This window comes from Carcharhinus amblyrhynchos, chromosome 2, assembly GCF_965287045.1.
Source record: "Carcharhinus amblyrhynchos chromosome 2, sCarAmb.v2.hapA, whole genome shotgun sequence".
NCBI classification, from domain to species: Eukaryota; Metazoa; Chordata; class Chondrichthyes; order Carcharhiniformes; family Carcharhinidae; genus Carcharhinus; species Carcharhinus amblyrhynchos.
Window position 1 is genome coordinate 64,819,896 of NC_137325.1, and position 65,357 is coordinate 64,885,252.

Below are 65,357 nucleotides of genomic sequence, written 5' to 3' on the forward strand. Positions count from 1 at the left end.
CAGAGTGAAAATTAGGGAAAGGGGCAGGAGACAGAATTGTTGAATAGACTGGGGACTCAAACAGCAGACAAACAGCACAAATCCCAGTAAGACGCTTAATATTTTGCAGGCGCCGTCGCTGTCCGTAATCATGCCTCGAATCTTATTGGAGTCAGCCAACCACAACTAAAAAAACCCTAACGTTTAAGAGGCATTGTAGCCAACCCCAGGACTGAAAAATCTGATTCTCCACTGTACAACTGTCATACTGCCTTGGAGCTGCTGACCTCAATTGGTCATCCCATGACCCCACTGAGGTTCAGGACCCATGTTTTGGGAGCTCCTGCACTAACCCCGAGATATGGTGCATGAGTTTCCATATACCATCATTGGGATATTGAATTGTTTAATCCAGGAATTGGGTTTACAAACAGGGCATATGTAGTTTGTGAACCCAATTCTCCACTCATCTGATGAAGGAGCAGTACTCCAAAAGCTTGTGATACCAAATAAACCTGTTGAACTTTAACCTTGTGTTGTGAGCCTTCTTACTGTGCCCACCCCAGTCCAATGCCAGCATCTCCACATTGTAGACATCAAGAGTAGAAAAAATTACAGATTTGGGAGCAGGGTAGCTGCCTGGCCTGGCCAAATGCATTGGCGTACGGAAATTAAATTAGCATGAAATGATAAAATGAGGGCTAATGCTGGAAGTGCAATATTTCTACCATTACTAATGTTTATCCAATTAGACAGGTGAGTAAAGTACAATTTGTTTTCAACAGAACTAACAGAAGCAGATTGTAATTTAAAAATAAAAGTAGTGTTTATTAGAACAACTGAATTACATACAACAAAACAATTCAATTTTAGATCATTTAAGGTGCACTGTACCAAAAGAACATTTTAATATTAGAAACTGCTTGCTTACAATACTAATTTATCAACCTAGTAGTGATTGGGAACAAACTAATTTACTCAAATAAATGCAAATAAATCAGGTATTTCTAATATTGGGAAGTGTTACATAAATGACCTTAACGGAGTTGTTTAACAAAACCTTAATGTATTATAAATCATTGAATACAAGTCAGCCCACTATATTCGACAACCCCATTTTGTCATGTTTCAGCCTACACTTGATCTCTAAGTTGACCACCTTTTTCTGTGAAGAAATGCTACACTTGCAGCTTAAGAATCAGCCTCAATTTTTCTCTTCATGAATCAGTGCAATGGATCAAACAGGTAATACAGGCCATGTTGCCAAAAATTTGTGTAAGAGTTTAAATATAAGGGATAACATATTAGCACTGAGCGATGATTAGTCAATAGCGGGAAATTTTCAGGTCGGCATAATCTAATGAATAGTGTGCCACTGGGATCAGTGCTGGGGCCTCAACTGTTTACAATATATATCAACGACTTAGATGATAGGAATGATTGGTTGCTAAATTTGCTGATGAGACAGATGGGTAGAAAAATAAGTTATGAAAAGAATACGAGTCTGCCAAGGAATTTAGATAGGTTGAGTGGGCAAAAATTTGGTAGTTGGGAAAATGTGAATGTCCACTTTGATAGGAAGAATAGAAAAGCAGCAGAAAAAAATTGCAGAATTCTGATATACAGAAGGATCTGGGTACTCTGATGCATGAATCACAAGTTAGTATTCAGGTACAGAAAGTTATTAGGAAGGCAAATGGAATGTTGTTTATTGCAAGGGACAGAATATAAAAGTAGGGATGTTTTGTCACAGTGTATAGGGTATTGGTTAGACCTCATCTGGAGTGTTGTGTGCAGCTTTGATCTCCTGACATAAGGAAGGACATGCATTAGAAGCAATTCAGAGAAGATTTATTTGACTAATTCCTGGAATTAGGGAGTTGTTAGGTGAGGAAAGGTTGGATAGGTTTGTAAGACATGTGTAGAAAGTGCAGAACCTGCATGATAAATGACAAACAGAGATTGATTTTACAAAAAGAATGAAGTATGAAGCTGGTTTCCAGCCAAAGTCATAACACTTAAACTCCATGTGAGTTGCCCCAGTTTTTGGGAGGATTTTGCAGAATCAAAAGTTGACTTGTATGCTGTGATATACAATATTTTAATTCATTCTCATAACCATACTAATGCTACTATTGTGACTGCAACAAAACCTCATCCATTTGTTCAAAAGGATGTCTGATTTCTTGGAACAGAAAGTCCTGATTTTATGAAAAGAAACTACATTGTCCAGTTGCAAGAACTTTCTTAGAACACATTTAATCCTTTTCTTTTTACACTTAAGGTACAGGATCATATTTTAGCATATGCAGGACATGTGCCTAATCTTAGCCATGCATCTTGGTGTGGCCAAGGAATAAGCTACAATGCTTATCCGCAGAAAAATCTACAACCATATGGAGTTATCCAAAGCCCACTCAGTGACCTGATCCAAAGCAACAAAGGCAGATGACTTAAAGCTGTCCTGATAATTATCTGGAAAAATATTCCAGGCCGATAATGAATGAATGAAAATGTACTGGAAAAAGTTAAAAGATACAAACTCAATTGAATTGAAGCAACAATAGGCTAACAATAAAACATATTATGGTTGGTTTTAAGTTTCCTTTTTCTGAGGTAATACATTTAACACTTTGGAAGACACATTCTCCAAGCTCCAGAAACACATTCAAAATATTAGTTTTTAATATGGAGTAATTTCTTCGATGCACTGTTACTCAATTATTTTGGATAACATACTGGGAGTTTCCAGTGGATACATGTCTAACAAGTTGGGTAACTATTGGATTAAAGTGTTTAATAAAAAGTCTCTTCATCAGGAACTCACCAATTTTTTTCCATAAACAGGTTAAGTAAGTCAAGTAATATAATTGTTCTAATGTTTAAAAAGGGAAAATAAGGATAATGGCTAGTTTGCTGGTCACAAATGTCATGTGGTCTCAGATACCAAATAATAGATGTAAACAAACAGAAAACACTGGCTATAACATTTGTTAAAAAGTCAATTTGAATTGCTAACACTCCTTCCACAAATGCTGTCAGACCTGTCGAGCATTTCTAGTATTTCGTTTTTATTACATGTTCCAGCATCTGCAGTATTTTACTTTGAATAAATGTAAAACTTTCTAAGTTCACATGTTGAATGTCTTGAAACTATTTACATTGCACCAGTATTGTGCTGTGTTGGTATTTCTCACTGCAGAGGACTTGAAAAGAGAGGAGGGGATCAGAAAGAGAATGAGAATTACTAATTTGGTGGAGTTTGTTAATAAGAAGGCTCAACTGTACTACTATAATTCCTAACCAGGTCAGTTAGGAGGAGCTGGCTTTTGATTTCCCTCCCTTGCTCTCCTTTAACTGCTGAAGCTGCAGCTTAATTAGGATGACACTACCAGTGCTGCATTTGATAAGACAGGCCTGACAGTGAAATACAAAATGTTAACCCCCATGTGCCAGTTTACCAATAGCAACAGAAAATGAGAGAACATTTCTGTTAAAAAATGCCTCATTCAGAATAAGGGTACTTCATTTATGCCATTCAGCCACTCGAGTGCTCCACCATTTTATTAGTTCAGGTTAATGTGTACCTCAACCTCATTTACTTGCCTTTGCTCCATACTCCTTAGAACATCAACATAATAACATTTTTTAATCAATTTCAGTCTTGAAAATTTCAACATCCAGCACTTTCAATCTTTTGGGAGAAGAATATTCCAAATTTCCACTACGTAGTTGGAAGAAGTGCTTTAAGTAGCCCCGCTTTAATTTTTTAGGCCCTTATTTTCTGCATTCTCCTATGTGAGAAAGCAGATTCTCTGTATCTATCCTATCAATTTTCTATCATTTTAAACAACTCATTTAAATCAACAACCAGTCTTATTAAACCCTTCCAGCTCTGATCAATGTGTGCTGTCCCCACTTCAAAGCCAATATACGTTTCCTTAAGGTGTGTATGCGAAACTGAATGTTGTTCATCAGATGGGGTCTGAGTCCAGGTTGCATGGAAAGGCATTGGTCCACATGCTATTTGGGAAACAGGATTAGGTTAGTGCGATACTCATACAGAACTGCAACCATTTTGGGACAGCAGGAATACTATTCCATTTTTGAAAAAAAACTATAAAAATTTTATTCTGTAAATTATTGATGGCAGAATTTCAGTACTAATGAATGAGTCAATTTTAATGAAACATCCTAAGTAATACATCTTAAGTGGTAAATGTCTTGCCACTAAGATTGAACAAAGTCAATGTCAGGAATAGGAAACACATTGAGCATCAAAACATGCCTCAAAACTGTAAGTGAGATTGCAAAACTAAATGTGGTTAAATCATGGATTAATTTATACCATTGATTTACACACACCAAGAATGGGGTTCTGAAATTGCCTAAATCCACTCCAGTTAGATTCTTTATGGCAGAAAACGCGTGACTTTCATGTCCTATTGCTTTGAATTCAAATTCAAGTCCCAATGAAATGAGCAATGAAATGCTGCTGCTTCTTTTGGTTTAAACAATTCAAATTATCCCATAAATACAGTACATTCACTAAGTGCACGGGATGACACATTGTATTCTGTTGCTTTCTGCAATACTAGCGTCACAACCAATGTTCACAGAATTGTATGGCAGGCGGAGAAAATTAATACAGAGATTGTATAGATTACATAAAGATCACAGATTACAAATATCATTCAACTCCAATCCCAGTCTTTTGTACTTTCTTCCAATATTGCCAAATTGTGGGTAATGTGACCCAGATACCGTTAACATTTTCATATGCGAATTTAATAACCAGCTTTCTATTTACTTTTTCGTAAGTGTAAGCTACATTGTCCTTCCCAGTAACTAAAATTAACACTTGTATAGTCTGGTTACAATGCAAACGTCACTATACAACAAAAATCAAAATCAACATGTAAGATGTAGATTTCAAACAGATTATTTTTAAATTGCCAGTAGGCAAACAGAAAATCTTTATTTTACTTCATGCAGAGAAGGCTAATGCCATAGTTATTGATGCCATTTATTAGTACTTGACTGTTACATACATTTATAAGCCATTCCCTTTGTGCTATTTTAGCAGAGGTGTTAACCCATTTAACATTCAGATGAATGTTGTTGAAGCCTATTCTATAAACTCTTTGCAGAAGAAATTAAATAATTGTTTAAAAAAATGAAGAATATTAAAAGGAAAGGGAGAGATAGACATTGACATCTTGGTGGCATCTATTAGAAAATCACTGTCACAGACTTGATGGGCTGAATGGTCTGTTCCTGTGCTGTAATGTTCTTAAGATTTTCTGTCAAAAAGTTTTTTGTTTACCAATACTGCCAACAGTAATTTCTAGACTTCTATGTTTAAATTAAATTCAAAAGCATACAAAATATCTCATTTTCAATAGCAATTCTCAGAATATTCATACCAGAAATGTATATAAAGCAATTAAAACAAAAAGTATTCGATGTTAGGCAAACAGCCTTTTTGTTTATTACTCAAGTAATAATCCTGAATACCAACATTACTTTAAAACATCTCATAAGATTTCTGAAGTTGGAACTATCTTCAAATACCAGTTTAAGCCAGCAAAAACTGACAGGACAGACATCATCCTTGTAGCTCCAAGGGTATTTTTTTTAAGTTTCAATCTTTTCTTCATTTGCACCACATGTGTCCACAACACATATAAGACAACTGGTTACAGGGAAAGCACGGACCTTAGAATTGGTTGTCCATTTGTCTGTCTCAGTGTTATACTCCAAAATGTGGCCTAATCGGCCTACACCTTGGAAACCAGCCAAGACGTAAATTATGGGACCAACTGCTGCACATTTAACTGTTACCCCTTTCCAGGGCATCGTTGACACCATTTTCCAATCATTCATTTTAATATCATAATATTCTATGGAGTCCAGACCACCTGCAGAGACAAAAAAAAAATTCTTGCTCAGTGCCAAACTATCACTCTTAAAAATAGCATGTTCTTCATTTTATGGCCCTTACATTTCAATAAAGTTTTGACATGTTTTTAACAATTTAATTTGGACCAAAGTTTTATGCATTCTTCTGTGATAAGTGTTTTGATATCAGAATACCACATGAGGAGTAAACTGTAAAAAAAAAATTTACTTATCCTGAGGATGAAACAGTGTGCTTTGTTATATACCTGGAACTTGGTTCCTTACAATAGGATTGATTTTTAAAAATATAGTTTGTATTCTCCTTTTCCCTTCATGCTACAGGAAAGTCCGAGGGTGGGCTGTGTATCATTTTTGTTGGAGGTGGGAATTTGGATCTAATATGGAAGTCTGCAGGATTCCAGAGCTTAGGATTAATACAGTAAAAGATTGCGGCTGAGCAGGGTGAAATCTTCAGGTGTTCTTTTCCACAATTATGTAACCTTCTGCCCAGCACCATGCCCCCTTCATCTTTAAAAACTATTTTACAACCTATCATCAGTCACTTCCCTTCCCTCTTACTTCTACTTGGGTCTGACTCCAAACTGTGATGTACCTTGAGATACTCAAGTACATGTCACACGGTGTACGATTGCCCTGCTAAAGTTTGGTATAAGACAAAATGACGATAGCATATTAATGAACTGTCATCCTGTCAACACTGCTGTAAACAATGTAATTCTTCATGAAAAGGTGTTGGAAAGTGATTCAGTAATTAGTACAATATTTCAGTAAAGAAGTCTAACAAAGGCTGAGGAGAGACACCTGGAAGTGCACTATCATAGCCATCGCTGAAACACAGCTTAAAGAAAAACATGAATGGCAACTCATCATTTCTGGTTACAGGGTTTTCAGAGAATGAGGGGGATTATAAAAGGAGGAAACTATCACAGCTGTGACAGAGTCATAGAGGTTTACAGCATGGAAACAGGCCCTTTGGCCCAACTTGCCTATGCCTCCATTTTTATATACCCCAAAGCTAATCCCAATTGCCCACATTTGGCCCATATCTCTCTACACCCATCTTACCCATTTAACCGTCTAAATGCTTTTTAAAAAACAAAGTTGTACCTGACTCCATTACTACCTCTGGCAGCTTGTTCCAGACACTCACCACCCTCTGTGAAAAAATTGTCTCTCTGGACACTTTTGTATCTCTCCCCTCTCACTTTAAACCTATGCCCTCTAGTTTTAGATTCTCCTATCTTCGGGAAAAGATATTGACTATCTAGCTGATCTTTGTGCCTTTTATAGACTTCTGTAAGATCACCCCTCAGCCTTCTATGCCCCAGAGAAAAAAGATCCAGTCTATCCAGCCTCTCCTTATATCTCAAACCATCAAATCCCGGTAGCATCCTAGTAAATCTCTTCTGCACTCTTTCTAGTTTAATAATATCCTTTCTATAATAGGGTGACCAGAACTGTACACAGTATTCCAAGTGTGACCGTACCAACGTCTGTACAATTTCAACAAGATGTCCCAACTCCTGTATTAAATGTTTTGGCCAATAAAATCAAGCATGCTGAATGCCTTCTTCACCACTCTGTCAACCTGTGACTCCACTTTCAAGCAGCTATGAACCTGTACCCCTAGATCTCTTTTCTGTAATTCTCCCCAGTGCCTTACCATTAACTGAGTAAGTCCTGCCCTGGTTAAATCTACCAAAATGGGACAAGGGGTTATATAAGACCATAAGACATAGGAGCAGAATTAGGCCACTGGGCCCATCAAGTCTGCTCCGCCATTCAATCATGGCTGATATTTTTCTCATTCCCATTCTCCTGCCTTTTCCCCATAACCCCAATCCCCTTATTAATCAAGAAATTATAAATGCCAGAAGGATCATCAAATGAGGCCGTATGTTGAACTTAGGGACAAATAAGGGGCAAACACACAGCTCCGTATACAGAACGGATCTCAAAACAATCGGAGGGATATGGAAGAGCACATTTATAGGAAAATTGCTGAGAAGTACAGAAACAACAGGCCAATAAGATTAGGGGATTTCAAGTACATGAATATTAATGGAAATAAAATAATTTCAGATAGTACAGAATTTTTTAAATGCACTCTGGAGAACCAGTCAGCCAGCATGTAGCAAGCCCAACAAAAGACCGGGCAGTTATAGACTTGGTTTTAGGTATCTAAGCTGGGCAGCTAAGAGAGCATTTTTAGTGGCAGTGATTACAATTCAGTTTAATTTGGCACAACTGTGGAAAAAAAACAAAGACCAAGAGTAAACAGTTTCAACTGGGGAGAAATCAATTTAACTAAATTGAGATATAATTTGACTCAGTGATGAAGCAGTAAGATGCATTGAAGGAGGAGACAGAAGGATCAGAACAAATATATTCCCAAAAAGAGAGTATTGAACTCACAAATCAAAGTGCTGACAAAGTAGGTCGAAGCACAAAAAAAGGGATACTGGTGTCAGATACTGAGGCCAGATCTTTTGATCCCAATGATGGCACAGCGCCACTGCAGATTTCTCAACAGCAATGGGTGCATTGAATGGGAAACCCCATTGATAACAAGGGGAGCAGAAGGTAGCACCACCAAACAATAACGAGCCACCTCTGCCGCTGTGAAACACAGCAGGGTGTGCAGAAAATCCCACTTGAGTTCAATACAGCAGGAAACTTCAGAGGAATATAGAAAATACATGGGGTAAAATGAGAAAGGAAATTAGGAAAGCAAAGAGAAGGCATGAAAAAAATAGGCAAGTTAAATCAAGGAAAACCCAAGCATGTTTTATAAATATATAAAGAGGACAAGAAAGAACATTGAGATACAACAGGCAGACTCTCACGGTGGACGATGTAGGCATATTGTTAATGAATATTTTGCATCCCATTTTACAAAAGTTGCCATTTAGAAAGGCACAATCAACCAAGGACAGTCAGCAGGGACTTGTAAAAGGTCATGTCCGATTGAATTTTTTGAGGAGGTAACAGGCAGGGTTGATGAGTGTTTCATGTAATCTACGTGGATTTCTGAAAAGCTTTTGACAAGGTCTCACATGACAGACTGATCAGGAAGCTAAAAATCTCTGGGATCTAAAGAGAAGAGAAAAGTTAGATCAAAAGATGGCTCAGTGGCTGGGAGGAAGGGTGCTTCTCTGCCTGGAAGGTTGCAGCCAGTGGAATTTCACAGGGCTCGGCATTAGGTCCCTCGTTTATATAACATACATAATAACAAACATATTTTATGTGTACTATCATACATTTAACAATTTTGAGTCAAATATGGGGACGTAATTAAGAAGTCTGCAAAGAACAAACAAGAATTCACATTGTGGCTGACATGGGGACAAAAGTCATAGGCTGCAGCAAAATATCAATATATCGGTCAAGCTGGGGGCGGGGGGGGAGCGATGGTGAGTAGTAATTCAATCCAGAGAAATGGAAAGCAATACACTGGGGGGGGGGGGGGGGGGGGGGGGTAGTAAAACAAGGCATGTGTACATAACAGATTGCAAGAAATCAAGGAAGATAGATAACGGAGGAACCTCAAAGTACATATTTACAGATCTCTGGTGGAGCAGGAAAGATACATAAGGCAGTCAAGAAGGTGTACCATATACTTTATTAGCCAATATACAGAATATAAGAGCAGGGAGGTCAAACTGTGAAAACTGTGCTCGCAATAGAATGGGCTGAGGTTGAAGATTTAATTGAAGTGTATAAAATTGCAAGGAGCCTGGAAAGAATAGTTTGGAATGATCCAACAGTAGGCAGATTGTTAACCAGAGTGATAGATTTTAGATACACTAGCAGTGAAAGCAGTACAATGAAGGTTCAATAGACCAGTTCCTGGGATGACTTACTATGAGAGATTGAGTAATCTGAATTTATCCTATCTGGAGTTTAATAGAATGAGGGGTATCTCATTGAAACATAAGATTCTGAATGGGAGTGACATGGTAGAGACTGACAGATTGTTTCTCCCGGCTGAGGAATCCAGTATATGATGGGGATAGTCTCAAGATAAGGGGTCACTCTTTTAGGGCTGAAATGAGAGAATCATGAGTCGATATCTTCAGTATACAAGAATAATTTCTAACATTTATTTTTGTAATAAGTATTATGGATTCTCAGCGCTGGATCTGAGCAGCATCATGATAAGTGGAATAAGAAAACATACCAAGCCCACTTTGTCCACCAACAGCATAGATTCTGTCATTTACAAAAACTAATCCATGGTTCTTTCTTGCCTCCAGCATAGCAGCAAGTTCTGTCCATCTGTGAAAGATATAAAATTGAAACATTAGCTCATGGTGTTACTAACACCCATTGGTACAACAAAACAGTGTGTTTGAGAATGATTATGGGAATGAATTGGAAAGCTTTACAGTGCAGTCAATAACTTCACATCTGTACAATGTGCACTTATTTGCAGATGAGTCTTTCATTGCTAAGAAGTACACAAACAAACATATTTAAATCACTTTTCTTATATCATTGCAATTTTCATGAGTATTGTATTGGAAGAATGTGGTATTGCCAGAGATGCCACCTTTCCAATGAGGCTTTATCTGCAAGTTAAGGTGAATACACCATTCAATGAGAGTTCTCATGGTGCCCTCATCAATAGTCATCTTGATACCAAGGCTTTTGGTTACAGTACAGGGGAGAATGGTAGATTAATGGATAACAAAGAGAATCCAAAAGATAATCACAGTAAAAGGGTAATCACAGGATAGGTGGAGTTGATTAGGTGTCAAAGAGAATTTATTGTACTGAAGGTACTACATATGTATTGCTTTCACCAGAAAAGCAGCTGCTGCCCGTTTTGCAGTCATGAAGATAGTAAAGAAATGAGATAAGATACAAATAAATAGAGACGTACTTAAAGGGTTGACCATGTTCAATATCAAAAAGTCACTGGTCCGGACTGGATATATCGGAGGTTATATGAGGGACTAATGGAAATTATGGAGGCTCTGGCCACCATTTTATAACGCTCTCAAGTTACAGGAGTGATGAAGAGGGATTGGATGATTGTAAACATGCCCCTGTTCTAAAAAGAACTGTGATAAACCATGATAATTACAGGCTGAATGTCAGATGGGGAAATTTCAGAGACAAACAAAAGCTTTTGGAAATGACAATATGTAGTGATAAGCATGTTAAAAATGTAAGGAGGATGCTTGAATTTCTAAAGAGAGTCATTAAATAGAAAATCAAAGGGATTAGGTCAAGACTTTCCAGGTCAGTGGTTAGGTCCTGGCTGGAATAATGTGACCAATTTTGGGCACCATACTTAATAAAGATACCAAAGCCTTAGGGAAGATGAAGATTTACTGGAGTAGTACCAGGAATGAAACACAAGTTATATGGGGAGACTGGAGATACTGAAGTTGTCCTTGTTAGAAAATAAAAGATTATGGGGAGATTTAATAATGGTATTATTACTAGATCTTAGTCCAGAAACTCAGCTAATGTTCTGGTTCAAATCCTGTGATGGCAGATAGTCGAATTTGAATTCAACGGAAAAAAAATCTGGAATTAAGAATCCACTGTCGATTGTAGGAAAAGCTCATTTGGTTCTTTAGGGAAGAAAATCTGCTGTCCTTACCTAATCTGGCCTATATGTGGCTACTCCAGAGCCACAGCAATGTGGCTGACTCTCAACTGCCCTCCATGGACAACCAAGGGCAGGCAATAAATGCTGACCCACCAGCAATGCCCATATCACACAAATGAATAAAAAACAAAATTGATAGAAGTGTTCATAATCTTGAAAGGTTTTGATAAGAGTAAATGAGTGAAATTTTCCAACGGCAAAAGTTGGAACATACGATTTTTGAGAAAGTGAGCAAAGAGGTGGATGGGGGTAAGGCAGTTGATGTGGTATATATGGATTTTAGTAAGGCGCTTGATAAGGTTCACCATGGTAGGCTTCTGCAGAAAATGCAGATGTATGGGATTGAGGGTAGTCTAGGAAATTGGATCAGGAATTGGCTAGCAGATAGGAGACAGAGGGTGGTGGTTGATGGTAAATATTCGTCATGGAGTTCGGTTACGAGTGGTGTGCCTCAGGGATCTGTTTTGGGGCCACTGCTGTTTGTAATTTTTATTAATGATCTGGATGAGGGTATAGTTGGGTGGATTAGTAAATTTGCTGATGACACCAAAGTCGGAGGTGTGGTAGATTGTGAGGAAGGGTGTCATAGTTTGCAGGGAGACTTAGACAGGTTGCAGAGCTGGGCCGAGAGGTGGCGGATGGAGTTTAATGCGGAGAAGTGTGAGGTAATTCACTTTGGTAGGAATAACAGATGTGTTGAGTATAGGGCTAACGGGAGGACTTTGAATAGTGTGGATGAGCAGAGTGTATATATACATAGATCCCTGAAAGTTGGGAATCAAGTAGATAAGGTTGTTAAGAAGGCATACGGTGTCTTGGCATTTATTGGTAGGGGGATTGAATTTAGAAGTCGCACCGTCATGTTGCAACTGTACACAACTCTGGTGCGACCGCACTTGGAGTACTGAGTGCAGTTCTGATCCCCACATTACAGGAAGGATGTGGAGGCTTTGGAGATGGTGCAGAGGAGGTTTACCAGGATGTTGCCTGGTATGGAGGGGAGGTCCTATGAGGAGAGACTGAGGGATTTGGGGTTGTTTTCGCTAGAAAGAAGGCGGCTAAGAGGGGATCTTATTGAAACATATAAGATGATTAGAGGTTTAGATAGGGTGGACAGTGATAGCCTTTTTCCTTGGATGGAGAAAGCTAGCACGAGGGGGCATGGCTTTAAATTAAGGGGGGGTAGTTATAGGACAGATGTCAGGGGTAGGTTCTTTACCCAGAGGGTGGTGAGGGATTGGAATGCCCTGCCTGCTGCAGTTGTAAATGCGCCTAGTTTGGGGGCGTTTAAGAGATCCGTGGATAGGTTTATGGACGAAAAGGGATTGGTTTAGATTAGTGGGTCATTGTTTTTTAACTGGTCGGCGCAACATCGTGGGCCGAAGGGCCTGTTCTGCGCTGTAATGTTCTATGTTCTATTTCTGGTTCCTTTGTTAAGTGCCTTAAATGACAAGAAGAAAACAAATTACACCGAGTTGTGGTGATCTGGAGTCCACTGCCTAAAGGGTGGTGGAAGACATCAATGATGCCTCTCAAAAGGGAATTAGGGACACACTTTGAGGACAAAAACAATTTTGGCTTTGGGGGATAAAGCAGGAGAATGGCAGTCACAATAGGCCAAATAGCTCGTCCTACATTGTAGCAATCTATGATTTGACAGCTGATCCATTTAAGTTTCAGCCAAAGATGAGGCCCAAGATACTGATAGTGGACAAGTCAGCAACAGCGCTACTACTGAGGTTGGGGGGGGGGAGTTAATTAGCTTTTTGTAGCTAAATTTCTCTTACATTTAATATTCTTTGGGCAGTTAAGACACTGATATATAAACAAACACATTTGGGCTGAACAAAAAAAAAACAGGAAGCAGCAGAGCACTCCAACTTTCTAACTAAAAACGATAGTTGGAATTTTGTCACCACTCTTCTTCTAGAAACAATAATACGTGGGTATATGGTTTTATGCAAAGCAGCAGTTTTACAACACCTGTATCTCACCTAAAATGCCATCTTCAAGTATAAGCCTGGTTTCTGAATTGACAGAATACTGGCCTAACAGGGAAGGGGTGCATCATTGCAAATCTGATTATGTTTTGACCCAGCATCCACACACACTCACTTTCAGCAGAGGTCACTGGATTAAAAGTGTCAAGGCCAAGTATGGAACCCCTTGAGGTACGTATAATGAGATCGATCCCATCAGTACAAATGAAGGAAGTTCGTACTTTCATGACTTACTTCCAAACTGGGGCTGGCTGAGAGAAAGAGGGCAATATCCCAGATTTAATTCTTAGTCTATACTGAGTTAGAACCAGTCAGTGAAGATGATGGTGATCTACAATTAACAATTAATTAAATGATTAGCAGAAGGACCTGTGGCTATGTTCCCTTCGTTGTACTGTCTCACCTACCAACTAAAGAAGTTGGACTTAGTTCCTTCAGAGGAGTTGAGAGACGTGTTCAGAACCATGAGGATATGGGACAGCATAGACCAGAACAAACTGTTCTCATTGGCAGAAGGGTCCAGAACCAGAGGACACTAATTTAAGGTGATTGGCAAAAAAGCAGCAACAATTACACGTGCAAAAACTCTTTTTTTAAATATTATAAGTGGTTAGTATCTGGAATGAACTGCCTGAGAGTGTGGGAGACAGTCAATTGAGGCCTTCAAAAGAAAATTGGACAATTATCTGAACAGAAAGAAAATGCAGGGCTATGAGCAAAAGGCAGAGGGAGTGGGGTGAGGGAAGTTGCTCTTGCAAAGACCTGGCATGAACACAAGAAGAACAATTGCTTTCGTCTGTGCTGTAACCACTCTATGATTCTATAAACTCAGTGTACAAAGAGCAGAGGACTTCCTTCTATATTTATATAGCACTTTTAATGTAATAAAATGTTTCAAGGTGCTTCACAAGAACATTAAAACAAAATAGAACATCAAGCATATTATTAGGTTAGATCACCTGGTCAAAGTGGTAAGTTTTACAGAATGTCTTAAAGGAGGAAAGTTAAGTAGAGAGGTGTAGGGAGGGAATTTCAGAGTTTAGGACCAGGGCAACTGAAGGTACAGCCACTGATGATAGAGCGACTAAAATCCTCAAGAGCCAAGATTTAGAGTGCAGATATCTTGGAAGGATTGTGAGGCTGAAGGAGATAACAGAGAAGGGGAAGAGCGAGGCCATTGAAGAATCTGGAAAGAAAGTTGAGAATTTTAAAATCAAGACATTGCTTGATTGGGAGCAAATATAGGTTTTAAAAGTTAAAGTTTATTTATTAGTCACAAGTAGACTTACATTTATGCTGCAATGAAGTTATTGTGAAATTCCCCTAGTTGCCACACTCCAGCACCTGTTCAGGTCAATGCACCTAACCAGCACGTCTTTCAGACTGTGGGAGGAAACTGGAGCACTCGGAGGAAACCCATGCAGACACGAGAAGAACGTGCAAACTCCACACTGGCAGTGACCCAAGCTGGGAATTGAACCCTGGTCCCTGCATTGTGATGCAGCAGTGCCAACCAATGTGCCAACCAGTGCCAAGCACAGGAATGATAAGTGAACATTTAAGACGCGGGTGACTAGATTTTTAGATCAAGTTTACAAAGAGTAAGTGTGAAAGGCCGACTAGGAATGCATTGGAAGCGAAGCCTTAAGGTAACAAAGACATGACTGACCATACGCACTGAGACAGGGATGATGTCAGGCCATGTCACAGAGGTGAAAAAAAGCAATCTTAGTGATACCATGAACACCTGGAAGGGCACTCATCTGAGTCAAGTACGACACTAAGGTTATGACTAGACTGGTCTATTCTCACACAATCGCAAAGAGTGATAGAGTCAGTAGATACAGAATAGATAAGGATAGATCTGTGGGGGCCACCAAACGTAACAATGTGGGAGCAGGAAAAGAACTCTGGCCACAATTAGGTAGATAAGAAGCGGACTAGTCGAGAGCAGTCCCACCATGCTGGAAAACAGTGGAGAAGCATTGGGGGAGGATGGTGTGGTCGGACATGGCAACAGCTGCAAATTGGCTAAAGAGGACCACTACCTCAAAACTAATAGCTGTGAATTTAAAAGATTAGGGAAATTAATTGGGAAAGAGAAGGGAAACATGGCTCTCTCAGAAACCACAACTCTGGAACAGCAAACCACTATTTGGAGATTCCAGGATTACTGGCACTTACGACTCAGTTGCAGGATTGTACACTTCACAGGAATTTAGAACTCTTCCAGATACGTTGTTGCCTAAACTTCCTCCGCAAACATAGATGAGTCCTTTAGCCTCCACCATGCCATGGCTGCATCGAGGTGTCAACATACTGGGTTTGGTATGCCAATTCTCTGTTCTGGTATCATAGCATTCAAATAGATACATGGCAGAGTTTCCTGCAATAGAAAAAAATAATTAAAAGGCTGAAACTAACCAACTTAAGGGCTGGCATCCAATTAATAATTAACATCAGGCAACTTATTTTGCTGGCAAGACAAAGTTGTGAAACCCTCCTTTAACTTTATAAATTGTCCAGGGACATGATAATGATTTTTTCTTTATCCTTTCATGGGATGTCAGTATTGGTGGACAGTGGTTAGCACTGCCGCCTCATGCCAGGGACCCAGGTTCGATTCTGACCTTCGGTGACTGTGTGGAGTTTGCATGTTGTCCCCATGCCTGCATGGGTTTCCTCCAGGAGTGTTCTGGTTTTCTCCCAGAGTTCAAAGATGTGCAGGTTAGGTTGATAGTGTTACGGGGTAAATACATGGGGTTATGGGGATACGATGGGCCAAGTGGCCTCCCTCTGCATGGTAGGGATTCTATGATTTGTTGCCCGTCCCTAATTGCTCTTGAACTGAGTGACTTGCTCAGCCCTTTCAGAGGGCAGTTAAGAGTCAACCATATTGCTAAGAATCTGGAGTCACATTTAAGCCAGACTAGGTAGGAAGTTAGATTTTCTTTGCTAAAGGACATTAGTGAAAGAGATGGGTTTTTAAAACAAACAACAATAGTTTCATGGTCACCATGATTGAGACTAGCTTTTAATTTCAGATTTATTAATTGAATTTAAATTCCACTAGTTGCCATGATGAATTTGACCCGAGTCCCCACAGCATTAACCTGGGCCTCTGGGTTACTAATTCAGTGACAATACCACCACACCACCGTCTTCTATGGCACTGAAACTAAATTTTGTAAACATCTTGAGTGAGCTACAATTCTTTACTGATTAGAACGTGAAAGAGCTTTACAGAGCATTCACCTATAAGATGAGGCAATGAAACCAGCATACTTTTAACAGAAATATTTTAAAATTTAATATTATGTGTGTGGGCTTCTTTGGCACGGTCAGTATTTATTGCCCATCCTGGCTGATCTCAAAGTTGGTGGTTGGTCTTATTGAAATCTGTCTGGTAAAGATGCTCTCACTATACTATTAGATAGGGAGTTCTAGAATTTTGAACACAATGAAGGAACAGTGACATATGTTCAAGTCCAATAGTTAGTATCTAGAGGTGGTGTTCCCAAAAATACATACAGCATGTGCTGGTCTTGTCCTTTTAGATGGTGAAGATTGTATGTTTGGGCCGTGACGCTGAGGAAGCCTTGTGTAATTGCTGCAGGGCATCCTGTACATATAAGCACCACTGAATTAAGACAATTAGCTCACCTACTTCAGAGCCCCCAGATGTGTAAATCTTGCCTTCTGCAGCACATGCTGCAAGACTGTCGCGAGGAGTTGGAGGACCTAGCTTAGAATACCAGCTGTCCTTAACCACATTGTAGCAGTCCATCCGTTTGATGGGGAAAAGCTGTGAACCACCCAACATGTAAACTACATTGTCCCAGAAGACACAAGCTGCATCTCGACGCTTCTCAAATGGACAACGAATGTCTATCCAAGTATAATCCTGTGCAAACAGTAACATAATTTAAGGAAAGAAACTCCCAATTATATTGAACTTGACCTGGGATAGTTGCATATATAGCAAGAATTAAGTTATTCCACTTGAACTTGGCATAATACACTGAACATTTTGGGGGCTATTAGTTTAATAGCAATGATTTGCAAAAACTAAAGGAACTACAATAATATCAGATTCTTGGTGAAATTACAACCAAAGTTAAAATATTTTAAAAGAGCCTTAAAAGAAACTCAAGCACATTTAACCATTGCGGGGAGATTTGGGCTATTTGGAGATGGACAGGATGACACATCCCACACTTTTTTTTCTTTCATTGATATATCCACCAAAGCTGTACCACTTTGAGAACAAATATTACTAATGATTTTATTTAAGTTAAAAATAACTTCATTGCTGATAATGAACAGCCATTAAATTTAAGATCTTTGGAATATGGCTCACATGAAGATTAAACAACAACATAGACCATTGATGCTCATCCTCCACACAAGCAGTAGTCCATTTTGATAAAAGGTCACTAACTGGAAACATTAACCCTGTTCCTCAGATACTGCTTGACCTGTTGAATTACTTCCAGCATTTTCTGTTTTTATTTCCAACATGGACTGGTTTGGTTAAACTGTCCATTTTCTACACAGATCCCACATAAATATGTAAGTCTTACAGGACTATTGATCGAAATGCTTTATTCCATCCTCCTTCCCCCACCCCCCAACCTCAGCCCTCAGTGTTTACCTTGGGATTAAAATATCGACAAGATTGTGGCTGAGATCCACCGAACAAAGCAATACGATAATCATGTTTTTTTTGTCTTGGCCGTGTACTTTCTCCCAATTCTTCTCTGTCCTCTGGAGACAGAAGATGATAGCGCATGCCACCTAGATGGAGAAACAGTTAAGAATGGGGAACTGTATCAAAGACTTCCTGAACATTCAGATGTACAATAAAATGGAATGTTTCAACACCCATTTGCAATGTCACTCTCTCAAGACAAAAAGGCAAGCTGGTTAGTCAGAAAGATCCATTCTCTCTGAAAGTGTTGACTTTCACTTAGTAGTTACCTTAAGTTCAATTTATGCATGTTGCGTATTCATCAGAGTGACTGATTATATCAGTAGAAAATGGAACACTGCTCTAATCTCACCAATCAGCGTCAACACAAATTTTAGATGAAGTGCAGCCCTTTCTCTATTGCTCCACAAAGTGCTTTGCCCCGAACATTGTGTTACCTCCGACTGTGCATTTTCCAGACCGTGTGATTACTATCAAATAAATTGGTTGGACTTTAACCTGGTGTTGTGAGACTTCTTATTGCATTTTCCAGACCACCATCCCTATTGCTTTGCTCACTTTATTAAAATCTGTAATTGCTGGTCAATGGCTGTAATTTGATATCCAGCTACTGGATTGAGACTGCCTTAATTCTCATAAAACCAATCTGTTGGATCCAAAATTATTTCCTAGAGTTTTAGCACACGTAAAAACAGTTCCTAAATACATACATTTGATCCAACCTAAAACATTCTAATGTGCTAGATTACATTCTAGTCACTTAATTGGAATTTTCCCAACAAGAAATATGAACTGCCCAACTTCAGATAAAATGCATTTTATTCCTGTGACATGAATCCAGTTAACATCTATCATTTTACCACATAATTTTGTTTCACTTTGAGTTCAAACGCTATCAATCCATATATAAAATCTAAATCAGGTCATACGCAGATTCCTGCTAGTCTTTCTACAAAAGCCTAGCAAATATGCATGGGTCACATGCTGGTCATTATAACATACATTAAAAAAAACTTAAATTAAATTAACCGATGAAACCTTGTGGCTTAGCGTTCTGATCTACACCAAAATCCACTTTGTTGAGAACAGAGTTTAAAGTAATCATATTGTTGCCCAAATTAAATATGGCAATGATTTAGGTAGACAAAACACAAATACTTACTAATAACCATTTTAAGACACTCTGGATTATCTTGAATGAGTGATTCTGCTTGGACAGTTTTACTCAAGAAATTCTTAGAGATTAGTGGAAATCGGACTTTTGCCAGAATATCAACCATATACTGCTGTCGATTGAGCTCATCATATTTTAACCACCTGACTGCTGCATCATAAACCTACAGTGGAATGGAAATAAAACATCACAAAGGAATGAATCATATCTGAAGAGAACTTGCATTCTTTAAATGTATATATCGAAGACAGACCATGAGAACAAAATAATATCTTGTTTGTCTTCCCCCAAAAAGTATTTACAGTAAAATATTAAAATGAAACGAGAGAGCATTTCTAGCTCCTGAATGATTTTGCAGTCAGCAGAAAATAGCAATAATGGATAAGCTCTCTTTCCATCTAATCCTACTTCAAATACTCAATGTCAAGATATAATTACTACTTTTTCCTATACCATAGTAACCATACAGTTCATTTGAATAAGGAGGTTTTGAGAAGGGAGCTTGAAAATAGTTTTGTGTACCTGATCTTCTGCTCTAACTGTCAGTGCATCTTGTTTCAGCAGATGAGTTACTCTTTTGACATCAAGTTGCAAAAATTCATCAGTCTTGTAAACTTCAGTGAAATGCTGATGAATGAATGCATCTGCTGAAGTCTTGAGCTCTGGGCAATCGAGGCACTCTGCCAACACACTTATGCCTACAAACAAGGTCAGAAAACAACCATGAAGAACCGTAGTAAGGGGGGCATTTGGCCAATCATACATGTGCAGACTTCCTTCACATAGCCTCTTTTTCAATTAGTTATCCATTTTCTTTTTAAAGATTATGTGGCCTTGAGTTCAGTTGTTTCCTGCAGCAAAGTATTTCATGTCCCAACCACCTCTGTGTAAAAAACAATTCTTCTACGCATTCTACTCCCTCTTAGCGATAAGATCAATTATTGACTCCTTGGCAAGCAGTCCCCAGCAGAGGAAACAGTCCTTCCTTGTCATCGGATTGAAACCCCTCAATTTTCAAAACTTCTGTTGCACCCCCCGTGTTTTCAGCTTTCAGAGAAATAGTTCCAATACCTTTCCTCATAATTTCTCATTCCCATCATAATTCTGGTGATCTATGACAGACAACGTGTGGTTTTTAATATCTTACGATGGAGCACCAAAAACTGCACACAGTACTCTAACTGTGGCCTAATGTCTTGTACAAACAAACTAATTTAGAATCATAGAATCTCTACAGTGCAGCAGACAATTTTTTAAATTAAGTTTTAAAGTAATGAACATACAATTCCTCTTTTGAGGCAAATGGCTTGTTCCTGTTACGATGTTAAGAAACAGTCTTGAATGACAGTCACACTCTAATTTGGCATTAGACAATAATTGGTCAGACAGATTTATTTTATTTATGGTGAGAGACCAAGAGTTAGGATAATAGAATCCTACAATGCAGAAGGAGGCCATTCGGCTCAACGGGTTTGCACCGAACACAATCCCACCCAGGCCCCATCCCCACAACCCCATGCATTTACCCTAGCTAGTCCTCCTGACAGTAACGGAAAATTTAGTATGGCCAATTCACCCTACCTGCACAGCTTTGGATTGTGGGAGGAAACTGGATACTCAGGAAACCCACACAGACATGGGGAGAATGTGCAAAGTCCGCACAGACAGCAATCTAAGCCAGGAATCGAACCCAGGTTCCTGGCGCTGTAAGGCAGCAGTGCTAACCATTGCGCCACTGTACCACCAGGAAGAGCAAAGTGTGAAAGAGCAATGGGATTTGGTGCCCATATATACAAATCCCAAAAACTAGTGCACAGGTTATAAATAGACAAATGTAATGTTGGTCTTTATCTCATCTGAGTTAGAATATAAAAATTAGAAAATAATGCCTTAGCTGCGCAGAGCCTTGGTCAGGTCCAATCTGGTATATTAGAGTTTTGGAAACTGAACCTCAGGAGAGATATATTGGCCTTGGAAGGTTTACAGTGCAGATGCACCAGAATGCTAGGGGCTTAAAGGATTAAACTATTATGAAAGGTTGTCTAAACTTGGGTTGTATTCCTTTGAGTTTAGGAACATAAAGTGTCATCTAATAACGATATTTAAAATGAAAGAAAGATTTGACACAGTAGATGCAGGGAAAGTATTTCCTTGGACAGGGAAATGTAGAATTCAAGAGTACAATATTAAAATAAGGGCGAGTCTATTAAAGAATGAAAATCAGGAAGCACTTTTTCTCCACACAAAGGGGAGTGGAAATGTGGGATTCATGCCCCCAAACAAGCAGTGGATGTAAGGTTGATTGAAATTTTCAAAACTAGGATTGATAGTTTTTTCAAATGAGAATACCAAAGGATAAAGAGCAATGACAGGTAAATAGAATTGAGACACAGATAAACCACGATCTAACTGAAGAGTGAAACAGCTCACAAATCTGAATGGCTTCCTCCTGTTCTATCTTCAAATCTGGTTTACAATTTTCTTCTCCTACGACTGATGTTGTTCCTAGGTCTCAGTGTTGTGAATAGGGTTAGAGCGGAAAATTGCCTACTATTTGCACAAGATTCAAGTAGGCTTTAAAGCAATATAAAGGATATCGTGGTGGCACAATGGTTAGCACTATTGCCTGACAGTACCCCCATCCCAGGTTCAATTCCGGCCTCGGGTCACTGTGTGGAGTTTGCACTTTCTCCCTGTGTCAGCATGGGCTTCCTCTGGCTGCTCCGGTTTCCTCCCACACTCCAAAAACGTGTGGGTTAGGTTGACTGACCATGTTAAATTGACCCTAATGTCAGGGGGATTAGCAGGGTAAATGCATAGGGTTACAGGAATAGGGTCTGGGTGGGACTGTAGTTGGTACAGACTCGATGGACCAAATGGTCTTCTGTACTGTAGGGATTCTATGATTCTAAATTTATTAAGAATTTATTTACACCCAAAGATGAAAATCACACCACAAGTAGGAAGTACAAGCAATTTCCCACTCCCTAAACAGGCAAATGTAGTGCCAGGTTGAGATTAATTTACTCATTATAACCCAATGGTCAACCTGCAAGTTTATTGATCAACATAATATAGTCATTCGCTGGATCATACTAGCAAGACATGGAAAAGATTAAAATCAAAACTAATGTCAAGAAACGAATGACACTGCAGAGAATGCTTTAGAAGCATCTTTCTTTCATTGAAGCTGCCAGGGTCACACTGTACAGCATAATTTGTCATTATTTCTAGCTTTTAAATCAGATTTCAAGACAATACAGGGAAAAATATGGTGGAGGTTTGTACGATAAAAACTATAGTATCACTAATGTTTACCCTAATTGTTATTGGACAACATCTTAATAAAGATCAGTAACATACCAAGGCAATTTGAAGCATCAATTTGCTCTTTAAGGAACTCAACACACATTTTCTTCACCGGCTCAATCTGATACTGGTTTGCTGCATCCAACAGAGATTGGACATTATTGCTGTTAACAGAAATCCTGCAAATATTTTTTAAAAATTGGAAACTGTTAACTGCAGTTTCTTTGAATCAAACTTTTGCATTATGTTTCCCAAGTTTAAAGTTTAAGGGACTGAATACAACAAATAACTTTTAAAAATGAATAAGGGGTCAAGACATACATATACTCACCTTGCAGTATACGCAAACTCTACCAGCAGTTCAATTATGTCAGGTTCAGCATCTTTGAGTTCCACTTCATAAGACTTTGATTCAAGCATATTTGCTATCAAGGAAGAGCAGTCCATTAATAATTAATTAATTTGCAGTAAGGTGCAATGAACCTCAATAGTCACTTAATTAAACTGTAAAACTGATCAGCAGAAACAAACTTACTGGTAAACATTAGACTGAAAAAGTGGCTGGCAGCTGCAAGCACTACTCGATGAGCTGGGATTTTCCGATCCGACACCACCAGAAGGACATCACACAAAATTTTCTAAATTGAAAATGTAGAAATTATGAAACAGAAACAAGCTGTTTTGTCAAAGCAGTCCATCTTGTACACAAACAATAATCCTAATCCAATGTGCCCACCTATTCCTATATCATTTTATCTCATTTGGAAATCACACACATATATTGCATTCAAAAAAAATCAGACAAATACTGCAATGCAAGAAATGTTGTGGCCAACATGAATATGTAACTATAATAAAAGCAAATTACTATGGATGCTGGAAATTTGAATTAAAAACTGAGTTCCTAAGAAAATTGATATTCAACTTGAAACGTTAACTCTGTTTCTCTTTCCACAAATGCTGTCAGTTTTCCAACATTTTCTGTTTTTGTAAGAACATACAAGTGGTCGGTTGCAGGGCAGAATTCAAGTATTTTCGCCTTACATGCATTAGGGCAGACACAAGTACATCAAATTTCAAAAGGAGCAACAATTTATACTGCATGAGAAAAGGCATTACCATAGATTATACACGAGTGAACTATTACCCTCAGATGTTTTTGTTCACTTTTTTTAAAAAAGGAACAATGGCTGGACATGTCCCTTTTGTCTACAGAACACAGATTTCATATGAAAATATGCATCTACTATCAAGTTTACATGAACCATAATGCAAGTCCAACTAACCATCTTAAGTTGGTTGCTGGTACAACTTTTAAACACACTTGGAATTGTTCAGCTAATGCTGTCCACTTGCAGAATCATGTCTAAAGAGATACATTATGTTCTGATAAATGCAAGGCCTATTGCAAACAGCCAATGGGATGTGCTATTTGATACTGCCAGATTTTGGAATGTATGCCTATTGCTCTGAAATTTACATACCATATTACTCATTTGAGTGGTAGACAGAACATCTTTTTGTTAACATCACTCGCGTTGCTCTTGGGCATAATAGCAACGTCAAATGGCTGGCTTACTACTTGCTCAAAAAATTGCAATACCTTACCCAAAGTAATCTGAGATAGACTAGACATTTTAAGTCTGAAAGTAGAGGGCTTGGGTCCATTTGTGATACACAGGATGGAATTCTCTGATTGGGGTAGCCATTATCATGCAGGAAATCTTTAATTTGCCCTACTTTGGCATCAGCTTGCACAATGAGCAAATAGCTGGGATCCTAGTGACATGATTGCCTACAAGGCCATTATCAGAGCGTATGGAGCTACAGGAATCACAACACATCGGAATTTTTTTAAAAAAGGTTAACAACTGTGCAAGTTTCAAAACACATTTGATATTCAAAGTGATTAATCTTCCCTGTGTTGTGTGCCAATGGCAGGTAGACTTGCGGTGGACAGTATAGAGAATCCATGAGCAGATTTCTCAACTAGCACCTAGAGGAAAGGGAACTCACTTGATTGCTTCCTTGCAAAGAAGAATTTGAACAACTTAACGTACTCCATCCATCCTTTCTTGCAGCTGCAGATTCAAATAAAACAAACATATCGACTACATATCAAAACACAGATGGGTTAGGAGTCATCCCATTAAAAATGTTTCTCATGAAAAACAGATGAAACTTTCGGTGTGAGCTGGGCCAAGAAAACATACAGTCAGAAGTCTCACAACATCAGGTTAACTCGTCAGGTGAGTGGAGAAGGGTCAGGGGCCCGAAAGCTAGTGGCTTTTGCTACCAAATAAACCTGTTGGGCTTTAACCTGATGTTGTGAGATTTCTTGCTGTGTTTACCCCAGTCCAACGCCCACATCTCCACACTAAGAGAAGATCCCATGGCAACACCATCTATTTGGGCATACATGGTGTCATTAAAGTCAAACTTGACTGTATGTGGTGCAACGTTCATAAGTTCAGATTCAGAAAATGGTGAGTCTAGATTTTGATTTGATTTATTATCGTCACATATATTAACATAGTGAAAAGTATTGTTTCTTGCGTGCTATACAGACAAAACATACTGTTCATAGAGAAGGAAACGAGAGAGTGCAGAACGCAGTGCTAAAGTCATAGCTAGGGTGTAGACAAAGGTCAACTTAATGCAAGGTAAGTCCATTCAGAAGTTTGATTACAGCAGGGAAGAAGCTGTTCTTGAGTCGATTGCTACATGACCTCGGAATTTTGTATCTTTCTCCCGAAGGAAGAAGGTAGAAGAGAGAATGTTCCAGGGTGCATGGAGTCCTTAATTATGCTGGCTGCTTTGCCGAGGCAGCAGGAAGTGTAGACAGAATCAATGCATGGGAACCTGGTTTGCTAAATGGATTGGGCTACATTCACGATCTTTTATACATCCTGTGACCTTGGGCAGAGCAGGAATCATACCAAGCTGTATGTGCTTTCTATGGTGCATCTGTAAAAGTAGCTGAGAGTCGTAGCTGACATGCTAAGTTTCCTGAGATTGCCATGATAAAGTTTCAGGGCACATCCATCTATGGATTCTTTGAGGACCACATTTGCGAATAGGCTTGCAATGTCAAGTGGATACAGTATCACAATATTATTATCAAGATGCAAGTCACATGTATTCTTTGCAAAGGTGATGGAGTCCTTCACTGTGAGAGTGGAAAATTTACCCAGAACTAGTTGAAGCACTCACTCAGTATGAGTGAGTGAATGCATGAAGTGCAGAACCAGTCATAGACAAGATAGGGCGAGAGAGGACAGCGCTTTTGTGCCTGAGACAGCCTGTTCATACATGCACGAGGTGAACCATGAGGACAAATCCTGGCATACACTTATAGCTGCTGCTGTCAAGCCAATAAGATATTCTGCCTACAACACAAATGAATGCACTAAGAATTACACTAACAATTTAAAATTATTAATTGGGCTTGCAATGAGGCTCACTGACACATGCTAGCAACTTAATCTATTCATACCCAGAGACCTGTCTTCTGCAGCAAAGGGAACATGTCCAAGTTTTGCAACTTTTTTCTGTGAGGGACAATAGTAACCTGGTGCATTCTCCATGGCAATACATCAACCTTAGTCAACTTGCCAACCAATTAACACCTTTCCACATGCAGTATAGTTATTATTCTATTTGAAATTTGTCCCAATGAGTGCAAGGTGAAAAGCTTCAACATGGTTACTTTTTTTTTCTCTATCAATATGCAATGGGTATAACATTTCTTACATTAGTATTTGCATGATCACCAAAATTCCACAACAGCCAGCAGCTAAAAAGGCTCTCTTCCCACCCCATCTCAGTCAGGTCTTTGTAATAACCAGCCTCAACCAAAACATCAAGTTTACTTTGGCATTGCAATAGGCTGTACATTCTAACAATGGGAATTGGTAAAGTTAATGCAGAAGTGCAACAATACAAACAACCTGTATTTGCATTTTAATGTCGTAAAACATCCCAAGACATTTCACAGGAACATTATCAGACAAATTTTGACATCAAGTCGGTCAGGAAGACATTAGGACAGGTACCCAAAAGCTGGAACAACGTTATGGATTTTAAAGGCCATCATAAAAAGGAGAGAGGGGTAAAAAGGGGGAGAGGTTTAGGATGGGAATTCCAAAGCTTAGGACCTAGACAACTAAAAGCTAAGGGTGGGGAAAGTAAATCAGGGATGCAAAAACAGCCAGAATTAGAGAGACACAAAGTCCCTTGGCAGTCTGCAGAGCTTGAGGACATTACAGCGATGGGGTGAGGCAATGGAGGGTTTTGAACAGACGGTGAGAATTTTAAATTTGAGACATTGGTGGGCCAAGACCCAATGTATATCAGCAATGAATGTGTTGGTTAAGAGACATTCAAGGTTGTTCAAACATTCCTTTACTGTTTCTCCTTTTTTATCCTTCTAAAAGATTTTGTAACTGTAATTTTAGTTCAAAGCCTTATCTTAACTTAATTGATAAGAAATTTTAGGCTTTGGTTCAAAGTCCAGTTCGTTAAGTTATTCTGCCTTACAAAAAATAAAAATGCCTACACTGGTTAATGTTTGCATCATGAGTAGGGCATCAAAATATCTCATTAGGTTTTGCCATATACTGTTTTGTGGACAAACATGATAATTTTTTTTCCAGCAATATCCCACAAGGAGCAAAATATGAACAGCCAGTTAATCTGTACTTTGTGGTATTGGGAGGAATATTGGCAGTGACATCAGGAATACTCACAACTCTTCCTCAAAAAGTCACATGGGCTCAATAACTTCACAACCAAGTCAATGCTATGCAAAAGATGGCAAATGAAACAATGTTCCCTTAGCCCTGAATTCAAATGATAGCCTAGAATATGATCTGTGTGAAACTTGAACCTACCTTCTGATTCAGAGGCTGGTGTTACCTCCTGAGCAAACTCAATACTATTCTTTACTAAGATCATCCTACATTTAGATGAGTGTGTCTGGGGTGCTAATGCTCAAGTACTATTAAAACTATTTAAATATTTACAAATATTTGGATTGCTCTCAACAGTCTCAGAAAATTACTTTTAATCACCAACTTCATTTTGGTATGAAGAGTGACCTTAAAAATATTAGTTATGTCAAATACATCATCTTCCCAATTCCTATTTACTGATGTCTGACAGGATAATGATTCATACTTTTTCAGTCTCCCTGCCTCCACTTAAATTCTAATCCATTTTAAATCAAGCGAATCCTGAAGGACAATTCAACCTACTTTGGTAAAAGAAAACATATTTCTAATGTTCTGCAATCTGCTTTCGAGATTAATACTTTCCAGGGTTGGGAATAACAGGTCTCACCGATTTCGAAGTCATCAAATCCAGCTTCTGGACGACAATGAACATTCATCAGCAATCGTGCTTAACTTCCTTTGGTTTCTTATAGATATATAAATTGTGTGGGAGGAACTGAGCTATTCAAACCAGGAAAGCTTAAGGTTTGATCCTTGCTCTGTACCGAGTTAGCTGACTTCAATCATGGTGGCAGTGAAGATGTTACAATTAGTTTCAGGGCCACGAAGGCAAGGAAAGGGAAAATAAGTCAGCAGGTTTATGGTCTTGATCATTGTCCATTGACCATAATGGAAAATAATTGCTGGATTGTGAACAGGGACACAGCTTGGCTATGACATTCTCTGTGATTGAACCATCAATGACACTCACTATGTGGACTCCTACATGAATAATGGTTTATTGGATGAAGTACTGATGGCATGTTGGTGCCAATGCAATTGTAGTGTATCCCAACATGAGTCAGCTTTTGGAGGAGATGGGGGCAGCAATCTATATTCATTGTGTTAGGGAACCTGTATTCAATGACCTGGTATGCATAATTGTGGCTTCACAGAAATTGAAGCATGTTGCATCTGATAAATGGTGCACAATAATATTTCAAAGAAGGCTACCTCCATACAAACATCCTTTATGCTGACACAAAATAAATACAACCTTGATCCTTCTATCCTTGCAAACTGCTGACAGATCTCCAACTTCTCTTTCTCCTTGTATATGTTGTCGCCTTCATATCTGTGCTTATCCCTCCCCCAATTTCTTGTTTGAATCCTTCCAAGTAGGTTTCCATAGCATTGAAATGGCCTTACCTTAAATCTCAAAAAACATTATGATACATTATCCCTTCTTGACCTCTCTGCAGCCTTTGACACAGTCAATTACACCAGGGATTCTCAACCTTTTTTTGCTTCTGAGCTCCCCCCTCCCGTGTTATAAAAACTCCATGGACCGCCTGTAACACAACACAAGTATTTTTTCTGTATAAAATGAGTTATACAATTAAATACATATATTTATTATTTTCTTTGACTTACTCAAATGGGAAACTTGAGGAAGTATCAAACATGTGTTACCAGCAGGGATACCATTGCACTCTCACACCAAACGTCCATAGAAGTTCCCCACTTTGTACAGATAGGCTCTAAGGCCTGTCTCTCTTTCCTGCCCCTCCAAGGATAGCTGCCTCAATAAGTAACCTGCTACCTGACAGTCCGGTGCTTTCTTGGAATAGAGTAACTGGAAACCTCGAGTTTTGTTAACAAATGCCTGAGGATTGCAATGGCCTGCCACATTTCCATTTATACAGTAGCTGTAGAATGGGGTGACTCCAAAACCTCTCCAGCTAAGTTAGACTGCCCTCCATTGGGCCTATTCTGTTCTATCTATTCATAGTAGGAGCATCTCAATCAGCATCCCACTCCCACTCTCTTAACTTTTCAGTGAGCTAAGGGTCCAACAAAGCTCCAATTCCTTAATTAAATTTGTCTACTATGTTGAATTTGTACAATAAAAACCTGTACCTGTTGACGTGTGGGGTTGCTGGTTAGGGTGGGGAAGAGGGTCTGGGTAAGATGCTCTGTCAGAGAATTGGTACAGGCTTGATGGGCCGAATCATCTCCTTCTGCGCTGTAGAGATTCTATGATGCATATCAGTACATTATCCAATCACAAAATTGTCACTTTTTGGTTCAGCTGTGGCTCAGTTGATAGCACTCTCACACACTTCAAAAAGTATTTAATCGGCTGTAAAGAGCTTTGAGATCCTGAGGTTGCAAAAGGTGCCACATAAATGCAAGTAATTTCTTTCAAAGCTTCATTCTATCCTCACCAAGCATCCAGGTGTACACACTTGCAACAAGGTTCCTGAACAAAGGCATCAAATGCAGAGTTCCTGTACAGTGCTTTTCCCCGTCCCTAATAGACAGGCAATGAGGCCAAATGTAATCACAGGATATCCTAAAATGCTTTACAGCCAATGAAACACTTTCAAAATGCAGTCACTGTTGAAATGCAGAAAAGACGTTCAACAATTTGTGTACAGCAAAGCCCCCACAAAGATTGAGAGAGTGACCAGATAATCCATCACGGTAAAGGAAATTACTACAGACGCCATGTAATCCACCATGGTGTTGACCAAGGGATATAAGTTGACCTGGACATGAGGAGGATGCGCCTGCTGTTCTTCAAATAGTGCCTTACACATACAAAGGGAAAGGGCCTCGATTCAATGTCTCATTCAGAAGATGGCACCTCTGAATTGGAAGGTGGCAAATGTGACCCACTATTTAAGAAAGGAGAATAAAAGGGAACAACAAATCTCTGCTACTGATGTCAGAGCCTGACATCAGTAGCAGAGAAGATGCAAAAGTCTATTCTCAAGGATAGGATAACTGGGCACTTAAAAAATAATGGCGAATTTGAGCAGAGTCAACATGGATTTAGGAAAGGGAAATCATATTTGACAAATCGTTGAAACTTTTTTGAAGATGCTACTAGGATAGATAAGGGAGAACTAGATATGGTGTATTTGGATTTTCAGAAGGCTTTCGATAAAGGTCCCATGCAGGAAATTAGTAAGCAAACTTAGTGCTCATGGGTTGGAAACTGGCATGGATGATGATTGGTTAACTGACAGAAAACAGAAAGTAAATGAAAGTAAGTGAATGGGCAAAAACATGGCAGATAGAATGTAATATGGAAAATGTCAAGTTATCCACTTCAGTAGGACAAACTGAAATGCAAACTATTTCTTAAATGTTGAGCGATTGAGAAGTGTTGACGTCCAAAGGGAGTTAGGTATTCTTGTTTATAAGCCATTAAAAGCTAACACTGCACATGCAACAAGAAAATAGGAAGTCAAATTGTACGTTAGCCTTTATTGCAAAAGGACTTGAGTATAGGATGTAAGCATGTCTTACTGCAGTTGTACAGAGCCTTGTTGAGACCACACCAAGTATATTATGTGCAGTTTGGGTCCCCTCACCCAAGGAAGGATACACTGGCCAGAGAGGAAGCACAATGAAGGTTCACCAGATTAATTTGTGGGCCTGGATCTCTTAGCTTTTAGAAGGGACAATTTCATCAAAGTGCACAAAATTCTTACAGGACTCAACAAAAACGAATTTCTCTTGATTGGTGGGTTTAGAATGGGGGCACAATCTCAGTTTAAGAGGTAGGCAATTTAGTATCAAAATGAGGAGGAATTTCTTCAGGAGGGTGGTGAATCTTTGGAATTCCATTCCAAGGGGATGGAGGAGGCTCAGTCAACGAATTATATTTAAAACAGCAGCTGATAGATTTCTAGATACCGATGACATCAAGGGATTATAGAATTCCTACAGTACAGAAGATGACTATTCAGCCCATCGAGTCTGTATCGACTACAATCATACCCAAGTCCAATTCCCGCAACTCTCATTTACACTGCTAACCCCCTGATACTAGGATTAATTTAGTACAGCCAATCAACCTAACCCGCACATATTTGGACTGCGGGAGGAAACCGCAACTGGCAGAGGAAACTCAGAGATACAGGGAGAAAGTACAAACTCCACACAGTCACCCAAGGTTTGAATTGAACCCACGTCCCTGGTGCTGTGAGGCAACAGTGCTAACATGTGAGTGGATACAGGGATAATGTATGAAAATGGCATTGAGGTAGATGATCAACCATGATCTAGTTAAATAACAGAGAAGTCTCAAGGGGCAAAATGGCCTACTCCTAGTTTCACAACAATGGAACATTCCCTCTGTACTGTGCTGAAACATCAGCATCAAAACTTCTGATTCAGAGGCAAGGGTGCTCCCAGTGAATTAAACACCTTGTAGAGACAACACCCTTCTCCTCACTACCCTTCCAACCCCCACCCAACAAATCACACACAATTGTTGCTCAAGCTGAATTCAACAAAGAACGTAAATAGTTTTCTACCTTCTTAGTCATTATAGCCCACATTCTACACTGCCCTGCTGATTATACTCACTGAACCTTGGTGGTGGGCAAGTCTCAGTTAATGAAACTAGACTTAGCTACACATCAATTATCATGGAAAACGATCAGCCTTTATCCTCTTTCACATTTTAAGAAGATTTATGCCACTGGACAGTTTGTCTTCACTATCATACATTTTAATGTTCATGCTCCATAGAAACACACAAAATCTTTACCTGTTTTCGCATGTTGTTCATGAAACCCATAAAAGTTGCTAGAAGCTTGGCTTCCTCTCTGGCTGCGAATTTTTTCTCACTTTTCTTTTTGATGGAGCCTTTCTCTGTCCCCACAGACGCCATGGCAACATTGAGAGAGACCACGAGTCGAGTCAGGTCAGGACAGGCCAGGCTGGCGCCAGGGATCAGCAACACTCACATTTACACGGGACAATTCCGATATTTATATCTTAAAGAGGAGGGGGTAAATGTCCCCGGGCCTTGAAGGAGCTGCGGATATGTGTCAGGGTGCCGGGCAGAGCTGCCAAAGGGAAAATAAAGAGCGGATTGCCGTTATTTAAGGGTGCGGATTGCAGGATGATGTATTGGTTTCTCTCTGAGGGAAGGCCGAAAGCTGAATAAATTGCCGTATTCTGAGCAGTGTCGGCATCACACACAACCTTTCCTCTCAATGGGACACCAACATCAGCAACGACAAGACAGCCTCCCAAAAAGGAGAAAGGAACATGGAGCCACAAATAAAATCCCTCCTCAGCAACTCGCTGGCGCCCTCTCAGGATGTCCCGGCTCCAAAGAAGAAACAGTGTTCAGGGCGTGACTGACTTTCATTCCCCTGTCACTCTTTCACCAATACACGGTCTTCCCTTTCTGGCCGACTTATTCTTTACCATAAGTTCCAGAAAATTTGCACATTAGTGCAAATAAATGTCATTTTTTATATCAAAAGAAAATGTAAACAACATGTTGGAAGCTATCAAAAAACAGCACCTGAGTTACCTGAATGGCGTCAGACCACTATAAATATCCAAATTTATCCCCCAAAAAAGCTCACTGCATCAAAACTATATAGCACTTAAAACAATAAAAAATATATTGTTGATCTTGATCCTCATATGGCCAACGGCTAGAAGAATGAATTTTACTCCCAACCTAAGTTCAGCCTTAGAAAGAATAATTAATACACTACGAAGAGAGCAAGAGGAGTTTGATTCTTGTGAGAGTTTTGTGCATTTGGAAGTTCAGGCAAACATTCTTTACAATTTTTAGATGAGACATAAATACTGCCTTAGCAATGTGATTGTAGTGGTATATTCAGATCATCATGGAACCATAAAGTATCTGGGGGCGTCAACATAGCTTTAACCACCAGGATATTGATGGGTTGAATTCCCACAAGGATTTTCCTGATCATCTGTAATAACTTTGGCAGAAAATCTATGGAAACTCCAGAGAATACTTTCTAGGATTAGCTCACTCAAAATATTCTGCTAGATAGCCTACGGCACAGGGACGATATGAAAAGAGAGAAGTGGGTAACCATTTGCAGGGTAACAGAAGAAAACAGAACTTACTGCCCACTGGTATCTAACATAGGAAAAATTGTCAGCCAGACACCAACCTCACCAACCTCTCACCCGACTCTGCCTTGCTGTTGGAATTTTTTCCTCTGAAGTTACACATCAAAATTATGTGCATGCATGGAGGCTATCAGTGGGCTGTACTCAATGTGGGGTGCTGCTACTACAACACTTCAGACTTCAGTACTTGCCCTTTCATGGTTCACAGCAGTGTACTGAGCACCTGTCTAGCAAAGATCACCACGCACCTTGTTGGAACTCAGTTGAATACAAAAAGTGCATCACAGTTCAAACTCTCTGCTCAACATTCCTTCCCTCACTTCATGTCCTTGAAAATATCACTCAGTTACACATCTGCCAACTGGCATAAACCCACAAGTTGGTTGAAACCATCCATGCTGCACCTCACTTAGCATTCCATGGTGACCTGTTCAACTGTACTACTGCCCACCTTCCATATTGGCACCCCATATGGAATAACCTTCCTGAGCAAGATCCAGCAGCACACATCTTCCAGATCAAGGAATGGAAAACACAGCAAGTAACTAACAATTTTCTTGTGCAAACCTCATCAGTCAATGGCAGAATTTGAACTCCAGGTTAAAGTCCAACAGGTTTGTTTGGTAGCAAAAACCATTAGCTTTCGGAGCACTTGCTGCTCCTTTGTCAGGTGAGTGAGATATCAGTTCACAAACAGGGTATATAAAGACACAAACTCAATTTACAAAATAATGGTTGGAACGTGAGCCTCTACAGGTAATCAAGTCTTAAAGGTACAGACAATGTGAGTGGAGAGAGGGTTAAGCACAGGTTAAAGAGATGTGTATTGTCTCCAGCTGGAACAGTTAGTGAGATTTTGCAAGCCCAGGCAAGTCATGGGGGTTACAGATAGTGTGACATGAACTCAAGATTCCAGTTGAGGCCATCCGCACATATGCGGAACTTGGCTATCAGTCTCTGCTCATCTGAGATGTCATGTGTTATGAAGGCTGCCTTCAAGAATACTTACCCGAAGCTCAAAGGCTGAATGCCCGTAACCGCTGAAGCATTCCCCAACAGGAAGAGGCCTGGTGATTGTCGAGCAATGTTCATTCATCCGTTGTCGTAGCTCACGATGATGGCATTGCTGCAGCTGCCTCAGTGCTAAACGCTGACAACTGCCAATCTCCAGATGCAATTTTACAACTCATCCATTTCATCCTGGGCCACAATGTCTTCACCTTCAACAGCCAGTTCTTCATCCAGACACACAGAACAGCACTGGGAACCAAATTTGCACCTCAATATGCCAACATTTTCAAGCACAGGTTCAAACAAGACCTCTTCACCGCACAGGATCTTCAACCGATGCTATACACTAGATACATCGATGACATTTTTCTCCTTTGGACTCATGGTGAACAATCACTGAAACAACTATATGATGACATCAACAATTTCCATCCCACCATCAGACTCACCATGGACTATTCTCCAGAATTGATTGCATTCTTGGACACATGTATCTCCATCAAGGACGGTCACCTCAGCACTTCACTGTACAGCAAGCCTGCGGATAACCTCACGATGCTGCACTTCTCCAGCTTTCACCATAAACACGTTGAAGAAGCCATCCCTATGGACAAGCCCTCCGTATACACAGGATCTGCTCAGATGAGGAGGATCACAATAGACACCTCCAGATGCTGAAAGATGCTCTCATAAGAACAGGATATGATGCTTGACTCATCCATTGGCAGGTCCAACGCACCTCAGCGAAAAACCGCACCGACCTCCTCAGAAGACAAACATGGGGCACAGCGGACAGAGTACCCTTTGTTGTCCAGTACTTACCCGGAGCGAAGAAGCTACGATATCTTCTCCAGAGCCTTCAATATGTTGATGATGAAGACGAGCATCTCACCAAGGCTATCCCCACATCCTCACTTCTTTCCTTCAAACAACTGCACAACCTCAAACAGACCATTGTCCGTAACAAACTACCCAGCCTTCAGGAGAACAGTAACCATGACACCACACAACCCTGCCACAGCAATCTCTGCAAGATGTGCCGGATCATTGACATGGATGCCATCATCTCACGTGAGAACACCATCCACCAGGTACACAGTACATACACTTGCAACTTGGCCAACGTTGTCTACCTGATACGCTACAGGAAAGGATGTCTCGAGGCATGGTACATTGGGTAGATCATGCCGACGCTACGACAATGGATGAATGAACACCGCTGGACAATCACCAGGTAAGAGTGTTCTCTTCGTGTTGGGGAACACTTCAGCGGTCATGGGCATTTGGTCTCTGACCTTCGGGTAAGCATTCCCCAAGGCGGCCTTCACGACACAGGACAGCGCAGAGTTGCTGAGCAGAGACTGATAGCCAAGTTCTGCACACATGAGGACAGCCTCAACCAAGATCTTGGGTGCATGTCACACCATCTGTAATCCCTATGATTTGCCTGGGCTTGCAAAATCTCACTAACTGTCCTGGCTGGAGACAATACACATCTCTTTAACCTGTGCTTAACCCTCTCTCCACTCACGTTGACTGTACCTCTAAGACTTGATTACGTGTAAAGACTCACATTCAAACCATTATTTTGTAAATTGAGTTTGTGTCTTTGTATGCCCTGTTTGTGAACTGAAATCCCGCTCACCTGACGGAGGAGCGACGAGCACTCCGAAAGCTAGTGGCTTTTGCTACCAAGTAAACCTGTTGGGCTTTAACTTGGTGTTGTGAGACCTCTAAATGTGTTCATCTCAGTCCAATGCTGCCATCTCCGCATCAGAATTTGAACTATCGTGGTGAAGGGGTCCTTGCTAAATAGATTTAGGATAGGCTTGGGCCCCTGTGCATCCGGCCTCCACCTTTTGGGGTTACAGTGCAAACCCTTTATGCACTTCTGCAAAGCCTCAAAAAATATTGCATATTACCTAGGTGTGCGCCTTCTGCAGACTAAATGGCAGATAAATCATTTTAAACTCAATCAATGAGATGGCTATCATTTGGCTTTAGGGATTTACATTCACAAATCAGTAAATAAATTCAAATGTTGGTATTCATCCTGATCCGAAAAATTAAGGACATTGTGTGATGATAAGATCCCAAGGTAAGGAGGATCTTCAATGATGCGTAGGTCTATGTAACCTTTTGTCTCCTTGCATTCTTAAGTTCACACAAAAATCATCACCTTTATGGGAATTGTTAAAAAAGTGCCTTTTCTGTGGCACAAGATTCAACAACTTCTCTTTGAAGCGTTAAAGTAGTCATTATCAGAAGCATTATTATTGCAATTGCATTATCCCAGAGAAAAGTGACCATTCTAGAAGTGGACACATTCCAAAAATACTTAAGAACATACATGTTCCAGAAGGATAAACCCATTGCATCCATTTTAAAATCCATATTTGTGGTACATTAGAACTACGGTAATGTTAAGTGGCAACATTAACCCTAATATTTGAAATGATGCATTTTCACACCTTCTTATTCAGCAATAGATTTGTGGTAGAAACTGACCATAAGACAGGAGAGATGGTTTGGGGGAAACCATTGACTTGCGCACTGCTGAGGCTGTAACGTCTACCTGTAATGATACAGGGCTATGACTGTGAAGTTCAGTATAAACCTGGTTTTGTGATGATTAACATTCAGTGTTTGGCAGGTTGTCCAATTCAGTCAACCTGATCAACATTGAACTCAAAGATGTTCTACAAATTGACATGATGCATTTTGTCAGCAACTACAATATGAGACAGTGAAAGACCCTATGCTGCAGGATCTCGGGATATGGTTATCAAAATATGGCCAAGGTCCATTCAGAATGTTCATGAATATGTGAAGCTGCTTGGGCTTATTGGGATGAGCCAGGCATATCTTGGGGAATCAACTCTAAGCACAGGTTATCATTATGGATTGTGGTGCAACTACTTCATCAGTCACATATGGGCATAGATTGTACGAGGAGGCTTGTAATTGATATATTCTGTTGGCAGGTATGAACGATGACATTGAAGTTATGGTTAAGAAGTATGGGGCATTTCAGGAAAATATGCCAAATCAGCATAAGAAAATCGCTTTTACCATACCAAGTTCCTATTCATCCTTGGTCCTCACTAGCTACACCAGAATTTATTAGCCATCCTTAATTAGCCTAGAGAGAGTGATGATGAGCTGCCTTCTTGAACTGCTGCAGTTTATGGTGTCTAGGTACACCCACAGTGCTGTTAGGAAGGGAGGTCCAGAATTTTGACCCTGTAACAGTGAAGAAACGGCAATATAGCTCAAAGTCAGGATAGTCAGTAGCTTGGGGGGGAACTTTGTCTCTGCTGCCTTTATCCTTCTAGATGATAACAGTTGTGGATTTGGAAGGTGATGCCTAAGGAGTCTTGGTGAGTTCCTGCAGAGCATCTTGTAGATGGTGCACACTGTTGCCACTGGGCATTGGTGATGGAAGGCATGAATGTTTATGGAAGTGATGCCAATCAAGTAAACTGCTTTGCCCTGGATGATGTTGAATTTCTTGAGTGAAGTTGGAGCTGAACTCATCCAGGCAAGTGGGGGGTATTCTACGACATTCCTGACTTTTGCCTTGTAGATGATAGACATGCTTTGGGGAGTGGAAGCGATTTATTTGGTGCAGGATTTCTAGCCTCTGAACTGATGTTGCACCCATGGAATTTATCTGACCGGTCCAGATCAGCTTCTGGTCAATAATAACTCCAGGATGTTGATAGTGTGGGATTCAGCAATGGTAATACCATTGATTGCCAAGGGGTGATTGTTACAGTCTGTCTTGTTGGAGATGGTCATTGTCTGGCACTTGTGTGATGTAAATATTACTTGCCACTTGTCAGCCCTCGCCTGAATGTTTTCCAGGTCTTACTGTATTAGGGCATGGACTTCTTCAGTATCTGACAAATTGCAAATGATTTCTTAGTTGTCACTTACTTTATTTTTAAGTCTCCTACCATCTGTCAATTGCATCATATGTCAAGCGTAACTAACACACCCTCTTAGTGCTATTTCAGCTTATTTAGGGGGCCAAGAGAGATAATCTCAGATAACTGTCCTCAATTTACTAGTAAATTCTTCAGGGACATGTGTGGGAATAGGTCAAACTACTTCTTCTCCACACGATCCTTGATTGCTCTCAGTTCCATATCACAATTGCACCACTGGATGTTATGACGTTGTCTGAGCTCAGCTCCGGACAGATTCCTGTCACTTCAGCAGGTTACCTATGCGATGTTGATCTAATAGCATGGCTGAAAGACTGAGTTATATAATACAAGCTTTAATTCTAAATTGCAGACAGACCAAACAAGATCTATACATTGGAATGCTATGCCAAAGGGCAACACCTCTCAGCAGGGCCCAGGACACGGGTTTCTGATGATGCAACTCACCTTGGCCCAGGCTCTGTGGGGCTCGGGCTCATTGACCGAGTAGCATGCCATTCAGGATAGTCAATGTCTAAAGCAGCCAATCAGATTTGTAGAGTATTCTGATTGACAGGGTGCTTGGCCAATGATTGCTGTTGTTCTGACCAGTATCTGCACAATAACTCTTGAAAACCTCCATCCTGAATATTTACTATCTTGAACCAGTCTAATTTTATCTGCTTCAATCAGTCTCAACTCATGAGACAAGGTCTGTGACCTTCAATCACTAGAGCTGGTAATTGTGCCCTTTGGTTTCTATAGGATACTGTACCTGTAGCTGACCCTACTGTCTTCAATGTCTGCCTTAGAAAAGTAGACAAATGGCTCCTGAATCACTCAATCTCAAAGGTTGCAGACCTTTCCCAACAGAATCATATGTAATTTCTGTACCAGCAAGTTTCTTGGGAGTGCTCTACCCCACATAAAAAACAAACTTCCAACCCCAATGCTGTACTTCCCTTTGCGAGTATATACTCAGGATCAAAGTAATTCATTGTATGCAAAGTGCTTTGAAATGTTTGAGAAACATGATTGAGGCCTATATAAATGTAAGACTTTGAAATAAATGATTTGGGAATGCTTGCCTTTCATTTGGAATCTCTTCTTCCAGCCCATTCTAAGCCCTGTTTTGGAAGAGAACCAGCACAGTAAGCTGCAGCAAATGTATCTGTCTCTCTCTCTTTACACAGACCTGTTTTTCTCAATAACTCATTGGATACATACAATGGGCAGAATTGTCACAAAAAATTCTAGGTGTTGTTCCCAGTGGGAAAACGGTGAGATTCCTGCTGGGAAGGTTGATGTGATTCAGTCCACAATTCAACTAAACTTCCAAAAATTTTTTGAAACCCAGGGAGATTCTCACAGAATTTATTTTGAAGTGGGGACATAAAGACACTGACAAGACTGGCCCCTTGGAAATTGGGATACTATTTTTAAAGGGTGCCCTGATTTCCAGATAACTTTACACACCCTGCTCCTACTCACTGGCTAAGATCAGCCCCCCCCCCACTGCTCCTCCCCCCCCCCCCCCCCCCCCCCCCCTCACTGGCATCTGGTCCCCTCCCCCCATATGAGCAACAACCTGCAATGGGGTTGCCAAAGAAGCCCTACCTTCAGCCCCACCCTGTCAGCACCCCCCATTCAGCCACCCCTTCCTGGCCCTTTCCTCTCCCACTCCACTTTCAGGCCCCCATTGGCACTGCCAGGGCACTACCCAACCAATTCCCCGATGACTAAGGGCCTTCAATGACCTCAAAGTCCTATGGTGTAGAATCCTGGGAACAGTAAGAATCTGGCTTCAAACTGACACTGTGGCCAGAATTCTTCAGTCTCATACCACTGCCAGTAAGAACAGAAAATTTGGCACTTAGCCAAATCTCCATTCGCAGCCGTGGGACAGGAGAATCCCAGCCATGAGTGAGGTCGGAGAATTCTGACCAACATATTTAAATAAGGATTTAAGTATGCTGTTCTGGTTCACGCTGTCTCAAATGAGCACTTGGGATTGGGGATTCACACCCCGACTTTCCAATATTTGTCACAATTGTTTCAACATTGAAAACAAGAAGTATTGATGATGAAAACATGCCATAAAACATGTTTACAATTATTTAAAAACAGGTAACCTTTTTATTCTTAATATATGAGGCAGAGATCATTTAATATCCTTGATAAATTTCTTCACTGACTTGAGGTTCTGGCATCATTCATTTCAGTAACTGTACCAACTACCACCAGGTTGACCTTATGTATAGTTTTAGAAAGATTGCAATGAAAGACAAATTGAATACTTTTAAGGACAAGGAAGGAAGACTATAAATACATCCATTATTTCCCAAATAGGAATCTGTAAAAAGTATGTTTTGTGCTCATGAGGGTGCAAACATAATTTTTGGATGGTACATTCCTGTTTGCTAGTTGTATGGGTCATAGAATCATAGAATCCTACAATGCAGAAGGAAGCCATTCAGCCCATCAAGTTTGCACTGACTACAATCTAACCAAGGCCCTATCCCCATAGTCCTATGCATTTACCTAGCTAGTCCCCCTGACATTAAGGTGCAATTTAGCATGGCCAATCCACCTAACCCACATGTCTTTGGACTGTGGGAGGAAACTGAAGCATCTGAAGGAAATTCATGCAGACACAGGGAGAATGTGTAAACTCCATATAGACAGTGACCCAAGCTGGGAATCAAACCTGAGTCCCTGGCTGTGAGGCAGTAGTGCTAATCACTGTGCCACCATGCTGCCCAAGTTCTAACATATTGACCCAGATTTTATAGTTTAAATAAAATTGAGCTGAACTGTGCTCAGATTAATAACAGTAACTATGAATGCAACTTTCAACATCAAGAAGTGATTGTCCTGTTTCACCAGACAGCATGTGACTGAGAGACTTGACATCCAAATAACTAAAGGGCACAAAGTTGGGGTAGTTAACCATCAGCCATTCACTAAACATGCTGGTAAAGGTTAAGGTTACCATTGAAGCATAAATTAATTTTTAATGCCTTAATTATTACCAAGCAACCTATATGGTATTGAAAATTAATCTTTCCAAGTGTGGCATCTCATTCCTTCAGATTTAATTATTGGTGCAGTTTTTACAAAGTAAAATTTTTGCTTTCTGCTTCCTTTATCTCTTTCTCTTAATTCCATCATTCTTATCCAATCTTTGATTTTTATACATGATTTGGCATTTATTTAAATATAATGGGCTGAATTTTGTGTTTTAAATAATGTGGCTTTTAGAGCTAATTGTTGTTCATAATTAAATCAGACAGTAACTTCTGACATTTACACATGCACAGGTTAAGGCAGAATCAGGAAACTGCTGTCTGAATTGTCCTCTCATTCCAGAAACCTCCCTAATATCTTGTCGAGGAACTCAGTATTTCACATAATCACAGATTATAGCGCAGAAGATGGCCATTTGCCCCATCCTGTCTGCACTGGTTCTCCAAATGAGCAACATGACCTAGTGCCATTCTCTGCCTTTTCCCTGTACCCCTGCACACTGCTTCTATTCAGATAATAATCTAATGTTCTCTTGAATGCCGCAATTGAACTTGCTTCCGTTACATTTCCAGACAGTGCGTTCCAAACCTGAACCACCCATTGTGGAAACGTTTTCTCACATCTCACACATTGGCATTAAAATGTTTCTTTTTGGTTTTACTTTTTCTGTCAGCCTTTTATCTCTTTCTAAATACTGCCTTCCTCTCCCTCTTTATTTTGTTTTCTGTACACTATTTTACATTGAATTACCCCAATCTAACTTGTACTTCGTGGTTTAGACTCTGCGTGACTCGGTGTGAATTTTTTAATCAGGGGAGTTGTTTGCCCAGTGTGTTCCACCCGTGTAAAGTGCTGTTTCGACCTTTTAATTTTCTGATATTGAAGCATAAAAGTCTACCAATTCTGTGAGAAAGTGTAAGCGAGATCCTGATCTTCGGTACTGACTGCAAAGCCTAAACATTATTGTGTAAATTGACTCGTTAGCTGTCTGGAAGGCAATATTTAATACTCATAAATTCCCCAACCCCAGCCAACTACTTCTTTATTTTTAATGTCGCCTCCTACAGGTAATGTTTTGAACGCCCACCCCTGTTTTTGCTAACTGCCAGGCTGCTGTATAAATACACCCATCATTTCCCAAATAGGAAACTGTAAAACGTGTGTTTTGTGCTCATGAGGGTGCTCAGTCTAATCTGAGCTCCAGTGGACAAAATAAAGAGCGATTCTCATCACTCTCTGCTTGGTTCTTCATTGCTTTCCCCACTTGCCGCAGCTTTGACAAGTCAGGAGTTGGGCCAGAGATATCCCACGGATGAGCTTATCGACTGAACGTGCTGAATGTACAGATCGCTCCCATAACTTTTCCGTGGTGTTCCCTTTTTCCCGCATTTTGAAGGAGACCTGAGTTGCGCGGGGAGTTTCCAAAGTCCAGCAAACTTTCAGCAATGTCTCTCTGCTGCTGCTGCTGCTGTCCCCGTCGCCCTGCGGACCCCGACATCACCGAAGGAGAGGTTAGTGTGCACATCGGGGGAAACAAAAACCTTCTTTTGAATTGAATGAACAGCCGAGAGAGCAGGAAAACAAAGGGAGAAGTCAGATTTGCCTTTACATTTTTCTGGCAATTAACTTTGCAGCGACTAGCTTTCCTTGCCATCTTCGCATCACATTGTGAGAACTTTTAACTTCACATTTCACTGGTGTAAGAAAGTGGACGTTCCGTCATTAATCCTCAGAATAGATGCGAATCTCAGATTTCGATGGAAGAGTGAGAGTTTAGTATGGAGAACAGGGAAACGGCAGACACCGGGAACAAATACTTTGTGACTTGTCTTCACAGAAGAAAACACAAGTTCCCTGCCAGAAACAGATGATAGTCCAGGAGTTAAAAAGATTGAGGGAATTTGGGAAATTAATATCAACAGATATAAAGCATTGGAGAAATGGGTGGGATTAAAATCCAACAAATCCCAGGACGTGATGGTCCACATCCTAGGGTTATAAAGGAGATAACTGCAGAGATAATGGACAGCTATGGTTTTTCAAAATTCATTAGATCCAGGAATGGTCCCATCAGATTGGACTTTGGCAAATGTTGCACCGCTTTCCAAGAAAGGAGGGAGAGAGAAAACAGTGAAATACAGACCAGTTAGCCTAACATCAGTTGTTGGGAAAATGCTGGAAGCTATTATTAAGGAACTTTTAACAATGCATTTAAAAACTATTGTATAATAAGAACAAATCAACATGATTTTACAAAAGGGAAATCCCATTTGACAATTTTCTTCAGAGTTTTTTGACGATGTAATCAATAGTGTAGATGGAGGGGAATGTTCCAAAGGCATTCAACAAGGTGCTGCATAAAAGGTTAATAAACAAAATAAGGACTCATTGAGTTTGGGATAATATATTGGTATGGTTAGAGAATTTGTATAGAAATCAAAGCGTGGGCACAAACAAGGCTTTTCAGGTTGACAGGCTGTGAACAGTGGAGTGTCACAAGGATCAGTATTGGGACCTCTGCTATTTGCAATCTATATTTACGACTTAGGTGAAGAGACAAAGTGTAATGTATGTAGGCTTTAAGAACAAAGAACAATACAACACAGGAACAGGCCCTTCGGCCCAAGCCTGCGCTGCTCATGCGCCCAGCTAGACCATTCATTTGTATCCCTCTATTCCCAGTCAGTTCATGTGGCTATCTAGATACGTCTTAAACGATTCCAGCATGTCCACCTCAACCACCTTGCTTGGCAGTGCATTCCAGGCCCCCACCACCCTCTGCGTAAAAGATGTCCCCCTGACATCTATGTTGAACCTTGCCCCCCTCACCTTCAACTTGTGACCCCTTGTGTTCGTCACGTTCGACCTGGGAAAAAGCTTCCCACTGTTCACCCTATCTACGTCCTTCATAATTTTATACACCTCTATTAGGTCACCCCTCATCCCCCATCTTTCCAGGGAGAACAACCCCACTTTACCCAATCTCTCCTCATAACTAAGACCCTCCATACCAGGCAACATCCTGATAAACTTTTTCTGTACTCACTTCAAAGCCTCCACGTCCTTCTGGTAGTGTGGCGACCAGAACTGGACGCAGTATTCCAAACGTGGCCTAACCAATGTTCTATATAGCTGCAACATCATATGCCAACTTTTATACTCAATGTTCCATCCAATAAAGGCAAGGATGCCATATGCCTTCTTCAGCACCCTCTCCACCACTGCTGCCACCTTTAAGGATCTGTGGACTTGCACACCCAGGTCCCTCTGTGTGTCTATACTCCTGATGGTTCTGCCATTTATTGTATAGCTCCCCCCTACATTAGATCTACTGAAATGCATCACTTTGCGTTTATCTGGATTAAATTCCATCTGCCATTTCTCCGCTCAATTTTCCAGCCTATCTATATCCTGCTGTATTCTCTGACAATGTTCATCACTATCCACAACTCCAGCAATCTTTCTGCCATCTGCAAACTTACTGATCACACCAGCTACATCTTCTTCCAAATCATTTATATATATCACAAACAGCAGAGGTCCCAGTACAGAGCCCTGCGGAACACCACTAGTCACAGACCTCCAACTGGAAAAAGACCCCTCCACTGCTACCCTCTGTCTTCCACGCCAAGCCAGTTCTCCACCCATCTAGCTAGCTCACCTTTTATCCCGTGAGATTTAACCTTTTGCACCAGCCTGCCATGAGGGACCTTGTCAAACGCTTTATTAAATTCCATATAGACAACATCCACGGCCCTTCCCTCATGAATCATTTTTGTCACCTCCTCAAAAAACTCAACCAAATTTGTGAGGCATGACCTCTCTCATACAAAGCATTGCTGTCTATCGCTAATGAGATTATTCAGTTCTAAATGTGCATATATCCTATCTCTAAGAATCTTCTCCAACAATTTCCTTACCACAGATGTCAAGCTCACCGGCCTATAATTACCTGGGTTATCCTTGCTACCCTTCATAAATAACGGGACCACATTTGCTATCCTCCAATCCTCTGGGACCTCACCTATGTCCAGTGAAGAGACAAAGATTTCTGTTAGAGGCCCAGCAATTTCATCTTTTGTCTCCCTGAGCAGTCTAGGATAGATGCCATCAGGCCCTAGGGATTTGTCTGTCTTAATGTTTCCTAAAAAACCTAACACTTCCTCCCTTATAATTGAGATTTTTTCTAATGGGTCAACACATCCCTCTGAGACACTACCAGTCAACATATCCCTCTCCTTTGTGAATACTGATGCAAAGTACTTGTTTAGGATCTCACCTACTTCCTTGGGTTCTAAGCATAATTCCCCTCCTTTGTCCCTGAGAGGTCCGATTCTTTCCCTGACAACCCTCTTGTTCCTACCGTAGGTATAAAATGCCTTAGGATTCCCTTAATCCTGTCTGCCAAGGACATTTTGTGACTTTTTGCCCTTCTAACTCCCTGTTTGAGTTCTTTTCTACTTTCTCTGAATTCCTCCAGTGCTCCATCTGTTTTTAGCTGCCTGGACCGTATATATGCCTCTTTTTTCTTTTTGATTAGACCCACAATTTCTTTGGTTATCCACAGCTCTCGAATCCTATCTTTCTTATCCTTCCTTTTCATAGGCACATGCCTGTCCTGCAGCCCTATCAACCGCTCCTTAAAAGACTTCCACATGCCAGATGTGGATTTACCCTCAAACAGTCTCTCCCAATCAACAACCACCAAATCCTGCCTAATCTGGCTGTAGTTAGCCTTCCCCAATTCAGCACCTTACCAATAGGACAACACTCATCTTTTTCCATTACTATCCTAAAGTTTACAGAGTTGTGGTCACTATTTGCCACATGTTCCCCTACTGAAACTTTGATGACCTGACCGGGCTCATTCCCCAATACTAGGTCCAGTATAGCCCCCTCTCTAGTTGGACTATCAACATATTGTTCCAAAGAACATTCCTGTACGCATTTTATAAATTGCTCCCTGTCCAGACCTCCAGCCCTAAGTGATTTCCTGTGTATACAAGGGAAATTAAAGTGTCCTACTACAACAACCCTATTTTTTCTGCACCTGTCCAGAATCTACTTACATGTCCGTTCCTCAACTTCCCGTGGGCTGTTGGGAGGCCTGTAGTATACCCCCAGCATAGTGACTGCGCCCTTCCTGTTTCTGAGCTCCACCCACAGTGACTCGTTACATGACCCTTCTAAATTGTCCACCGTCTGTATTGGTGTAATATGCTCTCTAACCAGTATTGCTACTTTCTCTCCTCTTCTAGCCCCACCTCTGTCTCGCCTAAAACACTTATACCCTGGAATATTCAGCTGCCAGTCCTGTCCTTCTTTTAACCAAGTCTCTGTCACTGCAACCACATCCAAATTTCGCACAAGCATTAAGGCTCTAAGTTCATCTGTCTTGCCCGTTACGCTTTTTGCATTGAAGTAGATGCACTCCAGACCTCCAGGCCCACTGAGGTCATCCTCCCCGAGAATGCCCTTAGATAGCCTTGTCCTGGCCCCAAGCTCATCCCCAGCCTCTATGCTTATTGACCTATTGTTTTTATCCCCACCCCCCTGCCACATTAGTTTAAACCCACCTGAACCACACTAGCAAAACTCTCGGCCAGGATATTCGTGGCCCTCCAGTTTGGATGTAACCCGTCCTTCTTATACAGGTGCCATCCTCTCTTGAAGACTTCCCAGTGATCCATGAATTTGAAACCCTCCTTCCTGCACCAGTCCTTTAGCCACGCGTTCAGTTGTACAATCTCCCTGTTCCTAGCCTCACTAGCATGTGGCACTGGGAGTAGTCCAGAGATTGCTACCCTAGAGGATCTGCTTTTTAGCCTACTACCCAACTCCCTGAGTTGCTCTTGCAGGACCTCCCTGCTCTTTCTGCCTATGTCATTTGCACCAATGTGGACAATGACATCTCTCTGATGACCCACCCCTTTTAGGATGCTTCCTACCTGCTCAGAGACATCCAGGACCCTGGCACCAGGAAGGCAGACTATCATTCTGGAGTCTCATTTGCGCCCACAGAACCGCCTGTCCGTGCCTCTAACTATTGCATCCCCCACTACTATTGCTCTCCTTGTCCCCCGTCTTTCCTTTCTGAGCCACAGAGCCCGACTCCGTGCCAGTGACCTGGTCACCGTGACTTACCCCTGGAGGGTTATCCCCCCGACAGTTTTCAAAACGGTATACTTATTTTGGAGGGGAACGACCACAGGGCATCCGTTCACTGACTGCTCTCTCCCCTCCCCTCTCCTGTCTGTCACCCAGCCTTTACTGTTAAGGGGGACAGCCACTGGGGTACTCTCTGGTATGTGACATTTATCCTTCCTAACCGTGACCCACGTGTCTTCCTCCCGTGGCCCCGGTGTGACTACCAGCCTGTAACTTCTCTCTATTAATTCCTCATTCTCCCTGACTATTTTGCGGATGATCCCAAGAGAATTGGAAAAGTAAGCTCTGGGGAAGATACAGAGAGTCTGCAAAGAGATATCAGCAGATTAATTGAGCAGGCAACAAGATGGCAAATGGAACATAATGTAGGGAAGCATCTGGTGTCAAATTTTGTTTGAAAACCTGTGAAGAACCCATTTCAGACATTATATGAGTTATGTTGAGACAATTAATTTGTCTGCTGGTGAGCAGTTTTGGCCAAGGGGACACAATATTAAAATTTGAGCCAATCCATTCAGGAGAGATGAGGAAAACGACTTCACACAAGCCTTAAGACTAAAAAAAAGAATTTTTTTTTAAAAACTGAGAAACTGGTAAGCATGATATTCAAAGAGACTTGGGTGTGCTGCTATGAGGAACACAGAAATTTAGCATGCCAATGCAGCAAACAATTAGGAAGGCAAATGGCAAGTTGGCTTTTATTGTAAGGGAATTGCAGTACAAGAATAAAGGAGACATTCTATAGTTGTACAGTGTTTTGGTGAGATCTGGAATACTGTGTGCAGTCTTGGTCTCTACTTTGAAGGGAGGATATACTTGTATTGGAGCAGTATAGCAAATGTTCACTAAATTGATCCCTGGGATGAGGGGTTTGTCCTATGATGAGAAACTGAGCAAATTGAGCTTTGCTTCTTTGAAGTTTAGAAGAATGAGAAGCAATTCCATTAAATCTAGTGGGAGCCAAAATGTTAGATATCTGCCCATCTAAAATCACATAACAATATTCCCAATGGCAGATTAATAGTGGATAGGTCTTCCCGCTGACCAGTCGTGTGAGTTCCATTTGCACTCATATAGAGGTCATGAATGTTCATTAAAAAAGCTGCCTGCTGGCATCTGGTCAAGCCTTTTAATCTTGCACCACACTAGTGTGAAAATACATTATCTAAAACCTGATGGCGTGCACAAAATAGCCCTCAGATTGCCAGAGACTTTGAGGTGAGTACAGCAACCTTTCTTGCTACTGTGCTGCACTGCTCCTGATGCGCTGTTCATTACTCTGCCAGGGTAGTTCCTGCTTGCCAACTCCATGCCCAGCTGGTTTTCATGGACAGCACCATTTTGCTGGACCCATGGACACTCCTTTTTCACCATCTCAGGGCAGCACTGTGCCTCAGGTTGGGGAATACAGGGTCTCCTTTCCCTGGTGCCACACAGCTGTGTCTACTATAGACAGCACAGTACTGTGGGACTCATGCAGCCACTGTAGCAAATGTTTGACACAGTTGAGCCATCCCTTCTTTCTTTTTAAAATATTGTACAATTCTGACATTTCTCCAGCCCTCTGGCACTGTTCCTACGTGATGTGGAGATGCCGGCGTTGGACTGGGGTAAACATAGTGAGAGGTCTCACAATACCAGGTTAAACTCCAACAGGTTTACCTGGTAACAAATGCCACCTTTTGTTACCAAATAAACCTGTTGGTCTTTAACTTAGTGTTGTGAGACTTCTTACACCGTTCCCACAGCCAGAGAATTAGAAAATGATGGAAGGGAACACCTACTATTTCCTCTCTTGCTTCTCTTCATCCTGGCCTGCTGAATTATCTGCTTTTATAGATATTAAACCCTTCTATATTTCCTCTCTCTGGGGAAGCAATGGCCTACTGATATTATTGCTAGACTATTAATCTAGAAATTCAGCTAATGTCTTGGGGACCCCGATTCAAATCCCATCATGATAAATAGTGGAATTTTCAATAAAAAGTATCTGGAATTAAAAATATACTGATGACCATGAAACCATTGTTGATTGTCTGAAAACCCCATCTGGTTCACTAGTGTCCTTTAGGGAAGGAAATCTGCTGTCCTTACCTGGCCTGGCCTACATGTGACTCCAGGGCCACAGTAATGTGGTTGACTCTCAACTGTCCTTCAAGGGCAACTACGGATAGGCGATAAATCCTGGCCAGCCACGAATACCCATGTCCAATCAGTGAATAAAAACAAATTTCACTTTGCTTATGCCATCCAACATTTCACACTCCTCTTTTATGAAGATAGTGCTGCCATTTCTGCCCTTATGTTCAGAATAAGGCTCATCTGCCTTATTCACTAAACTCCTTGCACTGAAGTATATACACTATCACTGAACAACCATCATTGTTGTCTACCTTACACCTTTCTTTCTCTGCCTTCCATACCCATTTACTAATTTTCTCTCTTCCACTTCCAGCTCTGCACCTCTATCTCTGACTCTCTCAGGTTCCCATTTATCTGCCATTCACTCTCCCCAACAGCATTAGCAAATCTCTCCACAAGGACATTTACCCCAGCTCTGTTGAGATGCAAACTGTTCAGCTTGTACAGACCCCATTTCCCCCAGAACTGATCCAAAAGCCCCAGGAATCTGAAGCCCTCCCGCCTGCACCAGCCCTCCAATTGTGGATTTATATGCACTATTCTCTTCCAGCTGATAACATTTCTCCACATATGGTTATCCAGGTTGAGAGAAGCATCCTGAATTATCCACATGGCACCAGATGTGCGTCTGAAGGGACTTAGGAGCCTGTCATGTTGTGTTTCTATTGATCAGGCTAAAAGCGTGACATACCAAAAATAAATTCAGAATATGAATAGTTGATCTAGTTTAAATTAAAGGGTGGGTTTAACTAAAACTTTACCAGTAATTTACTTCCATCTCCCCTCCTTCTGGTATATTGTCCTCTTCATCTGCATTTGCTTTGACATCACATTCTCAAATTCCTTTGGGGTTTGTTTTATCCACTCTCTTGATGCTATGCAGCTACTTGTTTAAATCTCAATCCTCTTTCGAGGTGCCCTGTTCCAGCCAATAATCTGTTCTCTGCATGCAAATTAAGAATAAGAGATAATAAGTATATATCTGGTAAATATTTGCCTTTATTCTTTGCAGCGAGCGCCCATTATGCTTCCACAGTCTGCACGACAATTGCGACGACCAACAGAAGGTATGTTTTGTTAACAGCGCCATGCGGCTTTGGAGCCACAAGTGGCTCCTTAACTGATCATTTGCATATTTTAACATTTTCCAGTTGAACTGTATTAACATGAAAGGGACCTAAAAAGATTAAGCCAAGAAAAGCATGAGCCGTGTTTTTATTGTGGGGATGAAAAGTTGATAATTACGATGCATTTATTTCAAATATTTATTTTGATGAAAACATCATTGTGATCTAAATATACCTGTTCAAATAGTATGGTTACAACATGGTTATAGAGAATGCCTTTGCTTCGAGGAACAGATGTTGTGGTTGTGATTGTTATTGGGCGGGATTTTCCGGTGTTTTCCACCAGCGGGATATTCTGATCTCACTATTTATGATTCCTCCATGGAGGGTTATCCAGTGATGCAGGGTGTAGGTCTTGTGGAACGCTATAGACATTGTTGGGCCTGGCAGATCCCACTGGTGGCCATTTTGGATAACATGCCATGGGGAGCTGTAAGATCCTGCCATTTATTTCTAATAAAGACAAGATGATTAATTATTCTGAATGTGCTGCTCAATGTTTTTGTTTCCAAATGAGAATTGTAAGTCTACACATTTTAAATTAAAGTTTGGCTTGTTGATGAGTTTGCTAACAAAATTACAGTAAAGAAAATCTTCAAAAACAAGATAATTCAGAGTTAGTTCAATTTTATTTTTAGTTTTGTTTATAGTGATACATACATTCAATACATGGATTTATGGGAAAGTGATGGCCTTGTGATATTATTGCTAGACTATTAATCCAGAAATTCAGCTAAACCTGCATTCGAGTCCTGCCACAGAAGATGGCGGAATTGAGAACCTACTGATGACCATAAACAATTTTTGTGTAATGCACTTCAGATCCTAATGTTTGCTGTCTGAAACTGTGGTGGAGGCAGATTCAATCATGGCTTTCAAAAGGGAGTTAGGTAATTATCTAAATGGAAAGGAAGGGCAGAACTATGAGGAAAAGATGAGGGAATGGGACAACCTGAGATCCATTTAAAAAGAGCTGACATGGGCATGATAGGTTGAAAGGATCCCTTCTGTGCCATTCTATGAGTCATTCCATGTGGGATATAAATGTCACAATGTTAAATATTGGGTTAATTAGCTTTAATGATGTTAATTATTGTTTTCATTATAACAGAATAGGAGTGTTAAACTCATATTTAACTTCCATATTATGGTGGAATATTGGACAGACTATCACTGGGCCATTAGCCATTTCTGCACTTGTGACATTTTGTTTGTTTGAAAAATTGAAAACAAGAGATTTTGCTTTTGTACAGATATATATATATCTATATTGAGTAACAAAAATGATTTTACAGTTACGTCAATGAAGGATGGGAGAATTGCAGCAAAGATTGTAAACTTGGCTCATCTTGATCAGTGTTTTGCCAATATTGTGGATACATTCAATCATCAACATGGGAATTACAGAACTCTGTGTGAGTCCACAAGATTGTTAAAGGAATGTTGTCAGTGCAACACGCTGACAGATTGTTTTCGGAGACTTCAACATGAACACAGTAAGTACTTCGAAGGGAGGGAGAGGTGGACAGAGGTTTTCTGTCCGCTGCCATCAACAATCCTGGGATTTTTTAAATTGGCGGTAAGAATGAAAATTCCTTAATGTCCGCTAGAGTCAAGGATTCCGAATGTTAAGTTTATAAGTTTAAAAACTTTATGCTTCAATTGTACAGCACATCATGGAATTACAGAATCCTTACAATGCAGAAGGAGGCCGTTCAGCCCATTGATTCGGCCCATTCATACCATGCTAATCCCCCTAATCTATATATCTTAGAGCACAATGGGGCAATTTAGCATGGCCAGTCCATCTAACCTGCACATCTTTCTCATATGCAGAGACCTGCACATATATTTCTTAACAGATGCTGAAAGATTTGCTGTGTGATTTTAGCATTTTTGTGTTTATTTCAGATTTCTGGCATTTGCAATGTCTTACAATCTTTAACGAAATTATGAAATTATCTTAAATGCTTTTTCCTTGAGTCCATGGCATTTGCCAGACATGAAACTGAGTTGGCAAACTTGTCCTGGTTCCTATGATGTTTTTTGATTTTTTTTTCTGCTTAAGTTAAGGGATTTCATCAGACATGGGATAAAGCCTTTTTATCGTGCTTGAGCAGAGTTTAGAAGTGTATCTCTGTGATATGTCTTACGCATTCCATTGGGCAGTATCTGAATGATACTGGGAATCTTTACTAGGGAACTGTGTCAGGGAAAGATAACAGAGACATTATTACACATATTTCATAATTGATTAGAAAAAGTGCAATGCCAGATGACAGGCAGATAGCTAATGTAATTCCTACATTTATTAATATTATCAGAGATAAAAACACTAAGTACTAATTCATTGCCCACTTAATTCCAAGGTAGGTTTGAGCAGTTCAAAATGTTTACGGCCATATTTTTGTGTGCTGAAGTGGGTTAGCACAAAGGTGGGCAATCAAAAATAATGGCGCTGACAGGCTGCATGCTGTCTGCTGCCTATGTTTCTAACCCTGTTGACTTTCACAAGTAGTCATGATGTGGGAATGCTGGCGTTGGACTGGCGTAAACACAGTAAAAAGTCTGACAACACCAGGTTTTAGTCCAACCTATTTATTTGATAATATACTCGCAAGTTTTCGGGTTAGCCCCTTCACCTGACGAAGGGGCTAACCCGAAAGCTTGTGAGTATATTATCAAATAAATAGGTTGGACTAAAACCTGGTGTTGTCAGACTTTTTACGGACTTTCACAAGGGCAGATGGAGTGTTGAAAAGTGAAGTCCCCAATATCATTAATTGGGCACCATTATTTAATTAAGGATTTTGTTGAGCGCCTGCATCCTAGCATTCTGAGTTTTTCACAGAGGCAGATGGCTGTTGTGAGCTACGTAAAGCTGAACAGCTCCAGCCTGTTGGGAGACGGGTCGACAGTGCTGTGAAAGTTTGATATGGTGTTAAAAAATTGAAGTTTTACAAAATTTTAATCACACTGTAATTTTCCTAAACCAGGTTCCAGCTCTTCATCTACCCTCACCAATTGAAGATGCAGATACAGAATTGTTCAAAAATCCTTAAGGAAAATGTTGTACTCAACTCCACTCAAAATTGTTGAATTTAAATTGAGCTTTTAACATTAAATTGCCATTGTGTGGTATTATTTCTGCTATTTAACAAATTAATCTCTTGCACCACAAGTTATTTTGTATTACTAGAAGTAGGCTATACCTGATGAATATAGTTTCAATTTCCAAATTAGTTTTCAATTTTTCAATCAGAAGAGCTCTGAGTCTTTCTGATGTGCTGTAGTTTTGACCACTTTTAAATTTTACCTGGCTGGCTTTGTATCTCTTCTCGATTTTAATCCTGTGATTTGGGTTTGAGCTGATCTTTGTCATGTCCATACAGAATGTCAATCTCACACCTAAAAGTCAGTGCAACTGCCAGTGCAACGGCTGAGAATAATTCAATATAGATTAGTTTACTAAAGGGGTAGAATTCCTCAGGGGCTCTTCTGTTTATCCGCTGCTTGTGATCTTTTCTTGCAGTTTCTCTGGCACATTGGATGAAATTGTGGACAAGTGGAAGAAACCTCAGGAAATTTTCTTCCTAAGTTCCTAAACTCCCTTTGGCTATCAGGAAGTGTCATACATGCACTGCCTAACATAAAGAGGTTGATTGTGACTCCAAGCTGTGTTCTCATGCATTTTGTAAAGCGTTGCATGGCATTGTCTATGAAATGCGGACAGATATTTCAACCAGTTTGTTTATCTCAAACATTTTACCCAGGCATCCTTATTTACAAGATAATAAAAGGACAAGACTCGGTTCACCAGTCAACTCCATTTTATTAACAAGTTCAATAAATATTAACAGTTACTATTCCCGAATTATTTTAACCTTATTTCCTGAACATAAAATACTACCCATGATCCTGGTCAAGCCACGGATCCAATTCTCTGAGTCTGTGCTGTGTCAGGGTCTTCGGCTTCAAAGGTGATTCTTGTGTGACCTCTTCTATCGTTTCTGAGTTGCTGCTGAATCTTATCTTTAGTTTTCTTTGCTGTGGGTCATATAAAGTCTTTCCTGCTGATGGCCTCCAGGTATCTCTCCTTATCTCCTTCCTCTGTATCCTTCTGGAAGCTTCCCTGGCTTCCAACCAATGGGGTCATGGGATGGAGGCCACGGAACCTGATGAGGTTGCAAATCCCTTATTTGGAGGATGCCAGATATACTCTGGGTGACCATCATCAAGTATGCGTTTTCCACGTAGCTCCTTTCCAAAAAAGGTCATGGCGGGAACTCGAGGTGCCAGAGAGTCTGGCCAAAACTAGGGAAAACACAACTATCTACCAAATATGGTCAGGGTAGAGCCTTTCCATTTGCCACTCCTGGGGCAAGTCCTGTCTTACTCTGCATGTTCCCGACCTGTATTGTTTTTGACCTTGGCCTGTCCAGATTCCAAGTTTCTGAAGGAGCTGTTTGCTGCAGCAGTTTAATTTAGAGTGTTCAAATGTGCATTAGGCCTTTGATTCAGGCCATTGGCCATCTCACCAAAACGGTATGACAAAAACCTTAAAAATGAAGCTATATAAATAATTATAAAGGGGTTGTGGGGATGACCTAGGTCCAACTTCCCAAGTGACATTTTAGCACTATTCAGCTCACTTTAATAGTCTTGTTGTTCCATAGTGTTCACTTCAGTTTTCTGCCCAAAGGCACTGAACCACACCAAGGTGCCATGATTATTTTACAATGGGCATGGCGCTGAGGCAGACCCTGAGTCTTCCCATGGATTTAATTATTTGTTCTTGATGAAAGGTCACAACCTGAAACGCTGGGGGTGATTTTGAACCCACACTCTCCATCTGTGGGAATGGTGGCATGTGCTCAAAATTTGGAGAGCAAATTGCACTGGTGAGTTTTTGAGTTTCAATCTTACTGGTCCCTTGCCAGTGGAGTGGCATGAACCATGCCACAGGACTGTGGAAAGCTCACTTTGAATAGCATGTTATTAGTGAGCACTCTCTTGGGGACCTCCCCCCTTGCCAGATATTCAGCGGGTGTCGGTGTGACAGCCATTTACAATAGGTTCATCTAAACATGAACCTGTCATGGGAGTCTACCCAGGGACATGACGCAAGTAAACTCCCAGGGTAGGAGGAGGGATATGGCCAGACAGTGGTCTGGCAATGCCCCCTGGGGCTGCCTTTTGGCACAGGTTGATACTGCCAGATTGGCACCATTCCAAACTGTGCCATGTGGCGAGCCCCGGTGGAAGCCTCAGTCGGGAGTGGGAGGGGGCATTCATTTAGATGTGAAGATGTGGTGGTGGCTAGGGGTGGATGGAGGAGCTGGGAATGCCAGTGATGGCCAGTGAGGGGAGGGGACAGATTTGTGGTGATGGGTGCCGTCCCAGACTGTGATGGGGGAAAGAAGGTTCCGATGATTGAGACTGGGGATAAGGGACCCATGATTGGGGGAGTTTGGAGAAGTGGGTGATGAATGCCATGGGATGGACAGGGGAGAAGTGCGGACTCTGATTGAGGGATGGGGAGGGGAGCCCCTGAGAGCTCCATTGTGGACTGAAACCATGAAGAATCAGGTTAAACATTTCTTTGGGGTTTTTGCAGATCTTCCACTGAAATTATGAGGCAATATTATAACAACATCTATGTATACTCGCTCTGTTTCAGGAATATATTGGCAGGGGTGCAGTGAAGTATGCTGATACCTACTGTTCATTTTACATTTTGGAAGTTAAAAACATTGAAGGCCTTAATTATGAAAGAATTCAGGGCTGTTTTATTCTCCATTTTCTTCAGGTGATTTTACAATCAAACTGGACATGCAGGGCTACAATTTCTCTCTTTCTGTGCAGCCCAAACAAGCAATCCCAACGCAACTCTTGCTCGCACAGCAGTACACGAAAAAACTGTGTGTTTCCACAAAATCAATTATAGCAGCTGACCCCAAACTCCAGGAGATGATCAATTCAGTGCTCCAGGCCGAGGATAAGCATCTTGAAATGGTGAAGCATGTGAATGATTCTTATCAAGAACAGACACGATGTTTATCTAATGCTCAAGATAATTTCATGGAAGTAAAACGAGCGAAAATTTTGTCAAATGAACACAAGGAATTAGCTGATAGAATACTTAAAGACATAGCAGATCTAGCAGGCATAAAAGTGTGAAAGCTCAGAACTGATATATAATCAGGTCACCTAATATTTTGTGGTTTCATTGCGACAAAAATTGCCATGGAATTTGGTTATCCTTTTGGATGCTGCCTTCTGCCAATATTTCCCATTGTTTTCCTGCCCACAGTAATTTTCTTTATTGCAATGAATGCCTGGTACATTAACATCGATAGAAGCTGATTGCAAATGGTATTGGATTTCTATCTAAACCTCCACTAAAATCGATTTTTTAAATTTCCATCTACAATTTTTCAAACCTTGCCACACATCGTGAGTGGGAAGTAAATTTTCTTACAGTCTCTCTCACTCATCCAAAATAACTCAAAATGATATGCTATAAAATAATGTAAATTTATGTACTTGATCTGCACCTCAAATATGCAAGATGTGAAATGCTTGAGGATTAAGTAACCTCAATTATTTCACAGAGCTCCGAGGTCAGCTTAGTGGACAAGTGTACAAAGTAAGAAATGATTAGTAATTGCAAAATTATAAATCACTTGGCATTAGGCAAACTCTTGACACCATTCTAAGGGAACACGATGGATGTAATTTTACCGGCACTTCCGCCCGAGTTTCGTATGATCCCACCTGAGGCCAATGGAGAATGCCATTCTCCGAGCCTCGCCTGCTCCCGGAATCGGGGCAGGCGTGCCGGTAAAATTCTGGCCGATGTCTTGTTGACCAGAAGTTCAGGGTATTACACAGGCATGACCCTCTCCCCACTGGGGCCTCTACTGAGCACCCCTGCAAGTTCTCTTTGCCAAGTTTCCATTTGTCAAAAACTGTTGTAAACCATACTGATGTGATATGGGGAGGGTGATAATCTAATGTGGAGAATAGAGTGGAGAAGTCCGCCAATGATTTTACAATATATAATAATGACCATTCACGGCAGGAACCCTGTTATGTCCTTAGTGGGGGCAGGGACAATTGGAAGAGGAAAGCCCAACAGTATAGAAGCCATGTGGGGACTCCCATTGAATTCCCTGCCTCTGCCATCACTCCTGCCCACCGAAAACAGAGTCAGAAAATCCATGCATTTTGTGGTAAAGTCAACCCTTTATAAGTACCTTATTTTTAGACCTGCTTTTGTTATCACTTTATCATTTAAATTATCTGTTGGCAGAAGATAATTTATTCATTAATTAATAATGAGAGGAATTTGCCAACATTCATTATATTCTCAGTTTGAAGGAAAAATGAATTATTTAATTTTATCCATAATAAAATACCTTGGGATCTTCTGCCCCCCCACCCACTTCACCCCGCAGCATGGTTTGTGATGGCAGAGGTGGGTCACCAGTAGCCAGCAGCAAGATCTTCCAGTCCTGCCATTGTCAATGTGTTTTCTTTGCAGGAACTGCCGAAAGATTTTGGCTCTTGTTTATAAGTCATTCTGAATAATCGGTCAATTCTTTTTGTGATATGATTATTGTTGGGTTTCCAGGTTTATGTATACTCCGGGGGGAGATTTCCTCTGTCCACCATTTGTAGCAAACACAATTAATTCTCACAGCTGTCAGAAGAGGGAACAATGTGTTTGTGTAATGGTTTTCAAAAGACATTGACAGCCTCCAGGGAATCCAAGAATGCAAAACGCTTTTCCCCTTTTCTTGGGCACAAACTATAAACAAATAGAAGAAGCAGTCTTTCCAGGTTCTTTGCCACCTTGTACTTGATAATGATTAATTTGATATTATCAACACCATTTTAAGAAAAATGTTTGTGAAGCAATATCACTTTAAACAACACTGCTATTTTTTCCATATGCACATACTTACTAGCCAACTATGAGAAACATTATCTGTCATTGTACAGACAGTGTTGTTGAGATTAACATTATCACATATTTGCTTCTGGGACATTCTAAAAATGGTACATGTTCCAGATTTTATTTTTTCTACTTGCTCAATATCTACATTGTATAAAACAAATATAATTATGTTAGAAATAAAATTACAAAAAATATATTTTGTGTTTTTGTACATTCTTTTTCTATACTATAAATATTTATTTCATATTATTACAGCAATAAATAGCTACGGAATGCAAATCACAAAATATGCATATTGGTTAGAGGGTCCAATCTGTTCTGTCAATCATATATTTCCGCACAGTCAGCTGTTCTGCCTTATTCTTTTCTTCCATCTGTACTGATACAGAAACAGGAATAAATATTATAATAATTATAATATTATAAATTGCTACAAAATTATGCTAGAAAATGAATATTATTACGACATGGAGGTGATTTTTCCCTCTTCACGATTTTGGAACCACCTAAAAGGATACTTTGCCTCGTAATTTTATACAAATGTGCCTGAGGTAGTAGTACGCTACTGGTTTTGGTAAATTAAAGCAGGATCTGACACTCTTTATCATGAACAATTCGCAGGTCTTTATTTTAAAACTGGTGACAACACTATTAAAATAATTAACAAATTGAATTAATTCCCCAATAGAATATTGTTCAAATATTACAAGACTCATAAATTTATATGGTAGATGTAAATATTCTTGAGAGGCGGATAAGGTATGTTTAAGTGGTATGATCTAAATTTTTGTTTAAACTCCCTACTTTTCAAACATGAATAAATAAATGGAAACTATCAGTGAGAGTAAACAAAAACCCTCTGCTGGAAGGCTTTGATTGACAGGCCATCTGATGTAGGTTAGAACAAACTATTACCATTGCATTTTCAGTACAGTTCTGCACAGGGAAATGTCATTATGACTGATTGGCTGAGTTTCAAAAACCACAATGAGCTCAGTGGGGGTTTGGAGTTCACCATTTGATAGACAGTTCAACAGGCTATGAAATAAGAACATAAGAACATAAGAAATAGGAGCAGGAGTAGGCCATCCAGCCCTTTGAGCCTGCCCCACCATTCAATAAGATCATGGCTGATCTGTCGTGGCTCAGTTCCACATTCCTGCCCTCTCCCCATAACCCTTAATCCCCTCTCTTATCAAAAACCCATCAACCCGCGTCTTAAAAATATTTAGCGAGGTAGCCTCCACCACTTCAACGGGCAGAGAATTCCAGAGATTCACCACCCTTTGAGTGAAGAAGTTCCTCCTCAACTCTGTTCTAAACCGCCCCCACCTTTATCTTGAGGCTGTGCCCCCTAGTCCTACTATCCTTTCTGAGCGGGAAGAGTCTCTCCACCTCTATCCTATCCATCCCATTCATCATCTTATACGTCTCAATGAGATCTCCCCTCATTCTTCTAAACTCTAACGAGTACAAGCCTAGTTTATTCAACCTCTCCTCATAGCTCAACCCCCTCAACTCCGGCATCAGCCTAGTAAACCTCCTCTGCACTCCCTGATTATTAGTCTTTGATATGGGCCACGATTTTATGACCTAGCTTAGGCAAGACTTGTAAAATCCCACCCGAGGCCAATGGAGAATTCTGTTCTGCGAGCCTTGCTCGCCCCGAATCTGGGGTGTCGATAAAATTCTGGCTACAGTGTCTGAATAGAAGTTGTTTGTTTTTGTAGGAAATAAACCACTTGAAGTGATTTAAAAGCTTTAAATGTTTTTTATGAAGGGGAGTATTTTCAATATCAGGCATGTATGAATGCTGTATTAGATTGCTGGAAATTAATTTTCTTTTAATCTTCACATGTCTCCTGAGGTCTGCTCATATTGGATAGCAGTGAATGATTATGGGGTGGCATGGTGGTGTAAGGTGACATGGGGGTTGACTGGGGAATGAACATGGAATATAAGGGAGCATGGGGTTTGAAGGGGTTGACAGCTGTGAGGGATGAGGGCTAGAGGACCTAGGAGCTTCTAAAAACACTGGAACAAAATCTTGGAGAATTGAGACAGGTCCTTTAACCAGCCTGTCTGAGCCACTCCCACCCCATGGCTAGCTAGTATTGGCTTGCAAGTTTGGCTGTCCCATCTCTATTCTGTCCCTACCTCCCCAAAGCATAAATTAGGTTCAATGAGGCTCTTCAAACTGAAACAGGACAACTAAGTCTGGAAATTTCCAGACTTGTGCTATTTGCCTCGACAGTGAAAATCGGACCTCTACTACCTACTTCAGAGCTGCGCCAGCTGATACCCAGGAGCAAATGTCCTTCCCATTGATTGTTGCAGGGGAGTAATGGACATTTCCTTTATTGTGGAAGAAACAGTGTTGTGTTTCTTTGTTCGATCTTTATTGAATGTTCATGTTAGTGCTCAGTGTCGCATTCGCCACTCAGTGAGACATTGTTGAACTTCTAGGCTCAGCTTTCCCTCTTTTTTTTTGCATTGTCAGAACAGTGTCTGAAACTCTCTCAGTTGGGATAATTGCAATGTTGCAGGTGAACTCAAAGCTCTGTAAGGGCTCTGCCAGCCAATAGCCTGAGATGGATCCACATTTTGACAGTACTGATGCAGCCCTTTGGACCTCTAAATTTCTTACCTTGACTGACTGTCTCCACTACGCCTTTCCCACCACACCTGGGGCATTGCACCCTTCACATGTCACTCCTCCATGCCCCACCCCCTACCCTCTGTCCTTCCTAGGTCCCTCTTCAACTCCCGCATGCTCCTGACCCCATTCTACAAACTCCCTCACCAATGCCTCAGCTTTGCTGGTGCTGAGTCTCCATACATTTGCTCCCTTCCATTGTACTGTAGAGTTAAACAAGGAAAACCATTGACCTCAGCCACAACTGCACAAAGCAAACTGGTGCAAGCCACCTTTAAATGATTGTGAATTGGATTGCATGAAGTTCTTGAGATTTTATCCCAAGGGTAGGACTTTATAAAAAAAATGCTTGTGAGTATTCATGGAATGCAAATATATGACAAGTATGAACCATCCACAGTTGGGAGTAGGGCTCGACACATTGCAAACACACTGCTGATTTTATTGCTGCTTCACAAACCGCTGTTAGGAAATCAAAATTTCCAACCCACCTAATTCAGTCATGTTTCCTGCTTCTGTGGGCTCCATAAAATCCCCCTGTGTCCATCTGTTATATCGTCAGACATGCCAACTCTTGCAAGAGATGTGATCTTGACGTGCAGTTGAGCTCCACTTGTGAGAAAGCTCTGCAATCTTACTACTTGTAAGATAGTAGTATTATTAGTAGGTTTGCTTGTCTCAGCCTTCCTGAGTATGCATTTAGACTCTGGGAGCCTACTGCAGAGAAAAGCAGAAGGGAGCCTGCCAAAGTACATTGCTTTATTGAGTCTGGAGCTGCCAAGCTGCTTGTGTCCCAGACCTAAGTGGTGCCAACACCACCCCCTCTCCATGCCACTTTCCCAGGCTCCAACTCAGGGTGGATTGAAGAGGGTGATTCACGTGACTCTGTGTTGGTAAGCAGGTCCCCAACTGAGGTCCACAATGTAGCTCGGGTTTGAGCTCACACTCAGTGCTGATGTTTCGCATTCTGGCTCTCACTTGACTGCTTCTGTCGGTGCTGATGTTTACTTCTGCTGCTGATGTTTTATGTACATGTTACCTTGCAGTTGGTGGAGTGGATGGGGATTTGAAATAATAGAGTAACAACTAAATATATTCAAACACTTGACAAAGATATGTGCAAATAAATTTAAAGCTGCACAGCTATTGACAAATACATTAATAACTAACAAAATTGCACACCATTACGTATCATAGAATCATACAGTGCAGAAGAGGCCATTCAGCCCATTGAGTCTACACCGCCACATTAGAAACACCTGAACTTCCACCTTATCCCATTTACTAGCACTCTGCCCATAGCTCCAAATGTATTAAATGCTCATAAGAACACAAGAACATAAGAAATAGGAGCAGGAGTAGGCCAGCTAGCCCCTCGAGCCTGCCCCGCCATTCAATAAGATCATGGCTGATCTGTCGTGGCTCAGTTCCACATTCCCGCCCTCTCCCCATAACCCTTAATCCCCTCTCTTATCAAAAACCCATCAACCCGCGTCTTAAAAATATTTAGCGAGGCAGCCTCCACCACTTCAACGGGCAGAGAATTCCAGAGATTCACCACCCTTTGAGTGAAGAAGTTCCTCCTCAACTCCGTTATAAACCGTCCCCCCTTTATCTTGAGGCTGTGCCCCCTAGTCCTACTATCTTTTCTGAGCGGGAAGAGTCTCTCCACCTCTATCCTATCCATCCCATTCATCATCTTATACGTCTCAATGAGATCTCCCCTCATTCTTCTAAACTCTAACGAGTACAAGCCTAATTTATTCAGCCTCTCCTCATAGCTCAACCCCCTCAACTCCGGCATCAGCCTAGTAAACCTCCTCTGCACTCCCTCCAAGGCCAAAATATCCTTGCGTAAGTATGGCGCCCAAAACTGCACACAGTACTCCAGCTGCGGCCTCACCAATGCCCTATACAGCCGCAGCAAGACCTCCCTACTTTTATATTCAATCCCCCTCGCGATGAAGGCCAGCATCCCATTCGCCTTCCTGACCACCTGCTGCACATGCAAGCTGGGTTTTTGCGACTCATGCACAAGGACCCCGAGGTCCCTCTGCACCGTCGCCTGCTGCAGTTTTTCGCCATGTAAGAAATAATCCTTCCTACCATTATTCCTACCAAAGTGGACCACCTCGCACTTGCCAACATTAAATTCCATTTGCCATTTCCTGGCCCATTCGCCCAGCCTATCTAGATCCTTCTGTATACTCTCACCACCCTCCGCACAATTTGCCTTTCCACCAATTTTGGTGTCATCAGCAAATTTCGACACCCTACACTCGGTTCCCTCCTCCAGATCATCTATATAAATGGTAAATAGCTGAGGTCCCAGCACCGACCCCTGGGGCACTCCACTAGTCACCATCCGCCAATCCGAATAGCACCCATTGACCCCCACTCTCTGCCTCCTATTTGACAACCAGTCCTCTATCCACGCTAACACCCTACCCCCAACTCCATGTCCCCTAACCTTCTGCAATAACCTCTTGTGAGGTACCTTGTCAAACGCCTTCTGAAAATCAAGAAAGACCACATCCACCGGCTCTCCTCTATCCACCGCCCTAGACACATCCTCATAGAACTCCATTTCCTCATAGAACTTTGTCAGACACGACTTCCCTTTAACGAAACCGTGCTGCGTCTGCTCTATCAAGCAGTTCCCCTCAAGATGCCTCGCTATTTCCTCCTTGATGACGGATTCTAACATTTTACCTACAACAGACGTTAAACTAACAGGCCTATAATTCCCCGCCTTTTGCCTGGCACCCTTCTTAAACAACGGCGTAACATTAGCCGTTTTCCAATCTTCCGGCACTTCCCCGGAATCCAGCGACGTCTGGAAAATAACCACCAAGGCATCCACTATCACCTCCGCCATTTCTTTCAGGACCCTCGGATGCATTCCATCCGGTCCTGGAGACTTGTCCACAATCAGCCCCTCCAGTCTGTCGAGCACCACCTCTCTAGTAACAGTAATGTCATCGAGACCCTCCAGTCCTACCACCTTTCCATCTCTAACATCTGGCAAATTATTCACGTCCTCCTCCGTGAAGACCGAAACAAAAAAGTTATTCAAGACCTCAGCCAGATATCTTTTAAAGGATGTGAGGCAACCCACCTCGACCACCTTCCCAGGCAGCGCATCTACATCTATAATTAACAGCAAGATAATTGCAGTGATCAGTTAAACATAATACATTGATTAACAACATGCAGGTAAAGTCAAATACTTATAAATTGAAAGACAGCGATACACAAATGCATTTACAAATATATAAATACATTGATAATTAATACATAAGTGTTCACAAAAACTTCAAAGATTAATACTTACAGGCCAATTCATTTGCATACAAAATAGATACATGAATCTTCTTTACAGACTCATATAAATGCATTAATGGACAGTGGACCCCCTCTCTGCCTGGCATCCAGCAGCTGTGAGGTTGAGGTTCTGCATCCAATGCCTTTTGCTGCAGACTTATTGGCCACTGAGAAGAGAATATGGCATGTGACTCCCTGCCACCCCCCCCCCCCCCAACCCCTGCAGCGGGCAGGGGTTGGGTGGTGTCAGGATCATACCAAATTAACAGGTAGGATGTTTTAAATGTTTTTTTGTAAAGCACTTTCGGAAACCTTAATACAATTTTTGTAAAGAATCCTGACCAGTTAAAAGTTTAAAAAAACTGTTTAAATTTGTAAAGCAATTGTCATTCTATCTTGGTTCATAGAGCTATGGAGCTAAGGTGGGTAAGGGAGA

General features: G+C 40.9%; 1 protein-coding gene and 1 long non-coding RNA gene across 3 annotated transcripts; one reads left to right on the plus strand and one right to left on the minus strand.

Annotated features, from left to right (window-relative positions):
- Positions 1–786: 786 nt before the first annotated feature.
- On the minus strand, positions 787–32,694 carry klhl7 (kelch-like family member 7). 2 transcript variants are annotated; one of them, XM_080207061.1, is made up of 12 exons: positions 32,217–32,301; positions 28,859–29,001; positions 23,254–23,356; positions 23,050–23,143; positions 22,773–22,897; positions 19,932–20,107; positions 19,398–19,572; positions 18,179–18,321; positions 17,188–17,428; positions 15,709–15,910; positions 10,082–10,179; positions 787–5,900 (listed from the first exon to the last, which is right to left on the minus strand). In XM_080207061.1, exons 3-12 carry the CDS (start codon positions 23,261–23,263, stop codon positions 5,617–5,619), a joined length of 1,548 nt encoding a protein of 515 aa, XP_080063187.1. In that variant the 5' UTR covers positions 23,264–23,356; positions 28,859–29,001; positions 32,217–32,301; the 3' UTR covers positions 787–5,616. The 2 variants fall into 2 exon arrangements, with proteins under 2 accessions (XP_080063187.1, XP_080063180.1); XM_080207054.1 differs by lacking the exon at positions 28,859–29,001 and having other exon boundaries at positions 32,217–32,694.
- A 10,169-nt stretch (positions 32,695–42,863) lies between these two features.
- LOC145360843 (uncharacterized) lies at positions 42,864–52,322 on the plus strand. Its single transcript, XR_013889788.1, has 3 exons — positions 42,864–43,052; positions 50,864–50,918; positions 52,274–52,322. It is a non-coding gene; the product is annotated as an uncharacterized LOC145360843 (long non-coding RNA).
- The last annotated feature ends 13,035 nt before the right edge of the window (positions 52,323–65,357 follow it).

Bases quoted from the DNA above. Each gene is read 5' to 3' on its own strand.
- klhl7 (XM_080207054.1), bottom strand. From the start codon at position 32,339: ATGGCGTCTGTGGGGACAGAGAAAGGCTCCATCAAAAAGAAAAGTGAG. The intron at 23,144-23,253 runs GTAAGTTTGTTT...CTTCCTTGATAG, and splicing joins TTTCAGTCTAATGTTTACCA to CAAATATGCTTGAATCAAAG. The intron at 22,898-23,049 runs GTGAGTATATGT...AAATATTTGCAG, and splicing joins GAGTTTGCGTATACTGCAAG to GATTTCTGTTAACAGCAATA.